This window comes from Alexandromys fortis, unplaced genomic scaffold, assembly GCF_014885135.2.
Source record: "Alexandromys fortis isolate MF-2015 unplaced genomic scaffold, M_Fortis_MF-2015_v1.1 scaffold_15, whole genome shotgun sequence".
NCBI classification, from domain to species: Eukaryota; Metazoa; Chordata; class Mammalia; order Rodentia; family Cricetidae; genus Alexandromys; species Alexandromys fortis.
The window spans coordinates 8,153,322-8,225,410 of NW_026067911.1; the positions used below are offsets into that span (position 1 = coordinate 8,153,322).

The following is a 72,089-nucleotide window of genomic DNA, read 5'->3' on the forward strand; positions in this document are numbered from 1 at the left end:
TAAACAAATTTATATGTAATATATAAATAATATTTATATAACATATTTTAATATAACATTTTAATATGCATACACACACATAAAGAAACTAGGTATTTATGACTATAGTACCAAGTGCCCTGCTATTGATTTTACAGTATCACAGTCTTTTTGCTGGATAAACCCTGACATTTTAGAAAGTAGAAAGCAAGTAGTAAGCCATAATACCAATGATTAATGCCATTAACCAAAGGGTGTCTCTTATGTGCTGACTACCCTGGAAGACATGCGTGCTGTGAAAACCTCCTAAGGTGTAGCCTGCCTGACACCAACACTAAGTGTTACCCCTTTGACTTTCCAAGTAGGATAGAGCTCCTCTCTAGAGGGGGCCTTGCCTCCTGCCTTCCCCTCCTGACTCTTATTCTGAGGACTGGCTCACATTAGGCAGTGGAATAAAGATGACGTCATTTCTTTGTCTAGAATGAGATTATACAGTTTGACTGAGAACTGTTCCCCAGTCTCCAGCTGGTGGCGCTGTTTGGGGAAATTGTGGCCTTGTCAGGAAGTGGTCCCCGAAGAGAGGAGGAAGTAGGTATCTGGTTAGAGGCCCTGAGGCTTGGATCTTAGGCTGAGTCCTGTGTTGTCTCTGCTCCCTGATTGCCAAGATGTGCACCACACTCCCAGGCTCTCAGGGGTGTAGTCGCCATGTCTTTCCTGCCACAAGAGGATGTATCCTTAGATCTTTCCACCCCCAAGTCACTTTTTAACAAGGACATGGTCAGAACAACAGGGAATGTGGGACTTTGGGACTCATCTTCCCAGGGGTTGCCATCATCCACAGGGCATCTGGTGACTCTCCTCATCCAGGAGGTATAGGAACAAGCATGTGGTGTTTTGTAGTTTGTTAAAACTATCTACAGCAATGGCTGTAGATAAGCTATCTCTCCGAAATCAGTAAAGCAAGGTAAGGTTTTACCTGAGGTAAATATTAACTCCAATGTCATGCTGTTGCATTACCTTAACACTAAAGCATATAGCCTTGTTAATTTCACTGAGAATCTCTTCAAAAACAGAGGGTGTCTCGAGCAGAAAACACACAGTAACTGCAGAAGTCGTCTTTCCCTGAGCTGCCTCTGTCTTATTGGAAAGTATTTAAATTTCCCCTCTTCAGATTGTTATTGTTACCCATAAAAATAATAACGACAAAGAGGAAGAAACTGGACCCCATATTTAGGGGGAAATCCACCAAATAATGCTCTTGTTTTGAATCCCCAAACTGGCCTAAGTTGAGAAAAACTTTTGAGGACCCCCAAGGAAAGGATTTTAATTGTTCTTATGCATTCGGAAGGGACTTCCCATGCTACAGAGACCTTTACAAGTCTGAAGGACAATGATAGCTTGGCCCTTCAGGCCTGTGGCTTGCATAATGGGAGGGAATATCTAAACACTATTCTTCATTCCGTATCACAAAGAGAATTTATAAACACTCTTAAAGGACCCAGCCGAATCTTGAGAGTTCCTGGTGACTGGCGTTAAACCGCTGTGACTCACATCGCAAGCACAGTCTCTAAACAGGTCCTGGAGTCTCTTTCAACAGAAGCAGTTCCTGTCAGCATTCCCTTGGTCCATGCCAGTGTGAACAAGAAGTGAGTCTGACATAAAGGGCTTGAATGTTTAGTTTAGAGATAGTAGTTCTTCCTGTAGAAAAGAAATGACAAGATAGAGAAAATGAAATTCTTTCCTTCGGGAGCTTTGCAGATTTAATATGGGTCAAAGCAATAAATAGTATCTTAAAATCTGCCTTCTCACTGCCCCATCTCCTGTGTACACGTCTGGGAGTCAGAAGTCACTCTCTACACCACACACACACACACACACACACACACACACACACCACTCTTCTTTGCTGGTTTTCACTTTGTCTTTAAGATTGGCCCTAATTCTTGGTAGTAGATTTTAACATTTAGAAAAGTGTTTAATTTGCCTATTTAGGACTTTAGTAAAACTTGCATGTCTTGGAAGACCAGTAGCTCACTGAAACTAAATTCTCCATGTGCTCAGCAGTCACTTGGGGCTCACCATACTGTATTCTTGGAGAAACCAACAGCTGAACTCTGAGGCCCAAGCCAGGCCACATTCCTATTCCTGACGACTGGATAAACAGCAAGTAGACAGTCCAAGCTCATCGCTGGTACATGACCAATGAACTACCAACTCTAGTCAGCAACAGCCCCTGTGCATGGGTGCATCTGCTGACTGTATAAAGGAATCCCTCATTTGCATAGTGGAAAGACATGGGAATCAGGGTCAACACTGGCTTTGTGCATCCACCCCTTATCTCTTTGGAACTCTTTTGCTCTGTGGTCAATGCCACATCCCCCTACCTTGAAAACTCTTTTTTTAAACAAATCCACATTTGTTACTTCAATTCTTTCCTAGTGAAGTTTTGTTCAGGTTATATTGAACATCATATTCATTAACAAAAAGCTAGATGAGATAATTGCAAATAGTTACAGATTATATGAAAAATGAATATATCCGAATGTAGGAAAAATTACTAAAATTACAGGACATTAAAAAATCCTGCATTATGCAAATAAGTGATTCTCATATGATAATCTTCAGAATGATTTCTTATATTTAGAACTAGTGTGAGAAGTTTGTTTTCATCTACAGTAGACATTTTTCAGTATCGGAAGGGTTTTAGTAACAATAAACTAGCTGAACTAGTTAAGTAGAAATTTTGAAGTCTGGTTAATATAGCCATTTTAGAAGGTTTTGTTTACTTTTTCCTATTTACTCTACATACTTACTTGATACCTTGGCTGGTTAAGCCTGACTTTCTGTTGAATTTTGAATGTTCAAATTTAACATTGGGGCGGAATGACAGTCTCTAAGATGTTTGAGAACAGCATTTTGAGGTAGGGCCTTTGCACAGGTGATGAAGTAGAAGGGACATCATTAGAGTCTCCGTAATCCACTGTGCTGCTTTCTATAAGGAGAGGAGATTAGAGTACCTTGGCAGCTACAAAGGGAAGGCCACACGGAGAGAGCAGAGGAAGAGGTTATCTGCAAGCCAGGGGCAGGTCCAATTTACCAGCATCCATGTCTTGGAACACTAGCATTCAAGAAAATCAGTAGTTGTTGCTTAGTGCACTTAATTATGTAGGAAGGAGTCCAGGTACCGGGGGAGGAGCCACTTTAATGCTAACTTTAAATGCTAACAGTTAAGCAAGGAGTTCACAAATGGCTTGTTGAAGCATATCAGCATGGGGCCCCGATCTAGCTGCAAACTGGAGAGTGAACTGATGACCATGAACTCATTTAGAGTCTTCTCTGTCCCAAACCTAAGAACCAGGGAAAAGCAAGCTGTGGGATTAGGTCTTTCCTATCAAAGGGCTTCTCATCCATAGACCGCAAGGATCCATGCAAACCCAGGAGAGCTCAGACACGAACCATTCAGTTGCAGGCAATGATCCACGTTCTAGATACCTGAAAATGCTGGAATCTTCACCCAGCCTTCTCTGAATAGCCACAGACACCCATGCTTTTGTAGTCTTTGTTGGTGCTACCGTTGATCACAGCCTCTACGCCTCCTTCGTGACTTGGGGCCTGGGTCCACTCTTGTTTCTCAGATCTGTGAAGTCCAGAGAGAGGATGGTGATGAGAGGTTAGAAGGCTGGGGGAAGATTGCATGATGAAAGCCTAGCCACTTGGGGAAGTCACATATGGTCACATTTAGACAGATCCTCTATGCTGCCCTACAGATTGATGAGTGAAAACCAGCTTCCTCCTTATACACTGGGGGAAGCAGGTCTTAATCTTCTGCTCTGTAGAAACAAACAGACAACTGAATTGATGGCTACTTTCTTCTGATCCTTTCTGAGGGAAGGGACCAGGAAGAAGAGAATTGTGTGAGAAATCTGTTGTCTAGACAGGTCTCTTCTTCTAACGATTCCTCTTGAAATCAGATTTGAAATATTTATGTACATTATTCATTTTAAACAAATAAGGAAATAGTAAAAATTTTTCTACATTTTTATGTTGCTATGTTTCCTGTTAGAAATTTTAACATTACTTTCTTTTAAAGTATTTAATGTGCATGTGCATGAGTGTGTGTGTGTGTGTGTATGTGTGTGCATGCATGTGTGTGTCCTTGTGATGGTTGTGAGATGCTTCACTTTGGTGCTGGGAACTAATCTCAGGTTCTATGGAAGAGCAGCAAGTGTTCTCAACTACCGAGGTATCTCTCCAGCCCATTATTAGTGATTTTTAATATACCTGACCTATTTTCTAATTCTGGAAAATCCAAACTAATATTTGAGAATAGTCAAGAAATATAGCTTTAAAAGAAAAGCATTGCTTTGCCTCCAGATTGGGATTTTCTCTCTAGACAGCACAGATTTGCAATAATACTGAGTTCACACTGAGAATGTGCTGCACACGGGCGTGAAGATGACCACTCTCCTCTCCCAGGAAGGGAGGATGTGATATAGTGACATTGTTACCAGGAGGCTTGATCGAGGGAAATTGATCTCATAAGCACGCAGCAAACTTTGTCTGTACTGTCGCCTTGCATTCTGGTGACCTAATAGGCATTTTGCTTATTAGAATGGCTGACAGTGACTGTGATGTATGTTGAGTGTATGTGTGCAATGAGTGTGATGTTTGTGGGCATATATGCGTGTAATTCAGAGTACAAACTCAGGTGTCATTTTCAAGGCATTTTCCACTTTTGGTTTGAGATGTCTGTCAGTCCTTCTTGGATTTTTCTAAAGATAGTCTGAGGGACATAACAAGTGCACCCCCAAACCAAATCAACATTATGCAAGTGTCTTGTCCAGCAACTTCTGTGGCATGAGATGCAAATAGCTTGTCTCTAGATTCTTTTACATGAAGAAAACACTTATCTTTTGTTGTGGCACTCCAAAGTGACAGGAGTCCCTTCTCACATGTAGAAGGTCACGTTAAGAGGCTGATTGACACCCCAGTTCAATTTGTCATATTACAGTCTTACCAGCACTGATGAGATGGACCAGTTCTGTTCGTTCCTTGGCTCTGGGTAAGCTCTGTGTGAAACACATTTTTTGACACATGGATAAGAGAATATGTCTTTTAAGTTATTTAACAGAGAAAATAAAATGGATTTCCAGACTACAGAAAGGCATTATCTCTCAGAGCTTTGGTTCCCCATTCCTAATAGGCTAGTTCAGGTGCCTTCTTTGGGACATTAAGTGTCATTGGGACACAGCTTCCAATTCCTGAGCTTCATTTTTATTTGACACCTCATGTTCTGACTCCAGTGTAGAGCTGGAAGAGAAAAAGAACACACTGGGATATGAATGTTTCATATCATGCCTTTGTATGTAGCATGATGCAGGTGGCTTACAGGGGTTTGCCATTTAAATTAATACATGTCAACCTAAATTTCAGTTTAAAGTCATATTATTTATTGAAAATTACATTTATTTCAGGAATTGTTAATTTGGTGTATGAAAGTTTTTTTTTAAATTTTTATCATGTCTTATTATAATGTTTAAAATGAAGAAAAATCCATTTTAGAATCTTCAACTGCAATTCTACTTTTCCCTCTGTGTTTTCATCCAGGTTATTTTGCCAACTTGAAAACATTATGCTCTTCAGGTCCACGTATTTTTAGTCTTCTGACTATAACTTTATTTAAAAAAATGCTGTGAGATTATGTTACACTACTTTTTTTTTCCTTTTGAATGTTTTTCACCCTGAACTGCTTCAGTATGCAAGCAACGAACATTCCAGTGGCTGCTTCATTGTCTTTCTCCCCACTTCAGTGAGTTTTATGTAGCGCCGTGTAAATCAGACTTCTGCTGACTGGCATCTCACTTGCATACACAGATGCCTGGATGCTAAAATTGCATTTATGGTGGAGTTGTCTGAGTCAGACCATGCTATGGACATGGCAGTGGTTAACTGGACGTCCCAACCATGCTGGGCCACTGAGCCCAGACATTCTGGCTCAGTTCTGGCTTAGGGTGCTTTCCCTTGAGATTAATATTTAAACTGGTAGGTTTGATGTAAACAGTATTCTCTAACGTGGTTGCTCTTGCCCTATCAGTTGAAGGCTTTTGTGTGTACTGTATGCCTGTATGCTTGTGTGCACATCTTCATGGGGATGTATTTGCGTTTATCTGTAGATGCATACATGAGCATGTAGACTGGAGGCTGATGCTGTATATCTCCCTTGACTGTTCTCACCCCCTCCATGATGCTTTTTGACATAGGACTGAAGCTCAAAAATGAAGAAAAGATGTGTAGGGGGTTGAAGCTAGTGTCGAAAGCATTTTACTGTTGTTCATTGTATGAGCAAAGCACAGGTCTCAGGACTGTAGGAACTGCAAGGACGAGGTCTAGATCATAATCTCTCCAGCAAGGGCATTTGAACAAATGAATGTACAATGGATAGTTAGACCTTTGGAAGGCTTCTGTTTTCTTGGCTTCTCCTGTCTCCATAGCATCCTGGGTGTGGCTCAGATGCCTTCCTCCTAAAGATGCTGGCACTGAACTGAAACACTTGATTTTATTGCTGTGCATTGTGAAGTGCTGCCAAGTTTCCTGAGGCTGCAAAGGCACAATTTAGGGAGGTTATATAAAATGATAGGTAATTATTTTTTACAGTTTTGGGGCCTATCAGTCCAATATCCATGTTTCTCTGAGGCCTTGATCCCTCTGAAGGAAAGATCCTACCATGCGTCTTCCTCACCTCTGGCTGAGATCAATGTTATGTGTAGGACTCACGCTCAGCCACTATAATCTTTACTTAGCATGGCATTAAGTACACATTCGACTGCCAGAAAGATTACAGAAGTAGCGGAGGAGGAAGAGAAGAATGAAGAGGAAGAAGAAGAGAGGACTGGGGAAGGAGAAATACGAGGAGTGAAAGCAGGAAGAAATGGGGAGGAAGAGAAGGTCAGCTTGAGTGCATGAGCTTTCTTCATCTAAGGTTCTGCAGACCATGGTGGTTAAAAACTTTCTAGGCATGTTTGACTCTGAATGTCTGGAAATGATGTCATCATTCTGTGCCTTAGTTTCCTATTCTATGATGTATGGTTAATGAAAGAACTTTCCTCACAGAAGCATTGAGAGATGATTAATTAATCAATATAAATTTAAGTGTTTAGAATAGTACACACTCATGGGAATCAATAGACACTTGTGTCCTAGGGTTTCTGTTGTGAAGAGACACCATGACTATGGCAACTCTTATAAAGGTAAACATCTAACTGGGGCTGGTTTCAGAGGTTTAGCCCATTATCATCCTTTCAGGACATGGCAGGAAGCAGGCAGATGTGATACTGGAGAAGGAGCTGAGAGTTCTACATCTTGATCTGCAGACAACAGGAAGTGAACTGCATACCACACTGAGCAGAGCTTGAGCATATGTAAGACCTCAATCCCTGCCTCCACAGTGGCACACTCTCTCCAACAATGTTACACCCACTCCAACAAGGCCATACCTCCTAATAGTGCCACTCCCTATGGGCCAAGTATTCAAATACATGAGTCTATGGGGACCATTCCTATTCAAACCACTACAACATGTAATTGATAATTGAACTATTTTGTAAATACTGGACTCTGAAATGCTCAGGAACTTGTCATTTCAGAGGACAACACAGATACAAATAAAGGTAAGGTCATATTGGTTTCCTGTGAGCCCTCCATTCTGTATTGATAGCTTTAGGAAGATAGCCATTTCCAGACATTTGAGAACAGAAGCAGGCACTAAGGTTGATGCCAGGAGATGAGGTCCCAGGATCCGAAGCCTCATGGAAGGAGGAGGCAAGGGGGTGTTTGGGATCTGCAGAAAGATGGCTTCATCTTTATATGACCTTGAATGAATAAATTAACCTTTCCTTGTTTTAGACTCAAGTGTTCAAAATGAGATAAGAGCTTCTAACAGCACCTGCCATGTGTCGATGTTATGCCGTTTATTAATATAATTGTAACCATAGATACAAACAAATATTAATTAGTCATTTTTACAGGGGCGAAGCACTTCAGAAGAAATCAACCTGCCCGTCAAACAAATATTATTTTAATGCATAGTTTGCTTCCTCCACTTTGACTCTGTGTGTATTGCATGTTTGCTCTGAAACAGCTGTGAAAACCTTGGCAGTGGAGGAAATCCTTCTCCTTCCTGGCTCTACCCAGAGGCTCCCCACTCCTAATGGCACAGGGAGCCTGGGCAGGTGAGGATGACTAATGACCACCATGCCTCCATCCTTGCCAGGAGCCCCTCTTTGGTGTGGGCAGTGAGCACTGCAGGCCCCGGGTGAGCATAAATGTACTACCCGAGCCTGGGTGAGTCTTATCGCTCTGACCACACAGCAAAGATGAGCAGTTCCATTCATTTCTATGCTTCCCTGACGCCCAGCTACCTGTAAGTCTCATTCATTCCAGGGAGATAATCTCCATCACAGACTTCTATGTCAAATTGACGGTAACAACTCAATTTCATTTAGAATTAAATAAACAAACACTGTATCATTGACTTTTTTTTTTCCTTCTACAAAATAAAAACAGTGATTTGTCTTTTGAGTGGAATTGATGGTGCGATTGGCCATTGACAGAAATTTGGGAATGGGATGGATTTAGAGACATGACGTTCAGTTGATTAAAAAGAACTCTTGGCAGCTTGCATGTGGTTGTCATAGGGCTGGGGGGGATGTGACAAAGAATAGTTAACCCACAAGGACTGCAAAGGCTTGACTTGCATTTGGGGCAGTGGGTAAGACTCAGTCTCGGGAGTTCTTGTCACACAAGCTTGAGCATGTGATTGATTCCCAAAGCCTGTCTATTAGAGCAGGTGGCCTGAAGTACCAGGTCTGGGACAGTGGGGGCAGGTGAGTCCCTTGGACTTGACAGCTCAAGAGCTTAGCAGAATGGTTTGAGCTCTGGGCTCAGCAAGGATGCTGCCTCAGAAACTGAGGTGGACTGAATAGTATCTCCTGCTTCTGTATAAGTTATCTACAAAGCGATTGTTGGATGTGAGGTCTGTTTTTATTGGCTGTTTCCAGGAACAACACAATCAGAGTAGAGTCAGCTGTAGGATCAGCTGTGCTATAAGGCCAGCGTAGTTAGCTGGCTGTACATATGTAAAAAGGGAACAGCTCACGTCCACAACTTTACAGTGGGACTGGTACATAGGATGAAGTCCCTCCAGCCTAGAAAATACAGCTTTCTTTGTTCTTCTCTTCCAGGCCTTGGATTAGGTCTAAAGCACAACAATTCGAGGGGAAAAAATGAGAGAAGAAACTTTGATTTCCCTTTTAAGTGAACAAACAGATACGCCGTGATTTCTGGCAGGGCTAAATCCTGTCTTGAAATACAGTCCCGGCTGCCTTCTTTGTTTTTAGTTCAAAACCAGTAGCTTGGGACTAAGAGAAATGCTAGAGCAGGGACGGGGACACTCACTGCTCCTAATAAATTACCAGGAGGTGGAGGGGGCGAGCCTGGCAAGGACAGAGCTTGGGGACTCGCGGTGCAGGGATTCCCCAGGACACCGCAAAGAATCCAGCAAACCCTGGCTTCCCGGGGTAGATGACTCTGCTGCACACTGGAGCACTTAATACCACTTAATAAAAATAAGCAGATCTCCATGCTGAAGTACTCGGGTGCCTTACAGCTTGCAGCTTCCTCCAGTAATGTAATAGCTCCCCTTGGGTTTCACAGCCAGACAGACGCACACGATACGGGTGGAAAAAAAAGCCTTTGCTTGGTCAACGAGTCGTGTTGCTGACTAAGGCTGATCAAAACAGAGGCCACCTTTTCATTTCCAAGAGGGGACTTTTGGTTGCCTGACAAATTGAATTTACTATTCCTTCTGTAAATGAGAAAGAGTCTCAAGTATCAGCTCAGCGTGTGAATCCGTGAGGAAAAGTGGGCACTCGGTCCATGAAAACGCAATGGGTCTGGTGACATGCGATTCCGTTATGTACTGTTTGAGCACACATAACACAAAAATGAACATTTGAATAACACTTGCACACAGTCTTTAAAATGTGCAGCCTTCCCCAGGAGTGGGCGCTTCTCCCACCGGAGGGTGCTGTGTGGACCAATGCTGAAAGAAGAGCCAGGTCCAGGAATTTCTGTAGCAGATACTATAGCACCTCCCAGTGTGGATCTCCTGGACTCTGCAGGGTGGCGCTGCCATCTGCAACACTCACTGGCCGCCTATCATACTGCCAGGCAGTAAGTCATTAGCCTTTGGGGACATGTTTACCAGTAGGTTGCCCACGCCGCAGAGGATCGCCTCACACCCAGACATTTATGGCATTGCTGGCTAGACTCAGACCGTGGTTAATAACAATAGAGAAGGGACAGGAAGTTGGAAGGAGACAGAGTGGGATGATGGGGTGGGGGGGGTGGATGGAGAAAGTACAGAACGGATGTGATCAAAATATGTTGTATAAGTGATGATATTTTGAAAGAATAAATACTATTTTAAGAAATGTCTAGAATAAAATAGAATATATAGGTTATATTTGATAAAAAGCATCCAACAAAGAGACATTTTAAGTTTTATTTGTTGAACTTACAAACTAAGGCATTTCCATATGGCTTCTTTGTACATCCTTGGGTTAATCCACCACTGTACTGGGCTCTGCTCAGGTCCTCCGCTGCCAGCCTCACTAAACACGGTAACAGGGATATCAGCCCCCCTCCCAAACACACCTCATCGTTCCTGTCACCTCTGCTCTGCTGCCACCTCTGTAGATTTTGCTGGGATTACATGCAGGTAGATGTAAGTTTCTGTACAGATTTCATGTATGCTTCATTTTGCTAAGTTTCCTCACCCCTCATTTCCCCTGCCCCAACTCCCCCAATGTTTGACCTTTTCCAGCCTCAGTATCCCCTCTGTTTTCATGGCACCTACCTTTTCCTATTTCCCACGCCTTAATGTATCTGCTTTCAATAGTCCATACATGATAACCTGGATTCTACATGTACTTCAACTTAAACATACAAAACAGAGACTCAAAACTAGGACCCACCCACACATAAGAGAGTTAGTTTGTCTTCCTGAGTTTGGCTGACCTTTTTCGGTGTAATTGTTTTTCCAGTTCTGTGTATTTACTTGTAAATGTCACATTTCATATTTCTTTACAGCAATATTCTACTGTGTGCCACATTTTCCTTATGCATTCATCCTGATATTAGAATATGCTACAGATGGTTTCTGAATTTTCACTCATTTTAATGCTCATTTGAAGCTGCTGTCTTGTGATTGGGTAAAGAAATGCACCTAATGCAGAACTGAACTCAGATGGGCACAAGTGCACAGCATTTATGATTCAGTTAGTGAAAGGAAAGGATGCTATGGCTCAGCCAGTGACTTCCTCTGAATTATTAGAAGCCCCAAAGTGGTCTATCTCCGCAGATGGGCAGGGACTAGCTCCCGCTGGCTGTGGAACAGGAGCAGGACAGTTTTTCAGGACAGATGAATGTAACCAGGAGAGCATTCTGCTGTTTTTCTCTGCCACCTCTGATGCAGAATTTGATGCTATATTTGAATCCTTAGAGGATGCTGCTCTGGATGGCTGGTTCCATCTACTGCAGAGAAGTATGGATGATGTGGGAGTGATTTCTTATTCATAAAGAAACTGCCTTAGCCCATTTGATAGGCCAATCCTTAGGTAGGCGGAGAAAACAGAACAGAATGCTGGGAAAAAGAAGCTGAGTCAGGAGTCGCCATGATTCTCCCACTCCAGACAGACGCAGATTAAGATCTTCTCTGGTAAGCCACCTCGTGGGCTACACAGATTATAAGAAATGGGTTAGATTAATATGTAAGAGCTAGCCAATAAGAGGCTACAGATAACGGGCCAGGCAGTGTTTAAAAGAATACAGTTTCCGTGTAATTATTTCGGACATAAGCTAGCCATGCGGGTGGCCAGGTGCCAGGGACGCAGCCTCGCCGCTCCTATCACTACATATGGAGAGCAGGAGTTAGAAGACAGGGAATAAAATCAACTCACCTATGGACCACGATTAGAAGAGACTGTCTGCAACTGGGGTAGAATTGTGTCTTGAAGAACAGTGAGAAGGGATCCTCAGGTTCAAGGTGCTGATGCTCAAGACATTACTCCACCATGGGATGAGTGACAGTTTTGACTTGCTGTTCATCTTCTGGCTTTTAAAGACTATTCATAGATTACAGAGGAGTAAAGGAAGATAAGGGCAGGACTTACACTATTACTGGGAGTGACTTTGAGTTCCAAGCCATTTCCTAGGCCAGCTTTCTAGAATAGCTCAGGGTTCTAGGGTCTTCAAAAGACAGCAGTTGATATTATCCTCATTAGAATAACACCAGTCCAGCAGGCTCAGGGAGATGTAGCTGAAGTCAACAGAAATTGCTTCTTTGAAAGCCCCAGTGTGTAAACCCTTCATTCATGTGAGGTATGGATGGTTTACACACAACATGACCCTCTGTCTTGTTCCTTTCTTCAGAAGCATGCTGTCCTATCTAGAGACACTAGTGTTTTTCTCTCCCTTATAAATCACCTTTTCCATGTGTTCTGAGTCAGGCTCTTTAGAGCCATCCTGTGTCTGCCCCCTTAGCTGATGTATTATCTTAGCTGATGTACTGATAGTCTAGATTGCCCTCCATCACCAGCTTTTTGTCACCTTTGGTGAGTCCTTATCCATACCTGAAGTTCCCATTTGGACTTGGTTTACATCTTCAGCTCTCGATCAGGTTGTAGGGGGAAGTATTTCTGTACGGTGAGTTTCTAGGGCCAGGTCATCTGAGATCACATTTGTCTTGGGTGGAGGAGTCATCTGAGAGATGTCTGCTGCTCAAATGTTGTATGTGGACATTGCCTTGGCTTCGTTTCTTATTGCTCTGATGGTAGAACTTGTGGGAGCAAGGGACTATTTGGCTCACGGGTTATAGTTCATCATCTTGGAGAAGCCAAGGCTATGGGAACTTGGAAGCAGTTCTTCATATCTGGGGTCAAGAGCAAAGAGCAATGAATTAATTCATACATGCTGTGCTCACTTCACCGTCTCCATTTGGGTAGGTGTTATAATTCCACTGTGAGATGTTTTCTGATTTGCAATCGGTGTATAATAAAATTGTAATGAATTAAAGCAAAAAAAATGAACATCAAATGACAAAATTTTCATTGATAAAATGCAGTCCTTTCAAGACTGTCTTCTGCTGATGGAGTTCTACTGTCCCCAGCACTCGTTTTTATGTGTAAATTTATAAAAAGAAAATGTTATTTTTAACAGATAAGAATCAGGCTAACTTAACATGTATAATATGGAGTTTCCATGGTCACCTGCTTAGAGATCAAAGAGTTATATGTGTGTGCTTCTACTCAGTAGTTTTTCAAACACAGGAGATGACTTCTTGGTTGATGCACAGACAGTTTGGTCACCAACTGCTGGAGGCAGACGGAAAGTTCTCCTGTCCTTGTAGCTTGCTAAGTGTGTTTGTACACATTGGCTTAAAATCCTTTCAATGGAAGCCAATGAGTTGGGTTCTGTTGGGCAGGCAGCTACTCTGCAATTTTGTCTTGTAAAAGTCCCTGCTGCCAGAATGGAGCTTGACAGAACTTACGCTGACTCATAGGGGAATATTCTTCACCTTTCTCTCACCTGCCAGCATTTCTGGACTTTAATTAGCCAGAGGGCATGCCTGTCACATCTCTGGAAGGAAGAAAGCAGCATCCCAATCTCTTGTGTGTCCTACTGATTTCAAATTTTATAGTAAAAAGAAGAGCATGTAGTGGTTCTTTTGTAGGACAATTCTGGTTTTAAAGTACAAGTGATAGACTTAAAACAACAACAAAATAGCATTTTTTAATAAATAAATAAAAGCAAACTACTGTTTTTGAAAAATCTACTCTCCATTATCCAGTACATTAGGGTTTGTGTATCACAATGCTCAGCATGGATACATTGTGGAAATTGTTGCCTTACTATTAATCAGCGGGGCTTTGTGGAGGTGTGTGTGTGAGAGTGCGTGTGCAGGAGCACAGACAGGATCAGAGTTTGCTTCTGTGGCTGGACTGCAGAAAGCAGGTTGAGGAGCAGCCCTGAGCAGTTATATGTGTGCGCTTGCGTGCGTGTGTCAACATGGAAATGCAGTGCTCCTTCCTAAAGATAAGATCCTCATCTGTTCTCATCCCCGGAATCCAAGACCCAAGTGTGCAGCCTTACCATCAACTGACTCCTGCTTTTAGAGCTACCAAACAGTGCACAGCTTTTCATGGAAACACTTTTCATTAGCATTTCATGTCACTGGAAAATAACTCTGGATTAACCAGCTGATCCACACCACAAATAGCTGTCTTCTCCGAGGTCTAATTCACTTTGCTTATAAATGCTTACAGAGGAGGTTTTTGTCTTCATCACACAAGCTCCAAACTGGCAAGGAGCAGATCAAAGCAAAATGGTTCTTACCTCTGTCAATCATTTTACCTCTTTCAAGGGGCTCTGCTGACCCTCCTCCATTTCCCAGGTGGTGAGGTGGTGCTAAGGCTTACTGCCAAGCAGCAAGGATAACACTGCAATTCTTTTATTGTTTTTTCCACTGCCAAATACCATTCTGGAATTTAAAGTGAGGCCTATAGACTGGCTTATTTGAGTTTATTTTTAAGCTATCTGCATGAATGAGTGGGTAGACTCCTCTTTGCTTGGCAGTATGTCCTTCCGGCCCGGGCAGAAACAGAGCCCACAAACTTAGGGAAATGTGATGTAAAGAATTCTCCATGCATTTCAAATGAACAGACAGCTGTCAGGTATAGCAGGGGGAAGACTAGAGGGCTGAGATTCTGGAAAGATGAAATAGCTTAACAGTTGCATTCTGACGTATCCATCTTGACTTCTGAAGGAGGTAAGGTTCTGCTCAAGCTTAGTGTGATGTTGGCTTTCCCCTTCTTTTCTTCAGCTTTAAGGATGCATCGGAAGTCAGTCTGAATAATCCATCAGCGTCCTGTGGCTGCAAACAAAGGACATCAGAGAAAGCACATGGACTCTCCTTCCCTCCCACTTATAAAAAGAAGGTAAATACGTGCACACATTCTGCGTAATGTTCTGTTTACTGAAAACTGGGTGCTTTATGATAAAATGAGGAAGCTTATGGTGCCAACCGTTAAACTATATGAAATGTTCGATTTCATCTGGGTTCAGGCTTTAACACTAAGCCAGGGGGAAAACGTGCCGCTTCTGGGAATGGAATTTTGGCAGCACTGTTGGATGGCACTGATGAGGCTGGAAGGCTCCTGAGCACGAAATACCATCACTTGGGGTGTGCAGCCCAGTGCCAATCTGTGCCAAATTCTGGTCTTCATAAATATTTATGAGTGGTCCCTGCCATCTCATTAGAATTGAATTCAAAGACAACAGGTGCACTCGGATGCTGCTCCAGCGAGGCCAACTCACTTTGCCACACTCCAAGTTTTATATTTAGCACAATCTGTGCAGGACACTTTCTGACACTCACTCCTTTCACTCAGTTTATTTTTTAAAAATGTTGGTTGGGCATGTCGAAGTGCCAGTCACTCATATCTAGGCAACCACTGTCCGCTTTGAAATGCGGCAGCTGAAGAAAACACATTGATAATTGTAAGTTCCACGGTGCAGCATGCAGTGAGAGGAACACGGAGTGGACCCTGAGGGTTCTTTGCATGAAGATGTGCCTTCTGTGTCCTGTTCAGAAAGGCAGAGTGGGGGGCTTGCATGGTGCTCAGGGATTCACCAAGACAGACAGAGATGGGGAGGGACAGAAGGAGGGCACATGGACAGGGAGAAACCTGGGTTGGTTGAAAACCCAGCAAAGGTGTGAACATGGCTTCAGGAATGGGAGGGAGAAGATGAAGGTCAAGAACAGAAAAACAATGGGGAGTGGAGATGAAGTGTTGGAAGGCTGGTAAGCTGTGCTGAAAAACCCAGTAACTGTTGGATAAAGGGCTGCTTGCTGGTTCCCGGATGCCCAGCTAGCTTAGTCCTGAAATAATCAGACAGAAACCGTATTCATTAAATCACTGCTTGGCCAATTAGCTCTAGCTTCTTATTGGCTAACTCTTACATCTTAGTTTAACCCATATCCTTTAATCTGTGTATCGCCACGTGGCAGTGGCTTACCAGCAAAGTTTCAGCATGTCTGACTCAGGTGGCAGCTGCAAGACAGCCCTCTCTAACTTCGCCTTCCTCTTCCCATGCTATAGGCCAAGCCAGTTCTTTATTCATTAACCAATAAAAGCAACGCATAGACAGAAGGACCTCCCACACCAAGTAACCCAATGCTTTCAATAGATGTCTGTCAAAGGCCCTATCTCTGTTTGGCACTACTTATTTATTATTATTGTTATTGTATTATTATTATTATCATTATTGTTATTATTAATTACATGTGTGTGTCTGTGTATGGCATGTGTGTGGTATAGATGAATGTGTGTATACAGGTGTATTTGCCCATGTGTGCAGAGGTCAGAAGAGGATGCCAGGTGTCTTAATCGTTCATGCATAACCTTTTCCCTTGAGGCCACTTCATTCTCTGAACCTGGAGCTAGGCTGGTAGCCACCCAGCCCTCAGTGCTGACGGTACTGGCTTGTAAATGGCCACACCTGGCCTCTTTTTCCTTGCATGCTGGGGACGTTGGGGATCTGAACTCAGCTCCTGCTAGCATAGCAAGAGCTCTTGTTCACTGAACCTCCTCCTTTCCTAGCCCCCCAGAAACTGATTCATGTGCTAAAGATAAACAATGAAAGAAAGAAAATCGCCAAAGGATCCAAAGGACGGAGGCTGGAGAAACGGTTCAGTGTCTAAGAGGATTTAATGCTTTTGCAAAGTACTTGGGTCCAATTCCTCATAACCCTCTGTAACTCCAGTTTCTAGTGATCTGACTTCTTATGCCCTGTATAGTCACTGCATGCACATGATACGCAGACATACATGATAAAGTTGTGTGTGTGTGTGCATAATGAACATTAAAGAAAACAAAGACCATGAATTTGAAAGAGAGCAAGGGGGACTCTATGGAAGGTTTTGGAGGTAGGAAAGGGAGAAGTGATATAATTAGGCTATAATCTCAAAATAATTAAACAGATATATCTTTTTATAAGATGCTGATGGTACCCAGGTGGACCTTGAGTGTTAGTAGGTACAGAAACCAAACAGTAAATGTAGAGTGGATTAATTCTTAATCTGGGCTAATGAGGAGATGAAGTGATCTTCACAGGGTGGGCTCATGACCCATCAGGCTAACCCCATCAGAAGGAGATAAGACTGGAGTCATGTCAATAGCCACACAAAGTATACATCACTAAGTGGCACCTTTCAGTCTAGACTCCTCCCTGGGATTTAGCTAGCCTGTAAACTTGAATTAGAGAGAAAATCATAAGCATTACATTCCTTTAAGCAAGCTTACTATTCAAATTTTCATATTCCTGTAAATCTGCATATTCCTGTAAATCTGCATATTCCTGTGAATCTGCATATTACTGTGAAAAGCCTTGGAAGGCAGTACAACACCTCTGCTTTCACTACCAGTTTGCAGATGCTTTTGTTTTGCTTTGGTCGATTAATTAATTAATTTTTGAAACAGGGTCTTGGGTATCTCAGACTAACCTTGAACTTCTGATTCTCCACACTACAGGGATTAAAGACATGCACAACCACATTAGGTTTGTGCTTGGCTGGAGAATTGAACCCAGGGTCCTGTGAACACAAGGCAAGCGAATCCTCTACCAGCTGAACAATGTGCCCAAACCCAGCTCTTTCTCAGAGGCCTCAGGATGGCATCTTTGACATTCAGCTACTGTTAGTTGTCATGCAGGATTTTGTGATTTTGTTGCACCAAAGCAAATGTGTTTCAACAGCAAGACTCATGCGTAGCTCTGGACTCCTGTGCATTATAAAACATCCTTTAGAGAAGTGTCCCTTTGCCTTAGTCGGCCTCAAGTTTCTGTGGTCTAGCTGACGGGGCAGGGCATATTAACACCTTCTCCTGTTAAAGGTTACAAGAATAAATACCCGCATGCTGAAGTGTGTTCAGTGTTCTAGAAATAGCTAGAGGCCAGTCACAAGGAGCAGGGTCTCCTATATGGGGCTCAGGTTGCCAACACCCTGCTGGGCTCACCAAGGTAGGACATGCCATGCACAGCATGATGCTATCAGGGCTTGTACATTGGGAAGCCTGGCCAAGAAAACTCAGAAAGTTAATGATTTTCTTTTTTTAAAAAAAAAAAAAAGCCAAACTAATTAACACTGGGAAAGCAGGCTAGTCATCTCCTTCCCCGTGAGAACTGTTCCAGGCCCTGCTTTCTGTTGGAGCGCATTGCCCATTAGATCTGAGGTCAGAGCCTGGCCACGCTTCTCAGCACTGAGAATTGAGCCACCTGAGATGAAATTCTACCCAGCAACACTTGTTTCTCTGCTTCAATCCTCTCCACACTGAGCTGCTGGCGTTCTTTCTGTTTAATAATTATGCCGCCTCCCATCTTGTCTTGATGTATTTTAATCTACAGTATCAAAGCGTCTGCATGCAGTTTGAAGTTAGTGGCATTTCCAGTCTTGTATGCGAGGAAGGAGAACAGATTAGTCTTTATCAGCTCTGCCATTGTGTGTCAACTGCACACACCCCAGTTGTTCCTCAGTGTCCGGTGCTGCACAGCCTTGCTGCAGAGCCCCAAGGGTACTTGAGGCTCGGTGTGGGCTAAGAGAAATTGTGCCTTCTTGTGGAACATGAAAGCATATACCATCCCATTTGTGTGTCTACCACAGGTATTGCCATTGGTGAGCACTTCAGGCTTCTTTTCTAGCTTGCTTGTTTCTTCCCCTTCAGAAGATACGCAGAGTGATTTGTTTCTTAGCTATGAGGTCTAATTTCTCTTTTGATACCATCCAATAGAATAGTCCCTTAGAGTCATAATTCAAGGGCTCTCTTTATGTTATACTATGGCTCTTATGTTGTCCACAAGATATTTAGCTGTTTTGATTTATCGTTTTATTTTATTTTAATTTTTGTCACCGTTGGGAACTAAATTTGGGGCCTCATACATTCTAGGGGTGCACTGTACCACAGACCTACATTCCAGTCCTCCATTTATTTGTCTGGTTTCTTATTCTCTTTTATTATTAGTGGATATGCATTAGAATAATACACTAAAGGGCATTTTTGAGATCAGCAAATCACTTTTAATCATAGAAAGACATTTCTGAAAATAATCTCACAAAAACACCTGGGTCAATTTCTCAGGGCAGCCGAACACTTCGGATGAAGCTGTAGATAGCCAGCTTAGGGTATGCAGACTCAGCCACACAGTTACTATTTCTGTTTATTCACCTGCCCGGTTAACCAGGCATTGTGACGTATTTTGAGACCCTTAAATGATCATTTTCACAAACTTAAAGAATCTTTTGCAAAATTTAAAGTAGAGTTGAAAAGGTTGGAACAATACTATAAATAATATTATAAATTATAATTTATATGATCAGTTATTACAGATTAAAACCAGAAAGCCACCCAGCCCAGGAGTGGGGCAGAGAAGCAGAGAGGGGAATCGGAATGGTCACTCTTAAGATGTAGTGTCTGCTCTGATCCCTCAAAATGCGTGTGGGTAATCAAGGTGACAGGCAAGGTACATGGCAGGATAATAATTTGGCAGTGACACCCATTTGAGAGAGCAGTTGGGAGGGGGTCACTATTAAAGCTGGAATTGAAGAAGAAGAAAAAGTCAGAGTACGGAGAGGATGTCATTTCCATGAGAGATGGAGACCAATTAAGAGAGTCACAGCATATTATCAACGCATATGGTTCATATTTTATAGAAGAAAGATTTTAAAATACTATATGAAATGAACTAAAGAAATAAAAAAAAAGCCAATGCTGTTTGTGCTGGTTAGATTGCATCCATTTGACACACACAGGAGACTCTTGGGAAGAAGGAACCTCAGTCTAGGAATTTCCTCCATCAGATTGACCCGAGGGAAAATCTGCAGGACACTTTTGAAAACATGATTGATCTGGGAGGGTCCAGCCAGCTGTGGGCAGTGCCGTTCCTGCTTTAGTGCCTAGCCTGACCCCTGGATGACAGACGGTAAGTTGTAAGATGAAATAAACCCCTTTCTCCTCGAGTTGCTTTTGGTTATGGTGTTTATCTCACTCAGCAACAGAAAGCAAACTAGAACAGGTTTTATGGTTTGTTTTTTTTTTTTTTTTTTTTTTTTTTGGAAGTGATTTCTGTGGTAGTTTTAGCAATGAAAACTGGAAGAACAGATGCACTTTGGTAATACAGACAAAGGAAAAAAATCAGCCTGAGGCTTGCCTATGAGTGGGATGAAGAGGACTAAGGTGACCATGGGTGTAGGGTTAACTATTCTGTTGAGGAGCAGTGGGGAGCCACAGCGCATTGGTAGAAATGGGTTTGAGGTAGACGGTTCTGACCTCAGTGTAAAGACACTTGAGTGGGAGGTGTGAGTGAGAACTGAAGCTTCTAGAAATTAGCTTACTGGGCCACCATTTGCTTACCCAGTGTCTGTCACCTGCTCCCCTGATACTCTGGCCACTACGGTAAAGGAGCACCCTCCTCTTATGTAAACCCTACATTCTTATGTGGAGAACTTTCAAACGAATAATTGAAAAGCAAGCATGCAGACTTCTGTACTATTGCATACATCTAATGATGGAGGTGGGTCTTGTATCTTATCTGTTGCTTTCATTGGTTAATAGTAAAGAAACTGCCTCGGCCCTCATAGGACAGAAAATTAGGTAGGTGGAGTAAACAGAAGAGAATGCTGGGAAAAAGAAGCTGAATAAGAGAGTCGCCATGATTCTCCCGCTCCAGACACCAGCTCGTGGGCTACATAGACTATTAGAAATGGGTTAGAACAATATGTAAGAGCTAGCCAATAAGAAGCTGGAACTAGCCGGGCCAGGCAGTGTTTAATAGAATTCAGTTTCCGTGTAATTATTTCGGGCATAACCTAGCCATGTGGGAGCCAGGGCTGCCAGAACGCAGCCCTGCCACTCCTAATGCAACATTCTAAGTACACATAGTTGCTAAGGGCTGCACGATAATATATAGCAGGGAAAGCAACGGAGATTGGGTGGAATGTGCCCTCTTTAGGGGTGGTCACAGGTGATGTTCAGTCAGGGTTCTGATTGCAGGATAGACAGAACTTCCAAATTCTGAGAAGGACATCGAGAGCAGAGTCTGGGGTGGTGGCAGAGTCTGGGGAGGAGACACGGTTTGGGGTGGTGGCAGAGTCTGGGGAGGTGACACGGTCTGGGGTGGTGACATTGCCCGAGATGGCAGCATAATCTTTTCATTACCAGTGAGTGCCCTTCACACTGGATATGTGATTGTTCTGTTTAAAATTAATTTGTTTAAATAAAACTCTCAGAAGACAACAGCAAAGGAAATCACCTCGTTTATACATCACGCTTGTCACAGATAGCACATGAACTGGGAATCTCTACCCGGGCGGCTGTGAGTGTATCGCTCTCTCAGATGGTGCAGTCTGACAGTGGAGGTCAGTGCGATGTCACACTGAATACTGATTCAACAGCAGTCACAGTGAAGAAAACGCTTTGCTATTTTAGTGGTTCTATTGGAGCGATATACGCTCAGCACAACTCTACATTATAAGACAGATTCTTCACTCTGTGTAAGGCCAGAACAAAGGAGGGCCTTTGGGATCTTGTCTTTACTGTTCCGTCCTGGGCAGCCTGTGTGATGTAGGGGTTAGGGAACAGAGACCTTTAAACTGATCAAAAGCTGACTGAGTTTTAAGCTGGGGACTTCCCTAGTGGCTGCAGCTTGCTACACAGCAAATGAATCTAAGAATGGATCCCCCCCAAGTCCTCAGACAGCGTCTTGCCTGCCTGCCTTCCCATGCCTGCCTCTGTCACATGGGAAGAAGTAATAATTTTCTCTTCCTGTTAGTCGAGGTGTTTTAAAGTGACACATTCCAGCCCCCAGAAGGGAGGCTACAAGCAGCAGGACACAGCAAGTCTTGCCAAGGGGCCAGCATTTCCTGGCTCACAATGGCAGGAAAGGCCTTGCTCCGTTATCAAGGGGACCTGGATGCTTTGATAGGCGATTGTTTTACAAACTAAACAACATTAAATATTGTGCGCGGTGCACAAGACAAGGGGGAGGAAAGCCAGCTCCAGATGGGTCAGACAATGGTCTCGTCGGAGGCTTTGTTCTTTTTACGGGTGAAAAATAAAAAGTTGGGGTAATGGCCGAAGCCAGCTTCGCTTTCAGTAATGTCTCTGCTCTTCTAGAAAACAATAGTGGCTCCAACAATGGAGGTTTCCTTTTCAATGAGTGCTGATTTGAAAACGGACTGAGCGAAAATAGCAGCTGGCAAAGCAGCAATGGAGTGGCCGGCTGCACAGTGGCAGTTGCTCTGAGGATAAATGGGCACCACCATCTTCTGAGGAAGTGGAGAAATGTCTCCCCGGGAGGGGACCAACACCTCCTAATGGTCAGAGTGTGTCCCAGGTTGGTTGCTTGACCTTTGGCTTGAGACCCTCTGAGAAGCACATAAACAGTGTATATCCATTAACCACAATATGACAATGTATCAATTACACTGTGTAGTATCTCAACTGTACTTAGATTTAGGGATAATGGATCATTAAGTGTGTTGAGTATTACCATGCTGTTGTGGGTATTTGTTTACACTCTCACTCCATGACTGACAATAAAGTTTACCTTGAATCAGAGGGTGGAGTTAATGACTAGGTGATCAGAATTAGCCATGGAGGTTTTGGGGGACCCAGGATACGGATAGAGAGACACAGGTAGTAATGGGGCGGGGCTTAGAAAGGCTCATGGGTTCTTTCAGACTGGGAAAGAGAAACAGAGAGGAGGTCACTATTTGCTTCTCCACTGCTTCTCTGATCAATCAGGTTTCTACCCTGATATTTGACTCCTGAGTTTTCTTCATAATAGAAAAAATTAGATAACCTCATAAACATGCACTTAAGTAAATGCACACATCCACACACACAGACATGTACATTCATACGGTCACAAAATTCATTTTCTGTTATCATTTTCCTATTTAATATTTTTCACTTTACATACTAGCTCCAGTTCCCCCTCCCTCCCCGTTCCCTACTCTCATCCCACACCCCCATCTACTCCTCAGAGGGGATAAGGCCTACCTTGGGGAGTCAACTATATCTGACATACCAAGCTGACGCAGGATCAAGCTTCTCTGCCCTATATTAAGGTTGAGCAAGGTAACCTACCATAGGGAATGGTCTCCTTTCCTGGTTCCACTGCCAGCCCCTCCAACAGATCAAGTCACATAACTGTCACTCACATTCAGAGGGCTAAGTATGGTTCAGTGGAGAATCTCCAGCTGTAGAAAATTCATTTGTAAAGAACTTTCTGACCACTGGGCTAGAAGCAAGAATAGTCCGGCACACAGTAACATGAAAGTGAACATCCACACTGTTCATACTTCAATCATTGCTCTTGCATACATAGCAATCAAAATGCCTCATGAATCAATGTGTATCTTTTATACTAACACAAAGTGACATCATTTCATTAGCAAATAAAACGAGAGGCTGGAGAGATGACTCAGAGGTTAAAAGGAGTTCTCATAACCATCTGTAACTCCAGTTCCAGAAGACCTGACACCTTTTTCTTGCCTGGTTCGGCCCTAGGCACTCATACGGTAGAAATACACATACCCAGGTAAAATACTCATGTGCATTAAAACAAAATGAGAAAAATGCATTCTAAGGAAAAATGTGCACCAGGGGAGCAGCTTGTGTTCGTGAACTGCTGCACAGAATTGGTTTCTGAAATGTGACTGGATATAATTATCTGTCTCTTTTATGAAAAACTAGTGCTTATCAGAAGCTGAATTCTGCACATGAAGTGGTGGTTCTCCACATAGGACATTTCTCATCCGAAGCTGAATTCTGCTTGTAAGAGGCGGTCCTCCAGACAGGACATTTCTCACACAGTTGAATAGTTTTGCAGAAGAGCTTTCTGTAGCTGCCATAGCATTTCTCTGGGAGACTTTGGAGGTAGGAATGGTAGGTACTGAGTGGCGTAGGGAGGACAGCTCTATAAAACAAAACTTATTTCCAGGGAAGAACATTATTTGACCTACAAAATGAGAAGAAAAAATGTTTTCTAATCAAGTTGAAGAAGTTACGATTAAAAGAGAGACGCGCATGATGTATTTTTTTATAAAATGAATGACAATATTTATAAAATAGAATTAGGTTCAGACTTAATATTTACTTTCCTTTTAATACTGGCTCCCAATAGAACTTGGAAACAGCTGGTTTTGTTGACGAAGTGGTTCCATGTAAAACTGCATATGGCCTGAATCGTTAAAGTTCCATTTTCATCAGATTTATGCTTGGGAAAACTGACTGTACTCTCACATTAATTTATTAGAGGCATCTCTTTGTTTGTCTTAGATAGACTGTAGGAATGGCGGGGCGGGATGAGATGAAATAGCACCGCAATTACACAGTTTTAAAATGCTTCCATAACGGAGCAACCTTCGACGGAATCTGTCATTACCACCATCTGCGCTGGATATACCATGTAAAGATTAATAAGCAAGCAGGGCTCTGTTTGTTTCTATGTTTATAAGGAATTTAAGCCATGACTGTTTTCCCTTCCCTAAGGGATACTGTAAGAAGAGGGGCAGCCATCTTCCCTGGACAGCAGGGACGTTCTCAAGAGCTTTCCCAGGCTGTTTCTTTCCCTGCAGACGACTTCAGTGAGAAGTATTTTGTTTTGTTTTTAATTCAGGACTCATCATATTCTGTCCTTACAGAAATTTTCTAGTGGTATTAGTACCTTCTTCAGGAGTGTCAACTGCAATTCTGGCTTAAATTTTAGAGTTCAAGGCGGCTGAAGGTGGAGAAGATTTGGCCTTTGTGACTTCCCAGGGATAATTTGGTCTTCAGAGGAATGAGGACCCCTAATGAGGGCAGCTCCTGCCATCCTCTTTATCTTTCCCATTGCACCCCATCCCATTCCATTCCAGTTTAGTCCAGTCCAGTCCCGTTTATGCCATGAACTTTTGTTCAAGTCTCTTGAAGAAGAGCTGACTGAAAAATGTATTGAGTTCACGAATAATGAGCAGTGGAAGGATTGCCTATCTCCATCTTAAGCTGGCTACTTAACAAGAATGGCTTCACGACCTGTAACATTTTTTTTTAACCTGGTCATGCTTCACATGTCCTACTGTGAGCCAGACTCCCAACTTGGCCTCCACAGTGCCTGGGATTACCCGTGTGCCTTCCGTGTCCTGCTGATGGTGCATTCTCAGGTGGACTTTCCAGATACTTCTGTCCAAAGACCCCGGTTAAGAGAGTGTGTGACTAGGGAAATCAAGGCCATGTCTGGCAGCCAGAATTTTGTGCTGAGGTTTCCAGCTCAGAATGATGCTCAGTTTTTGATGTTTGACCATAGTGAACATGGCAGGGAGACCCTCTCTCTGAAGGCCCAGTGCCATATGGAAATAGTAGAATTTCACTGGATGCCCCGAACCCAGCACCAGTCATGGCTTACACACTGCTCACCCAGTCCACCCTGGCCAATCTTTCATCACAAAATGAAGGCACAACTTAAGTGCCCCAAAACTCTCCTCTTGTATTAGATTCTCACAGTCGCAGCTGCTTAACTTCTTCAGGGTCAAACCCAAATCAGTATTAATAAGCTTCAGATAGTCTTTGAGTCTCCAAATTATTTACCAGGCCCATAAATCCTTTCCTCATTCTTTTAAAGGAGCATTTGGATGTCTTTATAAAATCATTTATTTTATGTTTTGACATTATGCAGTGACATCATTTCCCGTTTCCTCTTCTTCTCTCTGGGTCCTCCCACAAACCCCTCCTTGCTCTCTTTCAATTTTCTGGTGATCTGTTCATTATTTGTTGTTGCCTGCATTCACGTGTGCCTCTTTTACAGAGATCTGATTTTTAATGAGGTGCATATACTCGTATTTGTGTGCGATGCCCATGGGTGACAGGATAGCTTTGGAGCCTCTCAAACTGGAGGCACAAGCACGTTTGAACTCCTGCTGAGGGGGTGGGAAGAGACCTCGAGTCGTCCCCAACAGCAATGAGCAGCCTTAAATCTGAGCCATCTCTCCAGCCCCTACGAATCCATTCTAGAAGTTTTCTTCAATTTTAACAATTTTAATTCAGCATTACTTTACATTATTTGTCATTTCTAAAACCACATGAAAAGGTTTAATTTTTTTTTTTTTTTTTTGTTTCTCGAGACAGGGTTTCTCTGTGGCTTTGGAGCCTGTCCTGGAACTAGCTCTGTAGACCAGGCTGGTCTCGAACTCACAGAGATCCGCCTGCCTCTGCCTCCCGAGTGCTGGGATTAAAGGCGTGCGCCACCATCGCCCGGCTAGGTTTAATTATTTTGTTTGTTTGTGTTTTTTTTTTCTTGTTTGTTTGTTTTGTGTTTTCAAGACAGGGTTTCCCTGTTGCTTTGGAGCCTGTCCTGGAACTAGCTTTTGTAGACCAGGCTGGCCTCAAACTCACAGAGATCTGCCTGCCTCTGCCTCCTGAGTGCTGGGATTAAAGGCGTGTGCCACCACCACCTGGCAAAATGCTTAATCTTCAAAGGTGAATAATTATTGAAAAGTGAGTAAATGGGGTAGGGATGTAGCTCAGTTGGAAGAGAGTTGCTCAGCATGAATAAAGGCTCAAGTTCTGTCCACAGCTCCACATAAACCAGGCACGGTGAAGCATGCGTGGAACATTTGGGAGGTAGGGATAGGAGCGTCAGAAGAGAATGGCCATCTTCAGCTACACAGCCAGCCCGAAGCCAGGCTCCATTCTATGAGGTTCTGTCTTAAGTGAATGGACGAAGACGTGCAGGAGGTGAAGCAAGGATGTTTCACTAAAACGTTCCTGCTGTTGACCTGAGAACCTGCAGACCCCATGGCCATTTGTGCTCATGTCTGTGAAATGTTACCTCCAACATCGCTGCTCTTGTGGGCCCATGACCCCAAGCCAACCAATCAGTTTCTCTATTAGTAAATTGAAATTGAAACTCAAATACCCGGGGCCAAATTAAGTTGAAAAATGGCTGCCAAGGCTTGATCGCAGCTGCTGATAGGCCCGATTTGGGCTTTCCTGGGGCTCTTAGCAATGAGGGCCTCCCTCCTAGCTTGTGAGACACATCCATTTCTTGTCTTAACATTTTTTACATTTTATTTTCTGTGAGTTGTAATATTAAACCTGAACTAATAAAAAAAAAAACAGAGAAAAGAATGTTTCTTGGACAAAGACTACCACAATGAAAACAAGCTATTGGCACTCATCGGGAGTGCATGGCTTATTTTCAGAACTGATAACAAAATTCTGCATGGGAACCATGCTGTGGAACTGCTTTCAAACGTTTCTCCTCCGTTCTTCATCTACCTCCTTAGCTCAGCAATTAGCTACTGGAGGGACAGATATGAAGAGAAAGGGAGTGGGGGATGAAAGGGGGAGGGAGAGGGGAGGAGGAAGGGGAGGAGAGAGAGACAGAGAGACTGGGAGGGAGGTAAATGAAAAATTGTGAAAGAAATCAATCATAATGATAACTATTTCAATGATCATGGATATTGTCCTTAGATAATATGTAAAAGTCAACATTTGTGACACAAAGTCTGTATTTAGTTTATACACACACACACACACATACACACACACACACACACACAGCACTGCTTTAATACCATTTCCTAGTCTATCCTGCTCTAAATTTGGGTCTATCACCCTTGCCCTCATGACAGGTTCCTGCTAGCTTGTCTCATGGAAGATCCTCATGGAAGATTCTGATGTCCAGGTTGAAGAGTTCTCTTGAATCTTGACCCAGCTTGGTGCAACCGCTACCAACTCTGCCCACTGATGTCACGGCAGATCTTTTCCATCTTGGGCTTGAAATACTGAGATGCTGTCAAGGTGGCAAATGGCGCCCTCCAGACTCTGATCTTCCCTAAAAATCCTAAATTTGTTTATGGGAAGGAGAATGTGGAGTTTTGGATGAGAATGGCCCCCACAGGCGCATGTTTGAATGTCTGGTCCCCAGTTAGCGGAACTGTTTGGGAATGTTTAGGAAGTCTGTCCTTGTCGGAGGAGGTGTGACACTGAAGGGTAGGATTTGAGGTTTCAAGAGCCTGTGTCAGGCCTAGTTACTCCATTTTTCTGCTTTCTGTCTATGAATCAGGATGTAAATTTCTCAGCCACTGACCCAGTGCCATGCTGTCTTCTTCCTGCCGTGATGATCTGGCGCTAACCCTCTACAACTGTACGGAAGCCCCCCTTCTAAATTAAATGCTTTCAGTGTTTTCTTTTATAAGAGTTGCCTTGCTCATGGGGTCTCTGCATAGCTATAGAACAGGAAGGTTCCTGGCCTCTGTAGTGGCTGCCTTTCTCCCAGTCTTTCTTTAATGCCTTAAGGAGAAGATAGCCCACCTTGCAATTTGTTGCTGCTATTTCTTGGGTTCGGGAAGGCTACTATGCTGCTGTGCAGGCATGTTTTCTAGATTCTCTACCTTAGCGCAGAGAATATAAAACAGATGTGCAGTCAAGGTGGAGTGTGACAAGCGTTTACTATTTCCTTCTTCCTTATGGGGAGGTCAAATTGAAACAGTTAGAAAAGAAAGAAGCCAGGCTGAGGAAGAACACAGAGGTTAGCAATCTCAGCGCACACCTTAGCCAGAGTTTCACCCACTGTTGCTTGTATGTTCATGATGCATATGCTATTGCAGGGTTCATGAGTCATGTCTCAGGATTGGTTGGAAATGGTTTTGATCTGTTTTGGCCCAATAAATGATTTTGAGGAACAGCAGGCAGTTCTAATTTCCTCTCTGAGAAACACTGACAGAGAGTAGCGGTATATGGAATGTGACTAGACACTGAGTCCCATAGTTAATAATCAATACACGGAATCAAGATTAATTTCCATTTGTACACTAATTGTCTATAGGGACTTGGGTTCTCAGTAAAGGAGATTCTCCTCAAGGCCTGGAGAATGTTTGGAAAGAGAGATTGGAGGATTTCGAGAGGCAGAGTTTGGGGGAGGACTGTAGTTTGAATATGGTAGGGCTGTTTTATTCACCAACTCACTGCTGCTTTGGTTGTTTGCACAAGACCTAAACACTATCAAGCCAGTCAGCATTCCAGAATGGACTGGGAGAGGCACATAAGCTTTCCCTCATTCTCTAAGGAGTTATTGACAATTGATGACCGCTAGTGGAAGAAGTGTCTTTTTTTTTGGGAGGGGGGTGTCACTAGGAGATTTGCTATGTTCCATTGGAACTTACATTTGGAAGTCTTAATAAGTCTCAGTGAGTTATTATAAAGACGAGAGAGAGAGAGAGAGAGAGAGAGAGAGAGAGAGAGAGAGAGAGAGAGAGAGAGAGAGGATTTGAAGTTGGGAGGAAACAGAGCGAGGAGGAAATCCATGAAGAGCTAGAGGGGGCTGAATGTGATCAAAACACACGGTGGTATAAGAAAAGATAGTGTCAAAGAAAACTAGTTTTTAAATGAAAAAAATGGAATTATGAAACTTTCTAACGAAGATGTGTGAGAAAAGTGTGGATTGAAATCTCCCTATAGAATTATCATAGGTTGAGTTAACTGCCCCCAAAATAGAAAAGGGGAAGAAAGCTTGCCTCCCCCCGAAAAAAAGACGAGTGTTGCACTGCTTGCTGTGTCAGAATGCTGCCGTCTCCAGGGAAGGCTGCAGCCTTAGGCGCAGGGTCTCCTCAGCCGGGATATGCACACAGGCCTCTTGCTTTTTCTGAAGGGAGGCTTAGAAAAGTATTCCTCACTGTCACTTTGGATTTATCTGAGTCTGAAAGCCTCGCAGCTTCTCGGACTAAATGTCTGGTGGTCTAGACACCTCCAGGAATCATGTCATGTGAGGATCAACAAAATTGAAAACTCTTTAGATTTTAGGATGGATGCACCTGTCACTTTGGGAGCAGGAAGAGACAGGGATGCACAGAAAAGAGGGACCATCACAGAAGGTTGAAAGTGCGAGGCCCGAGAAAGCAGGGAGGGGACCAAGACTAAGTGGTTGAATCGCAGAAAGCAAGAGAGCAGGCTTCAGCTGCCAAGAAGCAAAGTGTTAGGAGACTAACACCAACTATAGTTCACACAGGTGAACTGGGCATTGGTACCATATCCGTGCCAGACTAACAGACACTATGTAAGAAAAAGTCTCCCCTTCTTTAGGCTACTATTACTATTATTACTGTTCTGTTCATGACATAGAAAAACATTTCTTAGACACAGTAGGTTTTGGAATCTAATCTCAGTATGAAATTTAGCCTTACCTCTTGGTCATTCTGCTCCTTAATCTGGGAATATGTATCTTTCACCCATTTCTTTCTCTCCTTCTTTTCATTTCTCCCCCTCTCTCCTTCACTCAGTCACTCAACATTAATTTCCCTTTCATGTCAATTCCAGAAGTCTCACTGGGACTAAGACCCCACCCCACCCTCACTTTCCACCACTGACCTGAGTATAATTCACTAGACTCAGAGTGCTTGAATCTACTATGGGCACATTTAATTAAGCTTTCTTGCCATAACGGCAAAGCAGCCAGATCCAACAATGAAGAAGGCAGAGCCAAGTAACAGAAGGGGAAAGCCAATACCAATGAACCTGGCAGAACGTGAGCCGAACCACATAATCTGTCAGACTCTTTCTGACACATTGGGGGTTGGTAAAAACTTGAAATTATTTTTTTGTCTTTATTCTACTTACATGAAAGTTTATTCTTTTTCTTCTTCTCCTCCTTCTCCTTCTTTTACCTCTCCTCTTTATTCTTTTTCATAGTTGGGTTGTTCCTATTAAAAATCGTTCATTGTTTTCTTTACATTTTGCTCACTGTTGGTGCCATTTCCTCCTGTGTCATCTTCTCCAGGATCTAGCCAGGCCAACAGCCAGTAAATTCTTCAAAAACTGATGGGAGAATCTTTCCACAAACCAACTTCTTTTATCTCCCTTGATCAAATAGTTAAAAACTAAACACAAACAAATATAACTCCATTGATTTGCTAGAGGGACATTTACTACCTTAGTGATTTTGGCTCATGGAGTGCGCCCTAATTTTTAGCCAAATTGGCTCTAGTCATTTCAGAAGAATTTGAAAGATTGGAAAAACAAGTTACATGAGACACTGTAGATGAGAGGTAGTTTTAGATTGTTTTCCACTCAGTCATTAAAGGGAACCTGACTTAGTACATGCATAACATATCAGGCTGCAGCCAAATGTTGTCCCTTTCCCGTGGTCTTCTGCTCTCTACATAGAAGCGAGTTGAACTGATGGAATGTGGCTACACAGAAAGCCAGCAAGCAGAAGGAGGGCACTCTTGGGCATTACAGTTCTTTTTACTTTTCTGAGAGTATTTAATTGCATTTTTTGTGGATTCTCTTTGAGCCATCATTTCTGGTATATATAAACTAAGGAAAACTTAGAAACATCCCTTTAAATTCCTCCCACTGCTACATTTAATATCATTGTTCAATAATTTATCTGAAGTCTAGGTTTCCAGGATCTCTAATCCTTTAGAGTTCTAGGAATTTAATATTGGGGATAATTTTATGACAATCTAATTGACAAGTTTAATAAGATTAGTAAGAAAACAAATGACTTGTTTTGCAAACCCTGCATCAGAAATGTTAAATTTTTTGCTCAAGAATTGACCGACATGTACAAACCAGGCATGGGACTCAGCTTCCAGTTCTTAAAATTCTTACACTTGATTTTCTATGTACATATGAGAGATCCATTAGAGTGGAAACAGTATTTTCTTTTTATTCTCTTTCATTTGGAATCATACATTTCAATTTTTCAATGAATTAAAAAGTAAGTGCCTAGCATTGGAAAATGGCCTTCTGCAGTGAATGGGTGAATTTTTTTCTACCATTGAACCTAAACATAGTTTTTTTTATCCAATATTATAAGATTTATTTCACTTATTTGAACAAACGCTCCCAAAATACAATAAAGATGGATTTTGTTTACAGACATAGAAAATCCCCAAGTCATTAATTTCTAGAAAATTTTACACTATGTTTACTAGTGTCTTATAATTATAGAACAAAACTTATGTTACCCAGGCTTTTACTTGGTTTGTTTTGATTTTTGTTACCTCTGTGAATTTAAAGCAACAACAAAAGCAGCCTAGTTTGCACAGAGGCTGCAATTGAATTGGCTGAGAATTTTCATTAGACTGTCTCTTAACTGAAGCCATTCCCCCCCCCCCCTTTTTTTTTTCTGAACAGCCTTGACCTACAGCCAGGACTGTATGAATGAGGTGAGACATATTAGCATTGGCCTGGGTAACAATCCTGCTTCCAGAAACTCAGCTCAGCACTGACCAAGAGGATTTATACTTGTTCTTGGACCTATCCAGAGGACTTTGTGACTTAATAATTGTTAAACACATACTTTCTGTGTAATATATGTTAGGAACATTACACACACACACACACACACACACACATTTTTTACTATAAAGCAAGCAATAATACAGAGAATTAACTAAGTATTGCAGGTAACCTTGTGATGTCCTGACTTGTGACACTTAAGTAAACATTTTCATGAGAAATGATTGACATTATTAAAGAGTTTAAAGACCTTTAAAATCTTTCTAGTGGATAAATACCACTTACTAGTTGCTTAATGTTCATTAAGCACTTAATGTTCTGTTACACTCTTACAAAATTCAAATATTTTAATGCTTTATATTACTATCCTAACATCAGAGGGAGTTGAGGATCTTTCGAAGAAACTTAGTTCATTCTTCTAAATTCTGGTAGTTACATTATAGTTCCATGGATGATATAGATGCCATTTTTGCATTTAATATAATTTTGTGAAAAAATTAGTTTTGTGTTAATTTTGGTTTAAACTAGTTACTGCCTTTTCTCAAAGATTACAATCATAGTCCCACATTTGTATTTATCTATTCATTCTGAGTCCACTTACTGCCAGAATGGTTGACTCCAGCCATGGGCTTGATTATAAAATGGATTTCATAAATAATGAAATCCTTTATCATGAATTATATAAGTATAGCTACCTAAATAACAGGAGGAAACTGTTACAAATACATAATTATGTAAGAAAATGGTGAATTTCTTGATATGTTGGTGCCGAATCTCTGAATAGAGGAATTTACCAGAAAGAACAGTAAAATTTGGACTGTGGCTACAGCTCAGTTGGCAGGGTGATTGTCTGGCATTCACAGGGCTTCAACACCCAGAACAATATGAACTAAGCTGAAGTATTGAGGAGCGAGCGGGCCACATCCTGCCTGGCTCCCGCCTGCCTGTCTAGCTTAGCCCCTGAAATAACCACACGGAAATTGTATTAATTTAAACACTGCCTGGCCCATTAGCTCTAGCCTCTTATTGGCTAACTCTCACATCTTGATTCAACCCATTTCTAATAATCTGTATGTTACCATGAGGCTTTGGCTTACCGGGAAAGATTCAGCATGTCTGACCTGGCAGCTTCATGGCAGGCGGCTCTCTCTGTGTGCCTTCTTCCTCCCAGGATTCTGTTCTGTCTACTCTACCCACCTAAGGGCTGCCCTATCAAAAGGCCAAAGCAGCTTCTTTATTCAACCAGTGAAATCAACACAAACAGAAGAACCTCCTACACCACTAAGCTATGTGGCACACATCTATAACTACAGAATTCAGGAGACAGAGACAGGAGTATTACAAGATCAAGGTCATCTTTGGATTCTTAGGTAGTTTTAGTATATCCTGAACAGGTCTGAGAACAAGAAAGAAAGAAGCAAAGTGGGGGAGGGGAGGAAGATTGCTGAAGTAAATTTCAAAGCCTAAATCTATACCTAATACTTTCACATTCTTTGTTGTTGTTTTTGTTTTTTTGAGACAAGGTTTCTCTGTAACTTTGGAGCCTGTCCTGGAACTAACTCTTGTAGACCAGGCTGGTCTCGAACTCACAGAGATTCACCTGCCTCTGCGTTCTGAGTGCTGGGACTAAAGATGTGTGCCACCAGCACCTGGCTACTTTAACATCTCAGCCTCAACAGTGAAAGCGGTAGCTGGATTCCTGAAGAATAAGAAGTGAAGTTCATGTTCAGAATCTGGGAACAGTGCTCAGTTTACCCAATGGATGCTTCCCCCTCGTACATTCTACACTTTTCCCTTACCTTTCTCTTTTAGTGTCCACATCCTCAGTGCCCATGTGGTCTTTGTGTTATAGAGAAACGACTATTGCCCAAATGACAATAACAAGAAAAACTAATAAGCTTTGATTTTTCTCTCTCTCTACAGTAACCCTGGTTTCCTTTGCCATGAGTTGGAAATCAGAACCTTCATTTAGTCCAGTATGCTTATGACTTAATCAAATCCACATGCTGTAACTGTCTGGTGAGGACAGACGCAGGGATTGGAAGATGAACTCTCTGGTTTTGCTTGCACATCTCTGATGCTCTCAAGGATGGCATTGTATTACTGGTAGACATCTTGATGACTTCCTCTGTCACACTTCTTCTTTGGTAGACTATGACAGAGAAGGTGTCCAGACTACCGAAGGGCTTTGTAGGTCAGGGCCTTTCTCTGGGTGCTTTGCTGGTTCCACTGCTGACATCTGGGGCTGATGACCTCATGGGATCCCTTGTCACAGATTAATCACCTGCTTTGTTGGCTCAGGCTTTACTGAGCTTCAAACTCTTCTAAGGCTTCTACCTTGACCCCTGGCTCTGGGTCCACTTCCTATAGGAGGTTCTTACCATGAGGGAACCAAAGGAAACCTGGGAGACCCTTCCATACTCTCTCCACATGAGACATTGTACTCTGTCTCTCATTAATAGTTCCCCATCCTATAGAGGAAGAAGTTCTGTTCTTCAAATGCAGCCCTGCTCAGGACCTCCCTGTCCTCTGCAACTGGCACATCTCTTCTGAAGAAAAATCCAGGAAATAGGAATTAGGATGGACAGCCACTTATTTCTCCCATTTAGCCTGATCCTACCCTCTGTGTTCTAGCCGAGTGTGAATTCTTGGTGCGTTTATAAATGCATGATTTATAAAACTGGTTTCTTTCCATAAACATTGAAGCCTGGCGTCTTTTATAATTATATTTGTGACATGGCAATCTGAATAATGGTCTTCTATTTGCCCTTTACTTGTCTTCTCTGACAGTGCTATTGGCCTTTAAGTACATTGGTGTCTAGAGATAACAAATGAGAGTTTGTACTGTAACAATACACACATTGAGGCACTAACTCATTTTCAAATACAGCTACTATTACATATGTTGCCCCATTAATATAGATGGGTATATCCATATATCTTTCTACATATATTTGCATTAACATACATATCTGCATTTGAATGTTATAAGTATGGTGGCAGATCTGTAGTCTGAGAACTAGTTCTCAAAGCAGACCCGCCTATGGTATTCAAGGCATGAACTGCTATGGAATATTACTTTAACTCTGTAAAGATGTGTTACATTTGTTTATAGTACAAAATATTACTTTAGTTATGTAAAGGTGTGTTATATTTGTTTGTGCTGCATTTGTTTAATGATGTAAAGATATGTTTCTTTGCATGCCTAAGGCACCTTTTGGTCTAATAAAAAGCTATATGGTCAATAGTTAGGCAGTAGATAGATAGGCGGGGCTTGTGGGCAAAAAGAATAAGTAGGAGGAGGAATCTAGGCTTGAGAGAAGAAGTAATGAGGGAGATAAAGAAGAAGATGACCAGGGCCAGTCAGCCAGGTAGTCCAGCCATCCTGCCAGACACAGAAGAAGCAGGAATAGTAGGATATACAGAATGAAAGGTTAAAAGCCCCAAGGCAAAGCATAGATGAAGAGAAACAGATTAAATTAAGTTATAAAATCTAGTTGGACAAGCATAAGATAAGGCTGAGCATGCGTAACCAATAAGTTTCCATGTCATGATTTGGGGGCTGGTAGCCCAAGAAAGCTTGCTAGTGACCTTTTTTCTGTTCATGACATTTCCTTTCTCTCTTATCCCACAAATTCATCTTCAGCCTTTTTCATGATACCCCACATCTTCATCTTCATCCTTGTCTGTGCTACAGCACATCTTCATCTCCATCTCTTGTTGTCTTATCCCACATCTTCATCTCCAACCTTGCCTGTGCTACTCCACATCAAACAAGGAGCAACACATTCATGTATATTCTGTAAAGATCCTTCTCCATAGGTTTTATAACAATTGAAAACAATGATTCTAACATTTCTCTTAAAAATCACTACAATGTTTTAAACATTTTTAAATATTTTATGCTTCAATTTAATCTCATATCCCATTAAGTCACCTAATCTACATCTCCTAATATAAATGCCATTGGAGAATTTTCTCTTCCTTCTAATTTTCTTCCAGCAATATATTTTGTCCTTTCTCCCTTTTAATTGTAGTGGAATTTCATTTTTATTTGCAATAAACAAAGTTTGCCTGAAGATCAGAAAAGTAAAACAGTCACACTGACCAGTCTTACAGACAAGGCATCAATGACACAAACCTTTAATCCCGGTAGCCACACTAATTTGCCATAGAAACCAGGCAGTAGTGGTACACATCCTTAATCCCAGAACTAGAGAGGATTATAAAACAGGAGGAGACAGCTCTCAGTCTCATTCTGACATTTTCTGGAGGCAGGATCACCATTTTTGGGATGAGGTCAGAGTAAGAGCCAGTGGTCTGCCATTGCTGGGATGTCAGATGAGAACTGGACTTTGAGTGGAGCAGAATAGAGCCCAGCTTGGTTTGGCTTTCTGGTTCAGACACGGGAAACCTCAGGCCTGCAGAGGTTGAAGTCTACATTGGGTGGGGGTGGGGATGATGTCACTGCAATCTGGAATATTCCTGCACTGTTAAATTATATCCATAGATATCTGCCATGATGTCAGTGATGGATGCTTTGCTTCCTAACAATGCTATCTACTTTGACATTATTCTAGAAGACACATTGAATCAGGGAGTTAATTATCGAATAGCTCAGAAATAATCCCTTCAGGTCCCATTTCATTTTGTGAAATGTAAAGGAACTGAATGTTGCTTTAATTATGATCTTCAAAAATATACAAATACACTATAATCATTGCGGAATTAATTCAAGTGTCATATGATGATGGCAATGGAGATCCATCTTAAAGTTCATTGGATAAAAATGAGGAACTTGAACAGAACACAGCTTCACTTTATTTATTAAGGAAAAAAAGGTGCCGTGGGTGGAAGGAAGTGGCTGGGTACACTTGTCCAGCTAGGTAGACTGTGCCAATTCTAGTTGTGGCTGCCATCCTCCATCCCTAAAGAAAGGTGACCACTTTGAGCTTGTGATCTTCTAGATTTCAGTGAGAAAATAAAGTGAAGGAGAAGAAATCCTCCTTTTGTGATTCTCAGTAGCATTGCTCGCTCTTACCACATTCAAAACACTCTGCTTCCAAACCCTCAAACACAAACTGTGCAGAGGTCCTCAAGCACCCACATGTGTCAGGTGTGGGAACTTGTTCCATCGGAGTGTTCCATTCATTTCCCGTTGTCCCCAAACCCTTACCTTTCCTTCTGCTTAATCACTCTACTTTCCACAACAGTGTGTTCTAGCTTTTAAAGTCACAAGGGAAGGGGGCTTCTCTTCAAGCACACCCACGGGTTTCAACTTTCAATGTAGTCCCTAAGTAATGTCCCTGTAAGTAGCCGTCCACATTTCTCACATTCTCTCTTACAAGAATGCCAGCAGTTCTTCCTCCTCCTCCGCATCCACCTCCCTGTCTTCTCCCTCCTCTTCTTCCTCTTGCTGTCTATCCCCATCCTCCTCCTCTCTATCCTCCTCCTCTCTTCATCATTCCCATCCTCCTCTCCATCCTCTTTTGTCTCCTCTTCTTCATCCTCCTCCTCTCTATCCTCCTCATCCCTGTAGTCTTCCTCCTCTCCAGGCTGACCTTTAATTTTCCTCCTCTCCACCTCCCAGCCTCAGCCTCATGCTTGACTGGATGACAGGTGTGTGCAACCAACAAAAATACTCTTCTCATCTCATGAAATGAAATATCGTGTTCTCTGCTTTAAACTGTATGCTGTGCCCATTTCCTACTTGGCGTCTGGTTTCTGCTGGCATGCCTCCGCCCTGGTTTACAGCCATAAGCTGGAACAGCAGATCTCAGCCATCCCATCTTGCTGCAACTGCTCAGCCCACCATCAGAGAGATCTTTATAACGTGGAACTCAGAGTCTGATTTCCCTTTGCAAACACTTATATTTCCCTCAGCACTTGCCAGAGGTTTAAGACACTTTGGGAAGCTCTGCATATTCAGTGCCCCTTCTCCTTCACCAGCAATCAAAGACAGCAGTGGCAGGCATTAGTCATGGTCTCTTCATGTGTGCCATTCAATATCCTCCAGTACTTAATATAAACTATATTTTACAGACCTGTTCTCTGTAACCACTATGCTATTATGTATTCCACATAAATATCTATGTCTTCTAAAGATTGCCTCTGTTTTTATACTATATGTCTATCAAATCCTATGGAGGGTTATATAAACTGAAATTCTTTTCTTTTTTAAATTTTATTGATATTTATTGAGCTCTACATTTTTTTTTCTGTTCTGCTACCTGCCTCTCCTCTCCCCTTCAACCCTCTCCCAAGGTCCCCATGCTCGCAATTTACTGCAGAGATCTTGTCCTTTTTTCCTTCCCATGTAGATTAGATCTATGTATGTCTCTCTTAGAGTCCTCATTGTTGTCTAGATTCTCTGGGAATTTGATTTGTAGGCTGGTTTTCTTTGCTTTATGTTTAAATCTACTTATGAGTGAGTACATGTGATAATTGTCTTTCTGGGGTCTGGGTTACCTCACTCAAAATGATGTTTTCTAGCTCCATCCATTTGCCTGCAAAATTCAAGATGTATTTTTTATGCTGTGTAGTATTCCATTGTGTAAATGTACCACATTTTCCTTATCCATTCTTCAGTCAAGGGGCAGTTAGGTTGTTTCCAGGTTCTGACTATGACAAACAATGCTGCTATGAACATAGTTGAGCACATGTCCTTGTAGCACAACCAAGCATCCTTTGGATATATACCCCAAAGTGGTATTAGTGGGTCTTGAGGAAGGCTGTTTTCTACTTTTCTGAGAAATTACCACACTGACATCCAAAAGGGCTGTACCAGCTTGCACTCCCACCAGCAATGCAAGAGTGTCCATCTTTCCCCACAACCTCTCCAGCATAAGTTGTCATCAGTGTTTTTGATCTTGGCCATTCTTACAGGTGTAAGATGGAATCTCAGAGTTGTGTTGATTTGCATTTCTCTGATGACTAAGGATGTTGAATATTTCCTTAAGTGTTTTTCTGCTATGTTTGATTTCTCTGTAGGGTGTTCTCTGTTTAGGTCTGTACCCCATTTTTTATTGAATTATTTGTTCTTTTGATGACCAATTTCTTGAGTTCTTTGTATATTTTGGAGATCAGACCTCTGTCTGATGTGTGGTTGGTGAAGATCTATTCAAATTCTGTAGGCTGTTGTTTGTCTTCTTGACTGTGCGTTTGATTTCCAGAAGCTGTCCAGTTTCCGAAGGTCCCATTTTTAATTGTTTCTCTCAGTGTCTGTGCTCCTGGGGTTATATTTCGGAAGTGATCTCCTGTGTCAATCTGTTCAAGTGGGCTTCCCACTTTCTCTTCTATAAGGTTCAGTGTGGCTGGTTTTATGTTGAGATCTTTGATCCATTTAGACTTGAGTTTTATGCATGGTGATAGATATGAATCTATTTTCATTCTTCTACATGTTGATATCCAGTTATGCCAGCACCATTTGTTAAATAAGCTTTCTTTTTTCCATTTGATATTTTTGCTTCTTTGTTAAAAATCAGGTGTTTGATGGTGTGTGGATTAATATTTAGGCCTTTGATTTGGTTCCATTAGTACTTCTGTCAGTTTTCATGCCCATACCAGGCTGTTTTCACAACTGTGGCTCTGTAATATAGTTTGAAGTCAGGGATTGTGATGACTCCAGAAGTTCTTTTATTGTATAGGATTGTTTTGGCTGTCCTACATTTTTTGCTTTTCCATATGAAGTTGAGTATTGTTCTTTCGAGGGCTTTGAAGAATTTTGCTGTGATTTTGATGGGCATTGCATTGAATCTGTATATTGCTTTTGGTAAGATTGCATTTTTATGATGTTAATTCTCCCTATCCATGAGCATGGGAGATCTTTCCACTTTCTGGTGTCTTCTTCAATTTCTTTCTTCAAAGATTTAAATTTCTTGTTATACAAGTCTTCCACTTGTTTGGTTAGAGTTACTCCAATCTATTTTATGCTATTTGGAGCTATTGTGATGGGTGATGTTTCTCTAATTTTTTTTCTCAGCCCATTTTTTATCTGTGTACATGAGGGCTACTGAAATTTTTGAATTAATCTTATATCCTGTTACATTACTGAAAGTGTTTATGAGTTGTAGAAGTTCCTTGGTAGAATTTTTGGGGTCACTTATGTCTACTATCATATCATCAGCAACTAGTGAAAATTTGACTTCTTCTTTTCTGATTTGCATTCCCTTGATCTCTTTTTCTTATTGCTCTAGCTAGGACCTCAAGAGCTATATTGAATAGAGTGGAGAGAATGGACAACCTTGTCTTTTTCCTGATTTCAGTGGGATTTCTGGGAGTTTCTCTCCATTTACTTTGATGTTGGCTGTTGGCTTGTTGCATATTGTCTTTATTATGTTTAGGTATGTTCCTTGTATTCCTCCTCTCTCCAAGACCTTTATCATGAAGGGATGTTATATTTTGTTGAAAGCTTTTTCTGTATCTAATGAAATGTTCATGTAGTTTTTATTTTTCAGTTTGTTTATATGGTGGATTACATTGACAGATTTTCATATGTTGAACCATCCCTGCATCTCTGGGATGAAGCTAACTTGATCATGATGGATGATAGTTCTGATGTATTCTTGGATTTGATTTGCCAATGAGCTAAAATTCTTAATCATAAAGAAGAACATATCAAATACAATGGAAATAAGAGCACTGTAGCATATTCATATGTTAGAAGTTATTAGTGCCTAGAAACACTTCATTCATAATAACAAGACAAATGTTCATAACAAAAGCTTTAGTGAATTGCAGTTGTGTGGTGTTACAAACACATTAGAAAAATATGACATTATGTAGAAAAATGAAAAAATATAGGCCAAATTTTATAGAATTTCTTTTCTACATATGCTTTTAAAGCTTTGTTAATTTCTCTAATGTGCCGTAAGTTCCTTTTGGGGTGTAGCCTGTTAACAATGAGAACGTAGTGAGATTATTTAAGTAAATGCAGAACAAGCAGGTGTCTTGATGGAACTTTTCATTGCACTCTGGGTAAGCAGGTTCTGACCACAAGTTACTGCAGTAAGTTTTCTCTTTTCATATAAATAAATATAGTTTTAAATGCACCGCTAATAAAAATCGATGCCTTTTAAATATACCTTACTTTCTTATGTCCCCATACCATCATGTGTCTCATTAACATGTACTTCCACCGGACCACTTTTCAGGGGATGCAGCACTCTCTGTATTTACTAACGCGTGGGTATAGGCAGCCCTGAGCATCACTCTCTTGCCTCATTTATCCAGTTTCTGCCGAGTCTTTATAGCAGAAGAAACCCAGTGACTTCAGATCTGAAGCATCCCCGTTTCTTTGTAAACTTGATTTCCTTCTCAAAGTGAAATGTTGCGTGCACCGAACAGATTTCCAAATGTGTGCAGTCTTACTGAACAAGTGGTCTACTTTTGGTTTTCAACATTGTATGCATTTGTCTGAATGTTTTTCTTTTCCTTTGGCAACCCAGAGCTCCGGCTTGCTTTGCTTTCTCCATTTTGTTTCCAGGTGACTTCATTTTTCTCTTTCTTTTCACCCATTTTTCTGCTGAGCTTATCTGAGAGACTCTTGTCAGATCCCTTCACAAAGGAATATTGATAATCTCATAGGGCCCTAAATCAGCTGTTCAGGCTGTCTCAGACTCCTTTAGGTGTTTAGGACTCATGAGTCAGAATTTGAAGTCTAGAAACTGAGGGCGCATTATCATGTCTAACTGCACTGTGCTCAGAGACGGCAACTTGTAGATAACAAATGTCACTCACATTTTATTTTAAAAATCATTACGGAACAATAAAAATTATTGTGCTGAGAAGGCAGTGTCTCCTACAGATTTTAGGATTGTGTTTGGATCATTGAGTGAGGAAGGCGTATATTGCTGAGCGGCGGTGAAGCCCGTTGTTTGTCCTTCCCTGTTCCCCATTCATTGCTTCCCCTCCTTCATTTGGTTACTCTAAACTTTAAACTATAGAGTATAGTCTCTAAACTATAGACTCCAGTATTGGAATTGCAGGCAACCACAACTTAGATGACCTAGGAGCTGTGTCCTGTTGTGTGTGGCTTGAATGTGGGTGGTCTGGGGGGGAGGTCATCTGATCTCCTGAGAGGCCAGGGAAGGAAAACAACCCTTGAGCCCTTCATCTTGAGCCTGCTTACACAACTGCCTTGTGAGCTGCGCGTTTCCTGCACTCTGATGAGGAAACATTGATCCATCTCGGGGTCAGAATCCCGGCTCTTTCCTAAGAAGCAATTTTTTCCTAAGAAGTGAACATAGGGGCTAATGCGACACTCAATTAATCTGATGCTGTAAAGGAAGCAGTAACCTTTCACTATTGTGATACTGACTGCCCAGCTCTACCAGATATGGAGATTAGTTAGCGTTTGCATGTCAAATACAAAACAGCTTAGATTTGAGGAAAATAATGTGGATTTTGCAATCCCATAATAGGTAACTCTATAGAACCGATTTTTGATCATGTCAGATTATTGGCTTGATATTGTTTTTAGAGATCGTTTATTTGTATTTCTATTGCTTATCAGCTTTATAAAATTTTTGGATCTTATCTTATACTTACTCCTGGTTTTAAAACAGTAGAATGTGAGTAACTTGTCTATCTCGCAAAGGAATATTAGCAGAATTATTTTATAATCTAATGATTACCTTTTGATATGAATAAAGTTCAAAATGAATCACTGGCATTTCCCTTTTGCCCTAATAAATATCTTTCATCTGAAAATGACCCCCAGCATTTGTGCTGAGAACATAACCAAAATACACACTTCATGTTCAGACTCCTGAAATTGACAGTCCATGGTCCAAAGCAGGTTTAAAGAAGCAAATGATTCTCTCATCTAAGTAGAGTGTATGCTAGAGAGAAGATAGTTCAAAATGTTGATAGTGCTGGCAAAGACGAGTCAGTCTTAGATATGTGGGGGATGTTTATAATAATGACTTTAAATGAGTGGAGAATTGAATAAAGACTAATCTATGGGAAGTGAGAAGGGACATGGAGGGCTATGCGGGAGACTGAAGTCCAGAAAATTACGTACTTACTTGGATGCCCTTGTGAAGTTCTGTGTTATGACAATGAAAATACCTGAGCTAGAAATGAGGATTTGAACCATTCACTTCTCATTGTCGCGGAACCTATTTACCCATCCTGTTGGATTAAATTGGTTGTTTTCAAGCTTTTTCCCCCCACGGCCTTGTTGAGTGAGCCGTGGTCTTGTGAGTGAGAGCCAACACGAACAGGTGTATCTGAGTTCCTTCCATTTTTCGCTTGGCTTTTGACCTATCCTCCTGACAGGAAGAAAGCCCCCCTTCCTCTTCTACCTGCCATTTCTTCCACCAATGTTATGTCTACTTTTGTGTTAGGGATGAATGATTTCTCTGCCTTGCTCAGGCCACGCCCTGCAGCCTCTCTAGGCACAGCTGCAGAGAGTGCAGGGTCTGACCTGTAGCCACACACAGAGCCTTAGCTAGGGCCTGCCTTCCTTCCCCTGCTTGTTACAAATGACCAGTCTCATCCAGTGTCTTCCTTTCTCCATGAATCATATTACACTGACCAGATCATGGCTGGAACTTTTGCACAGGGCTGTCCAGACAGGACGTTTCTTAAAGGGCCAGAGAAGACCTCTGTGCTTGGGGCCTGAAGGCTCGCTGCACCTTGAGGGCCCCACTGTGCCTCTCTGTGGTAACTGTGCTTAAACTTCCCCTAATAGAACTCTTCTGAAGGGCAGTCATCTCAGCTTCCTTTCTACCGAGACCAAGACATCCATAATTTTATCTGACAGCTGTGGAAAAGCTCCCTTACACAGTAAGGATTTCAGAGAATGACAGACAGGCAGCTCAAAGATGTGCAGGCAGCACACACCAGGATCCTCAGGACAAGACTAACGCCACGTGTGTAAAGGGCCAGGGAAACTTATCCACACAACGTCTCTCCACAGTTCCTACAACTTATACATTTTAAAAAACTGCCTTGATAGAAAAAGACAAGATCTCCTGAGTAAATTGGGAGCATGGAGACCTGCGGGGAGGGTTGAAAGAGGGAGGGGAGAGGCAGGGAGGGTAGCAGAGAAAAATGGAGAGCTCCATAAAAATTAACTAAAAAATCAAAAAATTAAAGCAAAAAAAAAATCTTCATTGAACTTAGTTGTTTGCTCACAGGAAAAACAGCCGGCATTTGTATAGCCCTTACTTAGTCCCTCAGTCGGTCCACATTTGTCTGTCTGGAGCCTCTTAAGACGATCGGGAGTACTCCTGTCGGAGTGAAAAATATTAGGATTTGCAAACACACTTCAGCATTCCAAAATCTCAGCCAATATTTGGATGTGACACCAACAGGCAATCCTTAAAATCAAGCTTTGGCCTGGTGAGAAACTGCCGCGGCCCGCAAAGGTGTCTTTGGTATCAAGGAACCAACTTTTATAATCGCGTGGGATTAAAAAAATAGGCGTCATTGCGAGCTGTTTGGGGGCACACACAAAGCGTTACTGCTGTGGGCTTCAGCTAAAGCGGAAAGAAAGGAGATTGATGATGGATCAAGGGCAGAGGAGAGGCAGGAAGGGGAAAACAGATCCAAAATTTTCTTTGTTGCCGAGAGATCTCCGCACCAACAAACACAAAGCTGATCTCACTCCCTTAGAGGCTGGAGCCAGACTGCCCCAGGGGATGCCTCTTGGAAAGGGGAAAGCCACTTGCAGTGATATGTGTGCTTCTGGAGCCTGAATGATTAAGTCTTACCTCCAAGATAGGAAATGAAGAGCCTCCATAGGCAAGAGCAGCTGGCGCAGACACAATGAAGACATCAGCTCCTCTGATAACACGGAAGGAAGGGTGGCAGGCTGCTAAGCGAAGCCAGCGAGTGCATGGGGAAAGCGCTTGCAGGAAGAGCTCCAGGATGGGCGCATGCTCAGTTGATTTTACATTAACCATATTCCATCTCCATTCTTGCGTGCCCTCAGGACTGGGGAAAATGAAGCAGTTACCTCTGAAACCCCAAGCTGCTAATTTAAGTTCCCTGAGTGTAATATAACCCAGATTCTTCCTGTATCTCAGCATTTCTTGTTTCTAAACTTATTTTTATATTTCACAATTTATTCCATTAGGAGATTTGTTATTGTCAAATGAAAATTGCTCTTAACTTCTTCAGCAAAGGAATGGTTTAATTCTGACTTTGGTAAGGAACCTCGGTGACTTTATTTAGTACAACCACAGTGACATCAGTTTCCAGTTTAGTCTGCTGAGACACTTTTGTCTTCCGTATCTCATGGGCTTGCTGTTTCTTACACCCCAGTTTCCCCGAGGCTACAATATTTTCTGTCTACTGAACTTGAGATGGCCAGGATGCTGTCTTTCCTGGTTCTCAAGTAATAATGGTATACCCAGGCCTGGCCAATTAGCACCATGGATGCAAATGAGCTAGGACTAGAGTCTGGAAGCTAGTTACTACTTAATCCAATGGCAAGAACCTGCGGACTATGGAGAATCCACCGCTCTTCTAAGTACTAAGGTTAGAAATTCATTTGGCTAACTATAAACAGAGAGAGTACATACAGGAATATGTTAGACATGCATTATTTTAAGGCAGCCAAGAGGTGCATGCCTTTAATCCCAGCACTCAGGAGGCAGAGGCAGTTGTATCTCTGTGAGTTCGAGGCTAGCCTGGTCTATAGAGCAAGTTCCAGGACAGGGTCCAAAGCTACATGGAGAAACCTTGTGTCAAAAAAACCAATAAACAAACAAATAAAAATACCTTAAAACTTGTTTTCTGAGAATGCAGCCATATATTGTTGTAGTTGTGGAAACGTGCTATTTCATTAATCATAGGAAAGTTTTTTCTTGACAAAATCCCACAGATTATCCCTGGGAGTTCCCGAATGTCACACAAGTTAAAGAGATAGTCATTTCTACAAATTAAAGCCATTCTGCAAGTTGCTGCTGTCACTTGAGACCACACTAAGAGTGGTTTCTGCAGGTCAGCAGAACTTCCCGGCTTTCTGCAGTGAGCACCACGTCCCTGTGGAGTTGTTTAGACCTCCCAGATGACAGAACCTGGATCACCAGAATCATGTGCTGGAGAGGGAGGGCTGCTGCTTCCTTGTAATGGGGTATTGATGCTTTTGATAGGTCACCCAGGAGCTCACTACATTCAAGGCTCTAAAATGGAGAAAGATTTGCGCATTGTGAATATCTAAAATTATTTTTCTTGTATTCTCCAGCAATAAAGATGTAGCCATTGAATAAAGCTGAAGGGGCCTAGCTTATTCTTACTCTGAGAGGCTAGCCTTTTTGAAGCCCCTGCCACTTTCTCTACTCCAAGTGATTTGTACGCACAATGGTTTTCAAAAGCAAATCTTCAAGTTATTCTATCTAAGGACATAATTTCAACTCAAATAAATTTTCAGTCTTCTGTGTTTTAGATTAAGTTTTACTTAATGGAAAATATAGAATACTGGCATGGTAAATAAGCAAATTCAAAATATAAGTGAACCTATAAAATCCTTTTCTTAGCCGGGTGATGGTGGCGCACGCCTTTAATCCCAGCACTCGGGAGGTAGAGGCAGGCGGATCTCTGCGAGTTCGATACCAACCTGGTCTACAGAGCTAGTTCCAGGACAGGCTCCAAAGCCACAGAGAAACCCTGTCTCGAAAAACCAAAATAAAAAAAATCATTTTCTTTCCTATTCAAGTAATGCACACATTCATTTCCTGTGGAAGAAAAGGAGCTTTTCAAATAGTAGCCATATTGAAAAAAATTCAAGCAACGTTACCCTCACAAAAACCTCTGTAATTGTTGGCCATGAAGTTAACCCGATTGTGGATTGAGACACTTAGGAAGTTAGTAAAGCACATGTCTATGACTGTGGAGAGCACTTCCAGAGCTGATTGGCACGCCTCAAAACCACTGAAGAGGGGAGGCCCATCCCAGATGTGCACAGCTGCCTTCCCTCTCCCTGCGTGACCTCCAGTCAGGCCGTCAGGCAGACAATCCCAGCTTCAGGAAGCTTCCGACACGAATCCTCAGCAATTCTCTCCAGACAAGCTCCAGTTTTTCCCTCTCAGACTAAATGGTTGCTTCTCTTGTGATGAGGTTGCCATCGTGTTGGACTGAAGAACCACTGGTTTCCTTAGCCCTCCAAAGTGAAGACAGAAACCAGGGGAGGGGTCCAGTTATCTCCTTCCATCTATGGTCTGCCTGCTTACAAACCCAGTGCCAGTGTCTTCATAAGATACAGAGATGCAGGAAACAGAGGAGATCTGAGGAAACACAGGAGTTCTGAAGAAGATGGAAGACCCCTTGCAGGAAGCATACCTCTACCGCTTCTGTGACTGAGAATGTGGCATACGGCCTGAAGCACTTTGTTAGATTTCTGTCAGATCTTGTGGTGGTAAAACTTGTCCTGACTAAGCCAGCATCCAGATATTCCACCATTCTGTGGAAAAGGAGAGTGCTACTCCCAGATTTCCACTCTTTATTTCCACCTTTCTCCCCTGTATTTGTTCTTCTCAGTATACAAACATGTACTAAAATCTGTGGATATTTTTATTTTGGTAAGTAGTAATACTGTAACATATCTCAGTGATCGTTTTTTTAAATTAATTCATTATTTATTTTTTGGTGTTGAAAAAAATTTCTGCCTCCTCCCCATTTCCCATTTCCTTCCCCTTCCTCCCACTCCTCTCCCCTCCCCCCACTTCTCTCCCCCTCTCCCCACTCCTTTCCCCCTCCCCCACTCCATTCCCCCTCCCTCTCGAGACTGAAGAGCAGTCCAGATTCCCTGCCCTGCCTGCGGGAAGTTCAAGGTCCTCCCACTTCTATCTAGGTCCAGGAAGGTGAACATCCGAACAGGCTAGGCTCCCACAAAGCCAGTTCATGCAGTAGGATCGAAACCTAGTGCTATTGTCCTTGGCTTCTCATCAGCCTTCCTTGTCCGCCATGTTCAGAGAGTCCGGTTTCATCCCATGCTTATTCAGTCTCAGTGATCTTTTATGAATAGGTGTTCAAGTAGGTTCTTAGTGATTTCAATGTTGTTCTGAAAGTGGACGACCATTCGGAATGAACCTCTGGGAAGCCATAAAATGCCACATGAATTGAGCTTTGACTTTGAAGGATCAACTGTTCTTCTCATTCTGCATGTGCTTATGTCTATGCAAATCTACATGGGAAATAGAAAAAGACAAGATCTCCTGAGTAAATTGGGAATGTATGGACCAGAAGAAAGGGTAGAAGGGGTGGGGGAAGAAGGGAGGGAAGCAGAGAAAAGATATAATTCAATAAAAATAATAAAAAACATAATAGAAAGTGTCTAGAACAAGCAAACAAACAAGAAAAAAAAAAGAAATCTTTGTGGTAAATTGGAACAAGTAGAATGTGTTTTCAGGGCTTAGCAGTTGTCATCATCTGCCCTTGACTCTAATCTGCTGAGATATGTATTTCTTTTCCCTTCCATTTCTTCACTTCCCGTTCCATGCTGAGTCAGCACGGGACGAATGTGAACCAGAAGGATGAAGACAAAGTAATCAACTTATGACTTTGGGTACGTATTTTATTTTATCTGGCATGCTTCAAGGAAAATCAGACTTCGTATTTTCAAAAGTGGGCTTCTCTAACTAGGGTTCTTATGGAATCCTATGTGGAGTAAAGAGAGTCCCTCCTGCCCCCGCCCAGTCTTCGTCAGCGGATGGTATCAGTGACTCCTTCTAGGGTCTCACAGTTGCCCTTAGGTGAGAATGCTTCGCCTGGCTCTTTGGTTCTTCTAGCTCTGCTCCCCAACTGGTCTTGCTTGCAAGTACTTCAGACTGTCACTGTGCTCTGGAAGGCTTACATGGCATTTCTTAGACATGTTCAGCCCTTTCTCCACACCTCACCATCTGACCCATCTTCTCCTAACGGAAAGTACAGATTGTTCAGTGGTTCTATTTTCCTGATTTCCACTTCCTCTGTTGTCACCAGGATTTGATTGTGACATCACTGAGTGAGGGTGAACCCTCCCAGCCTTGTTGGCACCTGACTTGGCTAAAAGTCAGGATCAGGGTCACCCACATCCTGGACCATGCTGGGCGTCACAGGACTTTATGTCATTTCTCTGTATAAAAATGTACCTCAACCATTACCTAACACATCTGTTACTAAAAGGCAAGCCTCACTGCCTCCCTTGAGGAACTCACTTCCTTCTCTTGGCAGAACACAGGGCTCTGTCCTCATGACATGTGATCATATTCTTTATTTACAAGATGGCACTTGCTTCCCCGAATTCCAATCTGCCTCCCGAGGCCCTCATCTTTACTGTGACTTCTGGCTCAGCCTGTTTCCTGACACAGGTCAGCCCCTGGTTTTAGAATTCCCGGATAAACAAATAGCTGTGCTCACTTTTGCATAGGCTCTTCCGGCTCTAGTGAGATATACATATGCTCCATGTACCTGACATTCACAGAGAATGTGGTGTTCTGTGGAAAACTGAGATAGTGTTAAGTAGTTGGAAGAACTTATTTAATTCCATCCTTTGAAGAGTTATACTCATGGATTTGCTTTGAATCTAAACCCACCAATTTGTCAGTACGGGACCCGCTGTCTTTATACCACACATAACTTATTTCAGAGACAGTCAAATTTTACTTGCCATCTGAAGGAAGTCATGTTGATATCCTTGTTAATCAAAAATTAGCAAACTCCAGCTTCATGGGACTGTTTAAGCTGGGTGCTGGATTGCTCTGACTTCAGGTTCAATTTAAGATCTCGATAGAACAAAGCTGTTGGGGCCGTAGCAAAAGATTCTCTGCAGCCACAGTGACAGGGCAGAACCTAATGAAGACAAACACCACCCTCCTCATCTAAATCCGGGGAGCATTTTACGACTTCCCACAATTGATGAAGAAAGGTCCTTAGGCTCCCCAAACACAACGTGATGTTGAAAGATGACAACTAATGTTTCCTGTCAATTTAAATGAAGCTAGTCTTCCAAATGTTTCCTGTCTTTATGCCCATGATGTCCTGTCTCCAAAGAAGCTTAGTCTATTTCGAAAGTTCTCTCCAAAGAAGAGAAACAACTTCAAGTTCAGTGGGGTTGCCAGTGCCGTCAGCACCATCTGTAGATTGAATGCTTGTTGTGCCTGCTAACCAGTCCCTGTGTGTTGGGTCAGAGAGCATCATACACGAGAAACTTAGCTTCAGCATCTTTATATTTGCATATTTCTGCCTCCCTTTCCTACCATCATATAAACGCCTTCTATGTATCTGACCCTGGGAATTCTAGAACATCATCACAGGCAAACAGAGGGGTCAGTAAGAGATCTTTAGAATGAACAAATGAATGAGTAAATGAATGATTTAGCAATTCAGATTGGGAGAAAATCAGAGACTGGGATGAAGCCCAGGGCTGTTGGCATGCTAGCTAAGTACCCCTAAATTACATCACTATCTTTTTCTCATTTTTAAACTCTGAGACAAAGGCTGCCTTTGATCTGATGCTGCAGCCAGGCCGTCCGGGGGCTATAGAAGTTTGTGTCCCAAACTCCTCACTAGCTAGGCTTACCCGCCTGCCCTGCCACTCTTTTTTAAACTTCTTGCATTATTTTTGGAGCTTGGCACATATCCAGTTTGGGGCCATTGTTTCAGATCTATGGCACATAGAAACTGACAGTGAACTACCGAGTTTTCTTGCGGAAGGAACCCGCTGCAGCGCCAGCTCTTGAGTCTCGACGTCATCACTTCCTCATCTGCCAGAGGCCTTAGGCTTGAGATAACAGGAGACTCATGCAGCTCTGGACTTGGGCTTGAAATAGATTTTCAGTCCCAGTTATCTTAAGCCACTCCCGCATGCTAGACGGACTGACTCCTGCGAAATAAATCCCAGGATTCAGTGAGGTGCTCTGCCCCGTTATACTCAAGAGAACAAGGCCTAAGAGTTGTAACTGTATACAACTTTCATGATTCTAAGTCAAGCCCTTGACCTTACCTGAACAAAATCATAATGTATGATTTCTTTAGTAAGCATAAGTACGTACTAAAAGTAACCAAGAGTCGGTGTTGTGGTTAGGTGCAAAGATGCGCAGCCGTAGAAGGAGCCTGGAAGGGATGTAGGTACTTGCGTGCATGCATCCTCTTTAATTAGTGGTGGGACTGGTCTTTTGTGCCTTCTCCACCACACCTCCCACTCACACAGGCCAAGGGCCCTTCATTACCAGGCACAGTTGCTGAGGTGAACTCCAGAGCAAGCCCACATGTTGGGACTCTGGCTTCCGTCCAGACAGTCCGCTAGGAAGGCCCCACAGCCTTTCCCAGGCCTAATCCTGTCTTGTTTATAGTCGCTTTAATGATTATCTGGCCCTTACTGCTGGCACAGGGTATTAAATACCCCCCTGGTCACTGGCACAGGTTTTAGCCACCTTTCCAGAGAGAGGGGAAGACGGAGGGGCCACATTTGGCCGCTGCTCATCCTGTTTATATCTGCAGTGTCTCATAAATCTGACAAGTTTACAAGGCGACTACTGCGTCTCAGGGCCGTCCTGGCCGCCCATCCTGAGTCGCAGGGGGTGCGATCTCACTTCCAGAGGCTCCGCAGAGGTGGGCTCACTTCACACTGGGTAACCATGCCCCTCACAGAGGGGAAATGTCTTAAGATGATCTCGCAAATCATGATGAAACATTCTCAGACAAACCAAGTGTAAACGAATAGTTTATCTGCAGTTAGGTCTAATAGTTTCACTAAGAGGCAAGAAAAATTCTGTGCCTTCATTTTGTCTCCTTGTGTGGCATTGGGGCAGGTTATCAAGAGGGATCCATTCTTTGTAGTAGGAAAATATCTGATGTATTGGCTGATGTTCATGTGCTGGCATCAATCAAAGATGAGTTAAAATGCATCTCTATCTTTAATCTTTTATTTATTGTTCAGAAACAGAGGTTTCCTATGTCTTTTTGTACTTAGAACTGACCTGGACAACTAGTTATTTGTGTTGGGTCTTTGTGTTTAGTTTTTTCCCCCCATGTGTTATAAAAAGACACATTTGATACCTCAGTCAAATTCATCCACTCTGGATTATGGATCCAAGTTGCTTTGTCTCAAAGCCACCAAGTAATAGTGAGTAGTCAATATTTCAAATCAGATTTCATCTGCAAACATGAAAGAGGGGTCTGTATTACTCGTTATGTGGCAAAGGACTGAAGAATAATTAGGAATTCTTCAGAATGGAGTGGAATTTATCAAGAAGAAAATAAATGCACTATTAAGATAGGTAAAATAATAATAGATTCCATTTACCTTATAGAATAACTAAGTTATGAGTTAATTGAAGATTTAAAGAGCTGCTGAAACTTACTTCCCTAGGAAGTATCAACCTCCAAGGGGCAGCAAATAACTCAGCAGTGGAAAATTTCTGCCATTAATATTTTAACATTATTATTATTTTATGTGTATGAAGATTTTCTGTACATATGTGTGTACATATGTACAGCAGTGCCCATAGAGGCCAGAAGAGGGTGTCTTAGCCTCTAGAACTGGAGTTACAGACAGCTGTGAGCAGCCGTGTGTGCACTATGAGCTGAACCCAGGTCTTCTGCAAGAACAGCAAGCGCTCCTCAGAGATGAGCCATTCCTCCATTCCTCCAGCTGTAAGCTGCGGTTCTCTTAACAATGACATAAATATCGGTAGTGGAACTGACTGTGACTGGGTGGCATTGACAGGATGCACCAAGCACACACATCCTTCATTAGTTCTGTGTTGGGACTGGCCAGCAGCCACAGCCCAGTCTAATCAGATCCAGACTAGAATTATTCTACAAGACAGTTTATTATCTGAAAGCATCAGAATTATCCAAGTTAAGGGAAGAGTAAGAAAATAGAGAGTCACAAAATTCCATGGAAGCTAAATGCTACATGGGAATGGTCCCTGGGGATCATTGCTCATTATTGGTCTCTCTCATTGACGAGATTCAGGTGAGATTTGGGCCTTCAATGGCAAATTGTTTAAGTGTAAAGCTTGTGGTTTGGGTGACAGTCTGTAGCAACATAACATGATACCCCTGTTTATAGGAAAGAAACATTGAAGTATTCAAGGATGGGCAGTGTTGGTATCAAGTAAACAAGATGCTCTCATTATATGGTATCAATTTTTCTTTTAGACTTAATGAACATGGATAATACATTAGCAAAATTAAAAACAAAATTGTAGTTTAAATTTGATGAATATTTGAGAAATCTTATTACCTTATATTTAAAAATCTCAATATCTGAAACATGCTCACTCATACACACACACACACACACACAGAGAGAGAGAGAGAGAGAGAGAGAGAGAGAGAGAGAGAGAGAGAGAGAGACAGACAGAAAGAGAGAAACACACTTGGTATCAACCTAACAATTATTGACAATGAAATTAATATTTGTCTTTGAGAGAAAGATACTGAATAATGATTTTTTTAAAAGTGAACATAGCTTTTAGTCCTCTCATAAAAGATGAACTGTAAGAAGTGAACATTAATTACTGGAGCTAGCAATTTAATTAGAATCCATATATAAAAGTACAGGATAGACAGATTTAATTCTATGTACATTGGTATCTCTCATGTGACTATTGGGTTGCCTTCTTTTTGCACCGTCTTTACATTCTGAAATATATTTTCTGCTATTTAAAATATGGCTGTTCATCTGGGGAAAAAGTACTCTGAAAGGGGATAACATTTGTTTATTGATTTTTTAAATTGAATACAAAGCTCCAGTCTGATTGGAAAATCTGTCTTGCTGGAGTAAAATAGAGTTTGACGTCCAGGCAGTATGAATTATGTCCAGTTTGAAGTACATTGGAACTCACCCATTTCTCCTCCATTCTTGCTAGATTACCATTTCAGAACAAGCTCCATTGTGTGAGCCACACATTATTGTGTTTCCGGTCTTGTTAGACAATGAAAATGTGGTCCTCACTGAACCTTAAAATGTTGTTTTATTAAATAACAGATACGGAGCTCTACACTTTTGTATGAGACCTAAGTATTTAGATAAGAGTTTATAATGATCCAAATATTGGATGATTACTTCATTTTTGTTCTTAATTAACTTTCTGCCTATTTCCTAGAGAATAATGCTTGTTTTGTTGTCTTCATTTTGCTGTTTTGAGAGAAAATCTTCTTTATCCCAACCTGGCCTTGAACTCCATGTTTAACTTAGGATGACCTTGAACTTCTCATTCTCCTGCTTCTATTTCACTAGTGCTAGGCCTGAAGGCATGCATCATTATGTACAGTTTTATATGGTGGTTGGGTTGGGACCCAGGCTCAGTACATACTAGGAATTTGCTCTACCAACTGAGCTACATCATGATCCCAGCGTTCGATGTCTTGAGACAGAGTAAGTGTTAACAGATCAATTCTTAACATGCCAGCGTAAGTTCATTCTTGAAGGTCAATCAGAGATGGAACCATTCATAAAGAGCTAGGAGACCTCAATACCATGACAACCAAGGTTTTCAATGACTAAAGCAGAGAACAAACGCTACTCAGAATATCAACAAAAGAGTAGTCAGATTGTAAACCTCTTTTAAAAGACCGTCCTGCCCATGGAGAACCAAGAGAAAGAAAGCTCAACATGGGGTGTAAGTTCAGAGGTGTAACAACAGGAAAGATCACCAGGAACTACAGGCATTGGGACAAGGCCCACATCAAATCAAGCCCTCTCAGCAGGTACATGAGTTGCCCGCCAGTGAACGAGTAAGGATAAATGAAGTCACTCATTCCGGGCCAAACTAGTGGAACTGTTTCCTGCTAACAGAGACCACAGCCTTGGACTTGAACAAATCCAGATTGAAGTGCACATTGGCAGTCCTCATTCTTGGCACTCCTGGGTGCATTTTGTTATATCTGCATGGTAATATGAGCCTTTTCATTGAAGATAAACATTATTTACTGTTTTACAGAGGTCTACCAATGACAGGTAAGTATTTCTCCAAATATGATACTTCAAATAAAGCAGGGGTAGCTTATAGTGAGTCAGCTGACCAACGCAGTTCCTGTTAGTCCTGCCAGTTGCAGTATGTGCAAAGCCATTGTTGCTGTTGCAATTTTATTACTACGGACATCTTGGTTTCTACACTTTTGCCATTTTTACTTCAAAAGTAGCAAGGCTTTTCTTGATTTCCTGTTCTCCCAAATTTGACCTTCAACCCCTTTTATTTTTTTTTATAATGTTAGCAGTGCAGAAAAGTAAGATTTCCCCATCTAGCTCTCTCACAAGCCATCCCATTCCAGTTGCTCCCTAAGAGCATTTTAACCACCTCAGTCAAAGACTGGCAGAAAAGGCGAGAAGGAAAATTGCAGAGACTACAAGTCAGAGCCAAGGCTCAGAACGTCGAGGGAAGAAGGCTTGGATGGGGAAAGCTGCACTTGAGAAATGGAGGCCTCTAAGAAGGCACATGGACTTACGTTCTCACTGCTGCAAGGACAGTCCTCTGGGAAGCAGGACGGCAATAATCAACAGGAAAAATGAAATTCAGAAGGAGTGAGAGCAAAGGGCTGGACGCCAGTAACTCAGTTCTCCCGACACCTGAGTTATTAGAATGAGGAAGTGCAGCAAGACGGTTAGCTCAGGTCATAAGTGTGAAATGCAGTTCATAAAACAAAACTCTATAAGAAAATCAATAGCAACTTGGTTAGTTTCATATAGGCCAAACAAGCTCTTAGGTGGATATTTTTATTGGTCATGGCCCAGGATAATTTCAGATCTGAAGAATGACACACTAAGTGGGTAGTGCACAATGAGAGAAGTGGAACTCCCTGGAGAATCAGAGAGGAATGTCAGCCATTAGGTTTAAGGTACTAAAGCCTGTGTAAGTGAGACGAATAGGCTCAGACTTACAGACTTAGCTTTCATAGGTGATTGAGAAGAGAAGATAAAAGCCACAGTTACCATGTAGAGTGTGCTCCCTTCTCTCAGAATCTGCCTCAATTCATCTTCTCATACTCCATAGCAGTCAGCGACAGCAGACCTTCATTAGTTCCAGCAGGCAAACTTCTAGCCATTGGCTTCAGTCTCTTCCTTTACTTGATGCTCAGGTGTTCAGGGACTTAGCAATTCGTAACCATCTCTAAGTTACATCAGCACGGCTGTCTTCATCACTGTCTGCAAAGTCAGGATCTCAGCATCTCAGAGACATTTTCTGTTATCTCTACACTATAAACATCTCTCATAGGAGACACTTTGTTTCTAGAAAGGTTCATTTGCCAGTCACTAAAATCTGCACTTATCTCGGGAGGAAGCAGTCCTTTTCGACATGCCTAAACTGAAGTAAATATAACACACCACCCAGCTTGAGCATGGCTCACCTGCCTCCTCCCTTCTGCTCTGCTTACTTTGGTATGTTCAGAACGTTATGCCCCATGGGCATTCGAGAACATCCCTGGCTTGGCTTTTCTTCTCCCCCACCAGATTGGCTTGTCCTGGTAACGTCTCCTTCTGGGAAAACTAGCTGGGTCTCTGTCTCTCTGGACACTTGCATCACCCTCCAAACAGAGAGACAGGAAGAATTCCATCTGGAAGCAACAAAGACTGCCCTTCCCCAGGCGCTCAAGACATTCTTTTCTTGATTGCACAGAATGGTTCTGCTCCTGCTGCTGATCTCCTCATGAGCTGCACCTCAGCTTTTAGTTTTCATTTTAAAACTTAAATTCGTTGACAAGCAGAGGAATCCCAGCAGATATCAATAAAAGAAGTTGTATGGGAATAAAAAAATGATTTTTGGAGAATCGTAATAGTTGTGTCCTTAGAAGGCATAGTGTGTGTGTGTGTGTGTGTGTGTGTGTGTGTGTGTGTGTGCATTGTACCTTCAATTTCTGGAGTCCTTGTGGGTATATACATACACATCCAGAGGGATGTGTACATATCCCTGACTGTGGGAAAGCTTTGAGACAGATTTCTCGTGCACAGGAGCCCATTATTCAGCATGGGAACAGATGAAAAAGACAGTGGGCAGAAGGTGTCCTGATACTGGAGGGGAAGGATTTGCACCGTATTTTGATATATACGAGCTCAGCTAAGCAGCATCCTTCCCAGCTGTGGGAAGGATAAACATCCAGTCCGATGGGGTGTGACAGAGAACTGAAGCCTGCAGCGCCGGTGACTCATTCTGAGGCTGTTGTCTTTGGACCGTTGAAGTTAAGGACCTGATAGACACCTCTTACAGTATGGTGCAGCGCATAAGCCCAGGGAACCCCCAGGAAGAAAAATGATTATGGTTATGGTCATAAAGCTAGAATGTGAACCAGGAGCTAGGGAACCAATAAATAATGGGAAAGAATCACTTCCTTGGTATCTATGTTTGGACAAAGAATCAGTGAGCTCCAAGTACAGTGGGAAACACTGTTTCAAAAATGATGTAGAAGGTGATGGAGAGGGACACCCGTCATTCATATCTGGCCTTAATATGCATACGTACAAATATGCATGTGTGTCTATATACCCCACACCCAAACCTGGAGAGAGAGTGGGAGGAGGGAGAGAAGGAGAAAGACAGAGAGAGAGACAGAGAGAGACAGAGAGAGAGAGAGAGAGAGAGAGAGAGAGACAGAGAGAGAGAGAGAGAGAGAGAGAGAATTATTGAGTCTTTGAAGAAGAGTAATTCTGAACCAGAAAAGGAATTTACTTTCTCAATATGGCGTCTTAATGACTGAGCGAAACCGCTGATAAAGCTGTCGGGGGAACTCTCACCAGACATTGTTGATTTCAAGGATATTAGAAGTTTATGACCAGAAGGAGCTGGAGAAGTCACTGGAGAGTAATTTTCAACCAGAGGCCTAGAAACTGCAGATGAGATTGGGGTCAAAGGTCAGACTGGAATTCACCAACAAGATCCAATGTTTAATTCTCTGCAGAATACTGAAGTGAGAAATCTGGTCATAGCTGACTTTTAATGCCCAATTGTCTACTGTGAATTTGTATTTGCCCCTCTCATTGGATCATAAAGCAAGGTTTTAAGACAAATATCTGTTTCCTCAAACCCCCATTGTGGAAAGTGTTTGTCCACGTAAGGAAGATGTCTTGTAAATCAACTGGTCATTCTTTTGCCATATCTTATACTCTTTTTCAAAGGGGACACTATGTTCTGGCATGTCGGTGGTTTTCCTCAACCTACAGTTCATAGAAGATGTTTCTAAGATATCACAAGAAGATCCATAAATATTACAAATAATTGAGGAAAAGAAGGGAGGTACCCTTTGTTCTTTGTGACTTCCCGATTTTGTAGCTGTCTTCTAGTTGAATTCATCTCTGCCTCCAACACCTGAGATCCATCCTAATGGGAAAGGGGAGAGTTCACACTGCCAGTAGAACAACAAAACAACACAATGTGGCAACCTACAAACTTTCCACGATGGCAAGCATGCAAAAGAGGTGAGAGCCCAGTCTACCATACACACTGTTTGAAGGAGATTGGTTGGCTCTGAAGAACACGACCATTAAACCTACCCGAGCATCTAACTCTTGCTTTCCTCCAGTGAGCTCATCATGGAAAATGCTTGGCACTGGAAAGAACTTGTGCCTCTGAGAACTTGTGGCATTCTCGCTCTGTTCTTTTAGCTCTGGTGCTCCAAGATAGACTGAGTTGTGATGGATGATGGAAGCCTAGAGATCAAGAGAATGACTCTGAAAACGAATGGATTCCTTACTTCCTGTGCTGTACTTAGAAACTACATCCTCTCACTCTTCCTGTTTCTTAAACTTGCATAGGAAAGTGTAATCTTAATTTCACCATCCAATGTTATGTGCAAATGAAGAAAAAAGATGCTCATTATGAGGTAGTGTTTTCTTCCAGGCAACATTCTGGTGATCGGGTTGAGTAATTTACATCATGAACAGTCTGTTCAAGTGATGGTGCTTATAGAATGTGCTTTCCTGAAATAACTGATTATCTGTGTAACTGAGTGGCTTTTGATTCAGGAATACAGAGGGGTTTTGCTTTTAAGGATTAGGGGTGGGAGGACAATATGCACGCTTTAAGGAAGCACTAATTGTATAAGGTGATGTGAAGTCATGGTAACGTATGTTAGGATTGCATTTGTGTTCTCCTCTGGTGGGTTTATTCCTATCTATGTTTTCCATTTCAGTAGAGAGCAGACAAACTACTTCTTTGCCTAAGAGAGAGTATATCATGAAATAGAAATTCTAAAGCAAATGATTCAAGTAGTAAATCACTACAGAATCTCCCGAGGAAAAACCACAATTGTTAAAAGTAACAATTTTCTTGCTCTAAGTGTTGGGCTTTTAGGGGATTTTTCAATTGAACTAGAAAGGCAACTTCTCAGGATGCTGAGCAGAAAAGCTTGAAGTATCTCAGAAGCTACAAAAGGTCAAGCCTGGTTCCCGTCAATGCATCAAGGAATAGGAAGACCCCAGGGGGAAATGGTTTTATGGTGTAGCTAGAAAAAAATGTTCCTTGTGTCACAAAGTGTGAGAGATCTTCAATGAGACAATAAAATTTTCGGAGTCAGGACTGGAGTGATTGCTCAGTGGTTAACAGCACTTACTGCTCTGTCTCAGGATCAGAGTCCATTTCCCACATTCATATCAGCTGGCTCAAAAGAGCTAGTAACCACTGTGGAATAATCCTCTTGTACATTGTAAAGATTAGTCACTTGAAATGGCTTAATAAAACACTGACTGACCAGTAGCCAGGCAGGAATTATAGGCAGGACAACCAAACAAGAATGATGATGAAAAGAAGAAGGGCAGAGTAAGAAGAGACATCAGCAGGCCACTGAGGAAGCAAGATGTATAGAACATGAGGTAATAAGTCATGAGCCACATGATAAAGCATAGATAAGAAGTATGGGCTAATTTAAATGTAAGAGTTAGGTAGTAACAAGCCTGAGCTACTGGTCAGGCATATAAGTAATATTAAGACTCAGTGTTAGTTATTTGGGAAACAGCTACTGGGACAGAAAAACTCTGCTTACAGTAACTCCAGCTTCTGACCTCTGTCAGCAACTACTCAGATACATGTATACATACATGCATATAATAAAATAAATCTTTTAAATAGTTTAAAAAGTACCTTAGGAGTCAATGCTACTGTGGCACACTGAGACAAAATGCATATACACCATAAAATGGAACCTGTAGGATGGGCAGAAGTGTTAATCCTAAGAGGCAGCAGCACACTAAGAAGAAATGGTGTTTTAATTCAGTCACACAGAAGGTTCCCAAAGGACAACTGGGGGAGGGGAGCCCCAGGATTTTCACATGACTAGACTATGGAGGGAGCTACTGTCCTTGAAGACATTCTGTGGGTAAGAGTGACAAGCCACTCCAAAAGCTTTATCAATAACAGGAAAATAGAGGGTGTTCAGCCATAACCCCAGCCCATACCACACACACACACACACACACAGAGAACTCACAGGACTTAACATTATACCCTCAGACAGGAAGGTCTCTGCTGGACAAGAGATTTACTGGGAATACCAAGTCCAGCTCTATGGTGCCTCTGGAGAATCAAAGTTAAGAGCCTAAAATCAATGCGGGTGACACACACAAAGCTTCTGGAGTAAGAGTCATGGATTTTTTTTTCTTAAGCCGCAGTAGCAGAAGATTTTTCCATAACCTGTATTTAGGAAATAGAATCTCGGAAAATAATCCCTGATTTTCATTTGACAGATGATCTTCACATGTCCAGTGAAACTCCTCCAATCAACACTGACTCACACAAATGCATTAGTTTGTGCCTTTGCTTTTGACTTCTAGAATTAATGTCATGATGAGTTCACTTTGCCACATAGGAATATTTTGTCCAACAGTGGAAATGAGACTCTCCTGTGAACAAATCAAACCGTATCAAATTCTCCTCAGCACTTTGAAAATGAAACAAAACTAACAAAACTAAAACTCATATTTTCCCTAGATCAAGATCTCACAAAGTCTCAAGCCCTAAAAGCAGGACTTTTTGTAAAATCTACCTATGAGTTAAACGTGAAAGGCAAACTCTAAAATGATGGGGAGAGAATACCGCCCTCTTCCCCTGACACACACACACACACACACACACACACACACACACACACACATCCCCCTTATGGCCTGGGATCTACAGTGTATTGATGCTCTTTGTCACATCCTTGGCAGGACGCTCCAAACCTCTCCTCTCTTTACCCCTGCAGCCTGCTAGACTTCAGAAGCTGATTCTACCACATCCCCTTTCCCCCCACACCTTTCGCCATCATTCTCAATCCATCATCCCCAAGTCCGAACCTATTCAAGATTCTTCCTTTCCTTGAGCAGAGGGGTTGGCTTTGTCTTTGGTGCTTTGCACAGAGGGTGCTTGCTTCTGTGTCTGTCTGCCTTGACCAGTCATGGACACCTTAGGAGAGGAGCAGACTTGACTCCTTGACTCTCCAAAGCCTATGTAGCTCTGGCATCAGGTGGGGGCTGTGTGGAGGAGCGCATGGCAGATGGTGACGCCTATGTCATGCCCTGCCTAGCTGCAGTCCTCCAACGATGGTGGTCCAAGGCTTTGTGTATTTTAAAACTGAAGTTGTGAAGTCAGTGGCTCCGTCATCCCACTGCAAGACAAAAGTTTACATTTTTTTTTTTTGCATTTCAGTGAAACACTTTTTATTTAAAAAATGCTGAATGTTTTATCTTATTGATAGCTCTAAGAAGTATGTTGCCTGACAAAAGGAGGCACCAATGTTTTATAGATAATTAGAAAGCAGGGCTACCTCAAGTGTTATTAATATTGTGTGTGCTTTCTTAGGCAACCTGATATTCTTAACACAGACAAAAAGGCACCGGCAGAGAGCTGCCAGTCCCTGGCACTGCCTGAAAGATTGGCTTCATGGGTGCTATTGAAATGTGCCATTCTGGGCAGAGAATGGCATTTAAGCATTTTCCTCTCCAAACATTTACCAGAGTCAGAACTTACAAATGTTCCCTATCTCCTGGAGGATGTATGCTACAGTAATAAAAAATGAGATGGAGAGAGTATATTTAATTTATTTCTATAGGCTGACAATATGGATTACATAGGGTTTGATAAATTTTAGATTATATTTTAGCTGTCAACTTTGACATTCCAGATAAAAAGTATATATGTAACAGAAAAAAAAGACAGTGAATTATAATTTCAATTCACAAAAGTAGAAATGACAAACACATTCAAAGCCAAAACGAGCATCATGACTTAGAATCACTGAAAAGTAACAGGAATATTCCTCACATAACTCAGTGGGCAGATTTGTTCTCTGGATGTTAGGAAAAAGTTTAATAGAGTGTGGACTTCCTAGCTGTAATGAGGGATGATTTAGGAGGTGAAGCCAGCCGTGGCCATCTCCTGACTTCACACTCCAAAGACTGCCAATGCCTGTGGTTAATGAGGCTGCTTGGAGCTGTGCCCTTTATTAGCCTGGCCCTGGGAAGCCGTGTTCCTTCAATGTTTTAAAGACGTAGTTTGCCAGTGCCCTTGTCCTGGGCAATAATGCCAGCCAAGAAGACCCCTGTGTCTTTCCTTTACGTGTCACCGACACTATTCCTACTTATTTGGCTTACTGGTGATGCTGGCATGTGTTGCCACTGTGGGAATGGCACTTAGGTCCAGCTCCTTGAGAGGAGGAGGAGCGAACCATGACAACTGTCTCATAATTCCTAGATGGTGGTTTCTCCAGCACTGCTATGTGTTCCTGCCCTTCATGGCCAGTGAGTCACAAACATTCCTGAAAGAGCTGACACTGGGAGGAGGCTAACCTTATGTGTCTTCATATTGGACTTCAAATGCCAGGTATACATTGGTTGTTGGATTTTTCAAGTATAATTCATTGAATTATACTTGAAAGATGTGTCCATTGTAGCAGACACTTTATCTACTAGGGGACTCATCCTTAAGTTTTATTCTGTAGCTCAGTGGATTTTGACAAATTCTTCAAGTGGTGTTGTTATCAAAAGAAGGCTTGGTGTGGTGCAGATTAATAATGGGGTTGTTACTAGAATATCGCATAATACTGGAAAGAACATAATTATCATACTTAGGAAGCAGAGAGAACATTCTTTTACTGTATTTAAGGTTTGGCTTCCATTCCCTCACTGAAAATATAACCAACCTTTTCATGTGTATAAGTGTTTTTGCTGACACGTATGTAAATACTACATGTGGTTAAAGAGGTCAGAAGAGGGCAGTGGATGCCCTGGAACTGGAGTTGCAGTGGTTGTGAGCTGCCATGGGTGTGCTAGGAATTGAGTCCTGGTCCTCTAGAAAAGAAACCAGTGCTCTTTACCTCTGTGCCATCTCTCCAGCCCCAGTATAACCAATCTAAATGAGTTATGGACCCAGCGGTTGGAGTCTCTTTACACAATTTGAAATCGAATTCGATTTGCTGAATGTCTGCCAACTTTCAGGAGTGGAGTGGACCAATACTTTGGAGATTGGAGTCGATTTCTTACTTGTGTGGGAACCATCTTAACTTCATGGCTGCACAGAGAAAAGAGACACAGCCCAGCAACTGAGTGTATATCTCATGATAAACTCTGAGATGATTCTTATGTAAAACAGAGAAAGAAGGAGAGGGGGAAAAAGAGAGAAACATTTATTGAAACTATGGTCTTATATCTAAATCTGGAAGCTACATGATAGAGAACTAGATCTCAGATATTGCTTATATTGCCATTAAAGAGAAAGATGTTATTCAATGCTGTAGATGTTAGGTGATACATATATCCTCAACATTTATGGATGATGGATTTAAGCAATTCCTAGGCATTTAAGTATCCTTTGGATAAACGCACTTGCTATATCAATTCAAGTTGTGCTGGGCATCTAGGCTACATGTGAACCATATGACCTTTCTTGAGATAATATGTCAAAGGCATATGACTTATCTGGAAAAAATGAAGTGATTAAGATGAAGATTTCATCCCTACACTCTCAAATGTTCAGACTCTAGTTCTGGGGTTGACCAAAGAAATCTGCGTTATTAATTATAAACCCAAGGGATTGAGGTAGGCAATATTAATGTGCAATCTCAAGGTTAGTCATGAGGTGAATTTATTCTATGATGCTCATTCAAAACTCACATATGACCCAGGTATGAGGAAGCCCTGTGTGTTGCAGTAATGAACTGAGCCCAACAGAAATGTCAGATAACCAACAGATAACGTCTGGTTGCTTTCCTCAGTAAAGCAGCAGTCTGGTTCTCTAACGAACAGATCTGTGGAGGACTCAACTCAGAAGAGAAAAGGAACAGACCTGGGCCAGTCCCGTATTAGCTCTGAGATACCCTATAGAAAAAAAACCTGCCTCATTGCCCCTGAAAACATATGTCATCAACAAAATGTGCACTAGTGTTTTTTTATGTCTGGCCTTGGTGCCTAATCCCCCTCTCTCTTCCTTCACCTCTTTGGGGCTATATTTTAAGTCTTTAACAACTAACTGAACTGAAACATATACACCCTAGAAAGAGAGCAATGTGGGGAAGCTGATAGAATAAAATTTGGAAGGGACAGTCTGGCCTGAGGTCTGCCTGCTGACAGCTAGCCCAAGGTCCCATCAGCTGTGTTGGTGACTTTAGCTTGTATGTTATTGTTTGTGACTCCTGTTGAATTTTTTCTTTGCCAGAGTAATTTTTTCTCATGAGTTCCTTTAGCAATATGTGTGCATTTTGGTATGTTCCTTTGAATAAACAAGAAAATAAACATTACATAAGGAGGTGCTGTGCTTTCCTGAAGGGTGAGTACTGTGCACTGCTAATGAGATGATGGAGAGATGGATAACATCCTCAGGTGTCCCCTGGGAAGTACTCATTTATTGAAAACAGTGGTTGTGTGATTATTTATGCAGAAGTTGTATGAAAGACAGGAAAGGAAAAAGTGACAATTTTCTCTCAATGAATATGTGTGTATTTATGTATGTATGTATATATGTATGTATGTATACATGGTTGACCTTGGAACTACTTGAACATGGGTCAGTGGATGCACAGAGAGGGAGTTGGGAGTCAAATTTCATGGTCCTCAACTAATTCAGGAGCAAAAGGCAAAAAAATTGACTCAGTATTTCCTTACAAGCTTGAGTTGCTGTTACACAAGGTATCTGGGGCTTTTGTTCCATGACCAGAGAACTTAAGAACAAGATGGACATTGTGCCAACCCTCTTTTCCCTAAAATCTGCAGTATGAAATTGTTACGTTCAAAGAATACAAAGAGGAAGAAGAAGATGAAGGAGAAGGAAGAAGATGAGGAGGAGATGGAAGAAGGGGAGGAGGAGGGAAGGAAGGAAGGAAGGAAGGAAGGAAGGAAGAAAGGAAGAAAGAAAGAAAGAAAGAAAGAAAGAAAGAAAGAAAGAAAGAAAGAAATTTAGCCATGTGAAATAGTGTAGCCGTGTGAAGTAACTGTATAGAAAAAGGGATGCTATCTGTGAAAGCCAAGCCATGAATCCTCTTACATCTTCCATGGTAAACACTTTCTCGGGTTGAAATGCACAGGTGCCTGCTCATCATACTTCACCCTCCAGAGTCTATTTTACTAGAGCATGTAACCCTCTGGCAGACACAACACACACAGAAGAGAGGTTGAGTCTAGGCACCTACTTCCATGAGTCAGAGGAAGAGGGTCTGCTCATCATGAACAAATTGAGATGAATTCATAACAAGAAATTCTCTTTCCTTCTCATTGATCTTTCATTTATATCATATTATCTGTCAGTGAAAATAGCCAGCTAGTTTATATCACAATGAAATATCATATTTTCATTACTGATCATTAATGACATAATAAAAATGAGAGTCAGGGAGGGCAGGGTATGTGTCCATATGTCATATGTTGCATATGGACATTTTTCTATGTGACCTAGAGCTCTCAGGGATTTCTTCCCCCATTTTAGGTTACAGGAAAGGCACTCAACTTTTGACTCTTAAATAGGTATGTTGATTATGATTGTACAGTATAGGATGACTATAAAATGTTAAATATAAATTCATGAATCTATAAATAGTTGTATATGTATACAACTATTTCTGGGTGCATTGATAAGCCTAACTGTATGCATATAGAGACTAATACCCAAGAGAGAAATCTATAAAACCAAAGTAACTACTTCACAAATTGAAACTGAAGAACAAAGACAGAGCCATGGTGTTCTTAAACTTCAAATGTCAAATATACTATTTGGCCCTGAAAACTGAATGTTCAGTTATGTGAAGAAAACTGTATATTCTTTGAAGATCTTGGATTGGGGTGTCTCACCTTCATAAAGCCAGTGTTTTCCCGTAATAATTTTCTAAATGAGGGGATTTATTAAGTCTAGGATAGCTATTACCTTTTTCTATTAACAACAAGCTTGCTAACTTGCTACTAATTATTCTATAATCATCATTATTAGATTAAAATTTTTTCAGTGCAACCAATAAAGAAGATTGCCAATTTATTTGAGGTCACTACCATCAAATGAATTAAACTTTAATATTGGGGGTTATGGTATAAAGGCATGTGAAGAAAATAAATTATTTTTTGAGACAGAGTTTCTCTGTTTAACAGTTTTGGCTGTCCTGGAACTCATTTTGTAGACCAGGCTGGTCTCAGACTCACTGAGATCCACTTGTGCATGCCTCCCAAATGCTGGAATTAACGGTGTATGCTACCATTGCCTGATCAAAAATCAGCTTTTTAAAAATTACTTATCACTTTATTAGTATAAAGAACTTTCAATGAAGTTCCTATCCCTGTCACTATCCTGTAATTACAGTTGTAAATTCTTGAATCCCTTCTGCCTCGTGGAAGTGTCATTTTACATAAACACTTGTATTTTTCTATAACTTTCAATACTAAGCGTGCACATGCTGCTTTTCCCACTAAAGTATTACACTTGGTGAAGACAAACCAACCCCATTCATGAAGAGAAAGAAACTGAGTTGGAATATGGATGTGCACTGAAAACAGCATCTTCAGAGCGGATTGACCAGGGTTTGTACTCAAATCCTTCCTCAAAACAGAATCAAAAGCTACTTGTATTCTAGAGTCTCTTAGGGCAAGGGATAGCCTAAGAAACCGAAATGAAAACAAAATAAAACACCCTCTTACCCAACAATGCAACACTGATCTTAACATCTGTCTTTTACAAACTAGATTCCCAGTTCAGGAGACCTTTTGAAATCCAGAGGTCCACATTGCCAGCGTCAGTTTAAAGTTGTTTTGTTCAAACAATGTTAGTTTCCAAGTTTCACCATGTATTTACAGAAGGAAAAATTAAAATTCTCCTCTTCTTCCTCCCCATAAATGAACAGAGCCATGATATTCACTTTCTAGAAGTTTCCTAGAATCACTGTGCTGTTGATATAAAACACAACGCTCACCTCAGAGATCTTCTATTCTGAGACAGTGATTCACTTGGTCCAGGAAGAGAGTTTCGGGTTGCCTTGAGTGACAGGTTCCACCAACGAAGCAGTGACTCAGCTTTTCTAGACACAGAACAAAAGAAAGCTCTGGCAAAGCATTTACCAAATGCATTGGTGGGCATTAAGTCAGAGGGTGGTAATAAACTAGGAAACACTTAGCCATTGATTTTATACATTATCTGATTTTTTTTAATTAAATCACTGCTTGGCCCATTAGCTCTAGCTTCTTATTGGCTAACTCTTACATATTAATTTAACCCATTTCTATTAATCTGTGTATCACCATGAGGTTGTGGCCTAATCTGATAATATTCTTAACTTCTCACACATTGGAAGTAAATTAATAGTGTGTATTTTGTGACTGACTCTTCCTGGAGCAGTGTAAACAAATGTACTCACCTACATAAAGTACAGATGACAAACAAAGGCTACTACTCAGTCACTTTCTGGAACCAGGGAGTTAGTTTGGGTTAGTTACAAGGGTATAGCACACTCAGCAGCTTGTGTGGCTCAAGGGCAGTGACATCAATACAAAGCCTACCCAAACATGTACCCAAACTACTCAAGGCAGCTGCATCTGTGAAGGCTCCCTGAAGACCTTGCAGGCAGCCCCTCTGTCTATAGTCCTGTCTTCCAGCAAGTGTTCCTGATTTTATTACCTTGGCAAGAGCACTTGCAGACTGGTTAAGTTCTAGAAAGTTCCTAAGACTTGTGACACATTTACTTCCTGCCTTGTAGAAGACCAGCTTCGATGAAAGGCATGTGGACCAGGGTAGGAGCATGAGGATTGGAATTATTAAGCAAAAGAAGCAGAGATATAAGAGAAATAAGAGACAGAAACACAGAACAGCATCAAGAGGGACACTCAGAGAATCCACGTGGTTTATTTTCCAAACATTTATATAATTTACTCCAAAAGGGGAGGCGGATGCAGACTGTTAATGAACAGACTTCATTAACATGATATAAGGTAGAATTGAGTTCTCCGATCTTTGGTCAAGCTGGAGTGGATCTGCCTCTATACCCAAAGTATATACTAATTAACCACACCCTAGGTCAGAATCTCTCCTTTATAGCCTCATCTGTTGTCAACAACTTTGAGAGAACAAAACTAAGTTCAAACTCTCTGACCTCCAGTCAAGGTGGAACGGGTTCGCATCCGTGGTTCCCCACACTGAGTTTTCCTAAGTTTTTAAGAGCCTCTGCTGAGAAAGTGATGCTTCAATCCCGAGAAACTAGCTGTTGGCATACAAAAGAGTTCCACAATAGCCTGGAATGGAGTATATTTATCTAGGGATAAACTCACAAAAATGGTAGTGATCCTCAGTGTGTGCTGGGAACTGGAACCAAGTCCAGCAGCCAAGAGACTTTTGCATGCATTTCATCTGCATTTTATAGTACATGAGACCATGCCCAAGTTGGGCCAGTATCTTAAAGGCTATTAGCTGAAGGAGTTCCCACAGCAACTAGCTATAAAGCATCTCCCAAATTAGTCCTTTCTAAGGTTGTTTTTAATAGCTACAAGGAAGCTGGATTACTAACTCAAGGGTGGAAAATAGCTACCCGGAGGACTACAGTTAGAGGAAGATCATTTTTGCATCTTGTTCTGCATCATTCTGGCTGTACAGCCATGGAGTCTGTGGCAGTCTACCAACCTGCTCAATCTTATCAAAGGCATGGTTTTCTCAGGGACCTTCAGTTCACAGTGACTAAGTAAGTGAAAATCACCAAGCTGGGTCTGTGCAGCACAATTACCAAGTGTTAATATCCCAGTCTAATGGAGGATGCACATGTGCTCCAGAACTTCTAAGCGAATCACAGAATTGGTGAATGACAAGAGATTTGCACCAAATTAGTGCCCCCTAAGTTCATATTCTTAATATTCTGTCAAAGCTCTTCAAAACATATGGGAAGGTACGTCAGGAGGAAATGGTGGTACAGTAATCTGTAGATAAGCGACTGAGATGAAAAGGCTGAAACACATTTTAAACTGTGTTTTAAGAGCGCTTCAACTATTAGGCAAGAAAACAAAAGGAAAGGCGTAGAGTAAGAAAAGCGAGTTTGGATTTGTATACAGGACCAAATGAGAAAGAAAAACCCTAGAAGGGGGAGCTGAAATGAGTTAATTGATACAGAACATAGGACTGTGGGAACTTAGGCTTCAAATGGGAGCAGACACAAAGCAATGGCTTTAGTATGAATGCACCTACTTTCTGCATGGGGATATCAAGGTGCTGGGAGGACAGAAACCCCTGAGATCCTTGGTCACACAAGACACAGGAAGAATAAGAATTTGTGGCTAACTTCAAGCTAATTTTTTGCAAGAAACAGCCTAAGAATATTCTCTCTCCTCCCTCTCTCTCTCCTCTCTTCCCCTTCCCCCTCCCCTCCTCCTCCCTCTCCCCCTCCCCTCCTCCTCCTCCCCTTCCCCTCCCCTTCTCCTCCTCCTCTTCTTCTTCTTCTTCTTCTTCTTCTTCTTCTTCTTCTTCTTCTTCTTCTTCTTCTTCTTCTTCTTCTTCTTCTTNTCTCTCTCTCTCTCTCTCTCTCTCTCTCTCTCTTTCTCTTTCTCTCTCTCTCTCTCTCTGCCCCATCTCTTTCTCTTTCTTTCTCCTATTCTTCTGGAGCTTCCGAGACCCAAAAGGTCCAATGGCTTTCCACCTTCACCTCTATGATTCTGCAGGAAATTGTGGGTATGGTCATTTGGAGGCAGGCCATTTTTTCTCACTTTCCATCGTGGAGAAATTGTAAGGTTTCTTTAGACAGGATGGTTCTGTCACCTCCTTTTTATTCACAGGGAGGGAAGGAGAAACGGAGGCTTCAGGGCCAAAGACAACAACACTGGCCTAAATGTAAGGAGCATTTAAGCTTCCACCAGTGTTTGCCCTGAGTAAGTTTGTACCTAGGATCTTGGGTGAACAACTTGGCTATTAGAACTATGGTTTTTAACCACAATCCTGGGGCCCAACTTTCCAGAACACCACGAGAAGCTTTGATCTTTGTGTGAACATCTATGGCAGAGTTTCCTGCCTGAGCTTTTCCAACATATTCTTAAGTGGCTGTGGAAAAATTGTAAGAGAAATGTGCTCTGCTCCAGGAGTCAAACTGGGCAAGTCTTGCTCACGAACTCCATTGACTTGGTGCTGCTGGGCTCACAACCTTTGGACAGATTGACTTTTGATGGCCTCTTAATTTTGTCCATAACTGTCTGAAGCAAGACCATTTTAAAGTTCCGGTTACCATGTTTATCGATACTAAGATTTCCCAGTTTAATAGCAAGGCCACTGGCATTAAGTATAGTTTAATAACTAAATTCTTTAGAGGCCAGACAAGCTTCAGGTACTTAAATAAGTTCACTTCATTCATGTTAAACATGGTTGTGCTAATTTCTTAGTTCACAACCGGTTTAGCAATAGCTTTTTTTTTAAAAAAAAAAAAAATTAGTTGAACAGCCAGGATGTCTCCAAGGTTGCTTTCGTGTGTGGTGAAGGTTCTAGGGACCCAGGTGTCCTTCCTCTCCCTTCCTTTTCACAGGCACTGCTTCCCCAGGGGACACAGGGGCACGAGGCTCACCACATTTGAACGTTCAGTCATTCTCTGGAGTTCCTTTGCAGTTCACACCTTAGAACACGCAGCACACCCATAAATCCTAGACTTTATGAGTGTCCCTTTCCCCACGGGTGTCACTAACCTCACAGAAAGGGTGCGGCGACACTCCTACACAGTTTCGGGATTTACACGTCTGTGCTGAAGGTGGGGTGTGAATTACTGAGAACCCCACCAGTGTATTAAACCCTTTAAAGGGCAGGCACGCCAGATTTCTTAGTCTGAAATCTAATTAAACCGAGAATGGGAAAGGGGGCTAAAATGCGCCGACATTTAACCTGAGATAGCAGCCCTCTGCCTAAAAGGTGAACCTCGCCTCATCTCACTTCGTGTGACTCAGTTGAGGGACACAGGCAGAATATTCTCAAAGCAGTACAAGGTCTAAAATATACACCATGACCCATAGCCACCAGTGCCTTGCTCTTAGCATTCAAATAAAATTAAATATTTTGATAATGATTATGACTTCTATAAATTGCTTCGGACAGTATACTCTATCATCCATAATGGGACATTATTCAGAATACATGGGAATACAGTTAGTAACTATATAGTGTGACCAAAATTTGCATGTTTAATAATTTGGACACTTAAGAGCTATAAATAAAGTGTTGAATGGAGCTTGGCCATAGTAAATTCACCGTATTAGGTTACACTTTAGGATAGCCAGAACAAATAGTTATGAATTATATTTCTCTTTTCTCAGGCAAAGAGGATTGATTGATCAAGCACCTCATAGCCTGCTATTAAAGTGTGAGTTAGATGTACTTGTTAACATAG

The 72,089-nt window shown here is 41.9% G+C and overlaps 1 long non-coding RNA gene across 1 annotated transcript; it reads right to left on the bottom strand.

The window, feature by feature from the left end:
• Positions 1-10,810: 10,810 nt before the first annotated feature.
• Positions 10,811-45,228, bottom strand: LOC126499169 (uncharacterized). Its single transcript, XR_007591015.1, has 3 exons — positions 45,095-45,228; positions 14,431-14,968; positions 10,811-12,967 (listed from the first exon to the last, which is right to left on the bottom strand). It is a non-coding gene; the product is annotated as an uncharacterized lncRNA (long non-coding RNA).
• Positions 45,229-72,089: the final 26,861 nt, after the last annotated feature.